The sequence below is a fragment of the Malus sylvestris genome, chromosome 16, assembly GCF_916048215.2.
Source record: "Malus sylvestris chromosome 16, drMalSylv7.2, whole genome shotgun sequence".
Taxonomy (NCBI): domain Eukaryota; kingdom Viridiplantae; phylum Streptophyta; class Magnoliopsida; order Rosales; family Rosaceae; genus Malus; species Malus sylvestris.
In genome coordinates, this window is record NC_062275.1 from 26,464,569 (window position 1) to 26,536,657 (window position 72,089).

The following is a 72,089-nucleotide window of genomic DNA, read 5'->3' on the forward strand; positions in this document are numbered from 1 at the left end:
GACTCCCAACATGATTACTTTCTCAAAATCGAAGAGAGGGTAAAGGAACAGTACCACTGCTGGATAATTGGAAAGTCCCTGTGTGTCAACCTCTGTGCTTCGTGGCAAGGTAGACTAGCAAACATGCCCAACCTTTACTCACATTCGAGAAAACACTCCCAACAAGATTGCTTGCTCCAAAATCGAAGAGGCACGGCCCTCCGAATCTCGAGAGCCAGACTCCCAACATGATTACTTTCTCAAAAATTGAAGAGACACCGCTCTCCGAATCTCGAGAGCCAGACCCCCAGCAAGATTGCTTTCTCAAAAATCGAAGAGGCATCGTTCTCCGAATCTCGAGAGCCAGACCCCCGACAGGTCTCTAATCTTCACACGCAACATCAGCTTTCCAGATACCACAAACCACTTTTTCAAAATGCTCTGACAGAGTTAAAACATGTGAAGCTGGCAGCTCCCACTACCGTGCTATAACCAAGCAGGGTAAAGGAATAGCATTATTACTTGATGTTAGGGAGACTCCTATATATGTCGACTTCCATCCCTAACGGACAGGCAGACCTGCAAAAATGCTCAACCCTTTCTCTTATCTGAGAGGGCACTCCCAACAAAGCCTTTCGAAATATTCAGCTTTCTTTCCCCCCGATAATACCTCTGTAAACAAGCTATACTAGAGCAAGAATATCTCATATCATCAGGGTTAAAAGCAAGAGTATCCCATATCATGCTTTTTCCCTGTCTTTTCCTTTGGCCTTGTTCTTACCTGCAAGACAAGGAGAAAGAGAGCAATCAGTCAGCACTTGGAATCAAGCTTCCAGCCAGGAACTGACTGCCTGGAACCCCTTACCTGATTACTTACCTGGCATTGCTCTCGAGTACTCATCTTCAACATCTTATGCTTCCAGGGAAGATACCGCATCTGCCTGAGGAACAGATAGGGCAAGTGAGAAGGATACAAGGAAGCATGTGGAGACAAGCGTAACAGCACACGTGCCGATACATCCACTACTCTATCAAAAGCAAAAGTATCCCATATCAGCAGGGTCGAACGTACTCTAGATTTGATGGACTTGTTTTGACCCTCAAATTCTTCAGTCGGCCTTATACTCTGGAGGAAACCAGAAAACCCTCCAGCCCAGTTCAAGAATAAGCCTGTGGAAAGTTACTTCTTCAAAAGCAAAAGTATCCCATATCATCTCTCCTCATTTTTCTTCTCTTTATCCTTCATGCTGCCTGCAAGATAGGGAGAATGTGAACAATCAGCCGGAGCTCTGATTGCTTACCTTGTCTGTCACCTCTTTCAGCAGATCCCCCAGCTCGGCGACTTGGGGGACTCCTACTACATGGTTTGTATCTCGCTTGACCAAGCATGAAACTACAAGTAAGCTTCAAGTGAAATTGATACATTACCTTGTGCATCTCCACCAGTTACAGATACCACCCCTGGATGGAGGAAGAGTACTTCCAGAGAAGATGCCACATCTACTTATGAGACAGATAAGGCAAGTCAAGACGATACCACACTCCGGTACTTAGAAGTTTCGTGGCTACGAGATCATTCTCCCACAATATTTCCTAATGTCATTTGTACTAAATCATTCACTTGTACTCACTAAAGGAGAGTTTGAACCTATGTACTTGTGTAAACCCTTCACAATTAATGAGAACTCCTCTATTCCGTGGACGTAGCCAATCTGGGTGAACCACGTACATCTTGTGTTTGCTTTCCTATCTCTATCCATTTATATACTTATCCACACTAATGACCGGAGCAATCTAGCGAAGATCACAAAAAGTGACCGTTTTCGCTACCTAGGATCTATCTTGCAAGAGAACGGAGAATTAGATGGAGATCTCAACCATAGAATACAAGCTGGATGGATGAAGTGTAAGAGTGCATCCGGCGTGTTGTGTGACCGTCGTAGGCCACTGAAGCTCAAGGGAAAATTTTATAGGACGGCAATAAGGCCAGCGATGTTGTATGGCACAGAATGTTGGGCGGTGAAGCATCAACGTACACAAAATGGGTGTAGCGGAGATGAGGATGCTTCGTGGGATATATGGGCACACGAGAAAGGATAAGATTGGGAATTAGGATATCCGAGGTAAAGTAGGAGTAGACAAAATTGAAGGAAATATGAGAGAAAATCGGTTACGGTGGTTTGGACATGTGCAAAGAAGGCCTACTGACGCTCCGGTTCGAAAATGTGACTACGGGACAGAGGTTCGGGGCCGAAGGAGTAGAGGAAGACCTAGGAAAACTTTGGAAGAGACTCTAAGAAAAGACTTGAGTACTTGGATCTAACGGAGGACATGACACAAATGAGCGCAATGGCGTTCTAGGATTCATATAGCCGACCCCACTTAGTGGGAAAAGGCTTTGTTGTTGTTGTTGTTGTTGTTGACAAGGACCACCAAATTCAAAATATGGTTCCATAGACGGTACTGGCAGTGTGGGAAGGAGAGAGGAAGGCGATGATCACGTAAAGGGCCAAGATAAGACCGATGAGAATTCCAATGGCCATGCCGATTGGAATTGTTAGAGCACCAACCACCACAACATCGCGATTATGACCCTTGCTTGATTCATAAGAACCAGGACCATGATGAGAAGGGCCAGAGTGTTCGGAGGAGGTGCGTTTGGCAGTACGGGCCACACTAGTCGTCCTCGAGAATGTCTTTAGTGAGTTCATCGTGCATTCATTAATGTTATTAGAGTTGCATGTACTTATAAGATATTGCGCTACTACCCATATCGCAAATTGGATTTTTGGTAGAACCCAACTTTGTTCATGGTATCCGAACAAGTTAACCCAGGTGTAAAGCCCAACGGCCGCACGTGCTCTACATTACCCAATTTGTGTTGTCCATGTGTTTGTCTTGAAAATTCACCACATGTAAAGAGGTGTGTGAGAATGTGAAGATAAAGTCACACTTTGGTCATGGTAACACTCAACCCCTTCCATGTGATGTCCTTCTAAATGTCAGTAGAATGTAGACCTAAGCATTAGGACGACAGCATGCAATAAACTACAACAATTGAGATATGATAAAACTTGTAATATGAACTCGATGTATAATTTTGGCGAGTTATAGAGCAAAACCAGCCTTCCACGTAAAAATGTGTTCAACAACCTCTTTGGCAAATTTCATTTTCTTGATGAATGCCAGTTCTATAAACTTTGTTGCTTGTGGGATTTTGTTAAATATCTTAAATATTGATGTTAGAAGCAAAGTTTAGAATGGAAAATGACAAAAGAACATAAATAAGTGGCATGGGGTGGTTTAATTTGAACTCATGACTTTTTCCATCGTTGGGATTGTAATTTCTAATAAAAAAATATAGCTCCATGAGCAAAAGCTCCTGTCATATATGATGAATCTTGTGATGTATTAGTGATGAGTATATAACGTAACTTGAACAAAAAAAATCTAGAAGCCAGTAATGGGAAGGCTAGATATTTTTTTAAATGTTACAAGGGACAATTTTATTGAATAAAAAACTTTACACCTAGTTAAGCTAATCAGGGCTTCTCGGTGACATAAACCTTACTCGTGTTAATAAAGAAAATTTGAAAAGAAAAAGATGGATGTCCACAAAATTGCACATCCTACAAATCCACAAAAATAATCACGAGCTTCCGAGTTCACCCTGCAATCCAATCGTTGAGTCGAACGCTTCTAAAACGGTTAAAAGGAGTTGGTAAACGGCTTCCTTTGTGCCAAAAATAAAATAAATTTTTAGTAATAATAAGGTTGATTTTGTAGAAAATCAATAAAAAGTTACAATATTAATAAATAGGTCAATCATGTATTAAGATATTTAAATGCATTTAAGATAAATAAAATTACAAAATTTATCATTACAACTAACATCCACTTTAAATGACACCCCCTTTCTCATACTTTTTATATTTTGGGATATGTCAAAACGGATTTAGACACTGCGTTGCAATGCTTTTTTTTTAATTTTTTATTAGATTCAGACGCTACGTTGCAATGTTCGTTTCTTGGTTCTGTTTTGTTTTTTTCATCACTCACACGCCTCCTCCCTTGTGCAACTCTTGATTTTTGCATTTGGATTCAAACACTACAATACAACGTCCATTTATTGTTTATATTTTTTACATTATTTTTACATTTGGATTCAGACAATACAATGCAGTATCCTTTTCTGGTTCTATTTTTTACATTTTAGTTTAGGCACTGCAATGCAGTGTCCATTTACTCATTCTGTTATATTTTTACATTTACATTCAGACACTGCAGTGTCTGTTTCCTAGTTATGTTTTCTACATTTTGATTCAGACATTGCAACTGCAGTGTCCATTTACTGTTTACGATATTTACATTCTTTTTACACTTACAATCAAACATTGTAATGTAGTGTCCATTTTGAGGTTATGTTTTCTACATTTTGATTCAGACACTGCATTATCGTTTCCTTATTTTTTAATTTTTTTTTGGTCTTATTTTGTTTTTTTACATTTTAATTCAGCCACTGTGTGTGAATACTGATGGTGTTATAGTTTTGGTATTTGGCTGCCATCTGATGACATTTTAGCATGTTTAAAGACCAGTCTAATGAAATTTCTTAATATGGATACCAATAACCAAATATGAGCCAAATCGTATAATCAAACACAAAAATAAAACCAAAGCAGCTGTCCCATTACAATTATGATACAAAACCAACCCATAGGTTGAATTTCTGTGCGTTGAACATGGACTTTTTTAAGTGAGAGTTCTTAGATTCGATTCTCACTAAATGCGAATTTGAACCATATTATTGCTAATCCATTATGAGGCCAAACCCATCCCCTCCTCCTAGTATAAATTATATCGTTTGTTCAAAAAAATAAATACTATTATTTAGACCGAATACTTTGGCATACATCACCTGTGGGCTTTGCCCGCTTAATTTGGGCCCCGAGTTTAATTGCCTAATTATTTTAGGCCCAATGAGTTTTATAATTTTTCACCCACACTTTAAATTTGGCATGAAGTCCAAATAATTAATTCAATTATAATTATAGACCTGAAACTCTATTTGCATATTTATGTGTGTGTGTGTGTGTGTGTGTATATATATATTTGTGTTTTTCTGCAGGAACATATGAACCTGAAATTCATAATTATTTTGAAACCTGGAGTTTCTAGAAACATGCCTTGTTTGAAAACCTGAAGTTTTCCTTAAAAACATCACCCAAGAAAACCCAAAGTATTTTCATGTGAATTTTAACCAATACATGTCTATTAGAACCTGAATGTTCTACTCATATGTGAATGGATTCATTTTTTCTCCATTACGCTAATCACATCTTGTCCTTTACTTTTGTGATAGGAACATGTCAAATTTGAACAAACTCAACTTCACCGCTTTGGAGGTCTTTGGAAGGAACTACCTCAAGTGGGTCCAAGATGTGAAGCTCCACCTCACTGCAAAGAATTTGCGTCCCACCATTGAAGATGAGGCGGACAACCTGGTTGGCGAAGCTGAGAAAGGCACTGCCATGATCTTCATCCGAAGACATACTCATGATGCACTGCAAACCAAGTACCTTGTTGAGGGGGATCCACGAGCACTATGGGTCGCTTTGGATGATCGTTTTGATCACCAAAAGGACATCTTCTTGCCTAAAGTAAGACATGACTGGCAATATTTGCGCTTCCAAGACTTTAAGTCTGTGAATCAATATAATTCTAAAGTTTGTTGAATCCGATCACTTCTCAAGTTTTGTAACGAAACTTTGATCGAAGAAGATCTCCTGGAGAAGACCTATTCGACCTTCTCTGCTACTAATATTATCCTGCAGTAACAATATAGATCTCAGAAGTTCACTAAGTTCTCAGATTTGATCTCCGTTTTACTTCTCGCTGAAAAGCAGAATCAACTGTTGATGAAGAATCATCAAGCTTGACCTACTGGGGTGACTGTTGTGCCTGAAGCATACTATAGCACAAACCAACGCCCAAAACGCCATAAGATCATGGTAGGGGTGGCTAGAAGCCACCCCGTCAAGGTCAACAGAGCCAAGGCCCATTAAGGGAGGAAACAAAACCCAAAAGCGCCTTAACCTAGCTCCCAAGGCCCCAAACTTCAAGAATAAGGGCAAAGGACCTAAAACCATGGATGTGGATATGTGATGCGGATATGTGCTATCATTGTGGTTCAAAGGACCATTGGTCCCGTGTTTGCCAAGTTCCCCAGAAGGATGTAGTTGAATATCATTCTCATCGTAAGAAGTTTGAATCAAACTTTGTGCAAGTAGACGAACCGGAGATTACCAAGATGGAGGTTTCTGACTTTCAAGAGGCTATTACCCCTACGGAAGATTAGAAACTTAGACATAAACTATTTTTCTAGTTGAAATTTAGACATTGGGGCCGAATTTCACCTAGTGGGCGAACCCCCTTGTGTTTTTGGTTAATTTTGAACAATTTTCCTTTATGTTTGGATTATTTGTTGGTGATTTGTTGTTGGATATCAAGTTTTTGATTAATTACCATCCTTGAATACTTAAAATTATTTTGAATGGATATTTTTTTTATAGAACTTTTATGCCTGTGATCGATTCAAATTAATTTTCATTCTAGGTATGACTAGTGGAGAAGTTAGTCGTCTGGTAGATAGTGCAATCACGCACACCGTTTTACGTGAACGCATCTATTTCACTAACTTCATACCTAAGAATGCACCTCTGACAACCCTCTCAGGCCCATCCAACCTGATCGACGGATACGGTAAGGCATGTATAATGTTGTTAAATGGTACAATTTTGACCATTGATGAGGCACTTTATTCTCTGTGCTCCGGAAGAACGTTGTTGAGTTTCAAGGACATTAGAGATAATAATTACCACATTGAAACCTATTTAGAATATGGTGTTGAATTTCTATGCATAACTTTCAACGAATATGGCTAGAAGCGTATTCTAGAGAAGATTGAGCATATCCCGAGTGGTCTGTATACTACAACCATACACCCCATAGAGAGCCACTATGTGGCCTGCCCTACCTTTGGGACCGTGCACAAAATTACCCTTTGGCATGATCGTTTAGAACACCCTAGAACAACAGCAATGCACCGTATCCTCAAATAATCACACAAGATACTAACCCGAAGTTTAGGTTCGATTCAAGGAATCGCATGTCAAACATGTTATATGGGAAAGCTTATTATTATGCCTTTTTATGATAAGATTTATTCGAATCCTCTTGCTTTTCTACAAATGATTACGAGGGACATTTGTGGACCAATTCACCCCTCCCTACAAACCATTTAGATATTTTATGGTTTTGGTTGACGCCTCCACACGTGTGCTTGTTGTCCACAAGGAACACTGCATTTTCTAAACTGTTAGCTTAGGTTATCAAGTTAGGGCTCACCACCCTGATTATCCGATCAAATCTATTCAATTGGATAATGTTAGAGAATTCACATCTAAAACTTTTGATGACTGCATGTCAGTTGGGGTTGAAGTTGAACATCATGTACCCCATGTTCACACCCAGAACAGCCTGGCAGAGGCATTCATTAAGCGCTCACAAATGATTGCTCAATCGTTGGTCATACGTACCAAGTTCCTAATCATTGCTTGGGACCATGCAATATTGCACGTATCCATGTTGGTCTGCCTAAGGCCTGTTGCAACCCTACCATATAATGTCCTTCAGTTGGTTACCGGATATGAACCCGACATATTGCATCTGCATGTTTTTGGTTATGCGGTCTATGTGCCGATTTCGGCACCCTTATGTACAAAAATAGGGCCTCAGCGAAGGATACGAATCTATGTTAGATATGATTCTTCTTCGATTATTCGTTACTTAGAACCTTTGACAAGCGATCTGTTTACACCTCGTTTCACAAGTTGTCACTTTTATGAGACAATCTTCTCGTTGTTAGGGGGAGATAAGAACGTCAACATTCCTGAAGAATGACGTGTATTATCATGGAGGACTCCCACTTTGTCTCATTTAGACACCCACACCGTTCAGTCAGAAATTGAAGTGCATCGCATATTATATCTTCAGAGCATATCTCAGAGCATGCCAAATGCTTTCACTGATCTAGCGCGAGTGACAAGAACACATATTCCAGCTTTGAATATGCCTGCAAAGATGGATATACCAAATGTATGATGGACTTCCCTCTTAGAGGCATGGGGCACCAACTTTGGTGATCCAAGTACATTAGTGGCTAGCCAATCATCTGCCCCTACACAAAAGCATGACAGACCACTTAGTTCAAAGGATTCACACCCCTAGAAGAGGAAACCCACGACACAGGTACCTGAAGAGCCTACTGTGAATCCAACTATCACTTACTCATTCTATCCAACTCATGAATAAATTTTAGATTACGGAATCGTCCTTGAAGAGACGAATCCACCTTTTGAGAATCGTTAAATTTCGGTCTATTTTTCTAATTTAGATGATGTGTGGTGTAGAAATGAGATGATTGTCAACGATGCATTAGCTTATGCAGTGCCTACTGAGATGACTTTGAACCTTGTTCCGTTGATGAATGTCAACATAGAACCGATTGATCAAACTAGAAACAAGAAACCCAAGTTGAACTCCATTCGCTTGTGAAATGTAAGGTGTTTGGACATGTAGCTCTTACTTCTCCACATGTGAAGCCTATAGGCTACAAGTGGATTTTTGTTCAGAAGCATAATGAAAAGAACGAAATTATGCATTACAAAGCTCGTCTTGTTGCACAAGGCTTCTCACAATGCCCCAGGATTGACTATGACAAAACTTATTCACTCGTTATGAATGTGATTACTTTTCGTTACCTTATCAGTTTGGTAGTTTCTGAAAAAACTGAGTATGCAACTGATAGACGTAGTAACTGTCTATCTCTATGAGGATCTTGATACGAAAATTTACATGAAAGTTCCTGAAGGACTTACATTGACTAGATCAAATATTTTCAAACCCTGGAACACGCTCTCAATTCGGCTGAGGTGTTCACTCTACAATTTGAAGCAATCTAGAAGAATGTGGTATCACCGTCTAAGTGAGTATTTGACTAGTCAAGAATATGTGAACAACGAATTTTACCTTTGTGTGTTCATTAAGAAGTCACATTTCAGTTTTGCGATTGTTGCAGTATATGTCGATGACATGAACCCTATCGGAATTCCTGAAAAGCACGCGAGAACTGCCGCGCACCTAAAGTCAGAATTTGAGATGAAAGATCTAGGAAAGACTCGATATTGTCTCGGTCTTAAGATAGAGCACCATTCGAATGGAATCTTAGTACATAAAACGAACTACACCAGAAGGTGCTACGTCGCTTTAATAAAGATAAAGCGAAACCTTTGAGTACTCCTATGTTCGTTCGATCGCTAGATGCAAAACGAGATCCTTTCCATCTGAAGAAGGATGATGAAGAGATTTTGGAGCCTGAAGTTCCTTATCTAAGTGCGATAGGCGCTTTATTGTACTTAGCTCAATGCACTAGACCCAACATCTCATTCACTGTTAATCTTTTGGCAAGATACAGTAATGCACCAACACGCAGACATTAGACTGGCGTTAAAGACATTCTCCGCTACCATAAGGGTAATACGGATTTGGGCTTGTTCTATCCCAACTGATTCTCGAGTGATGCCAGACCCCCTTATCTTGAGTCGATTCTCGCCTTATTGGTTATGCCAAGTCGATTCTCACCTTATTGTTATGCCGACGCATGATACCTATTTGATCTGCACAAGGTGCGCTCTCAAACGAGTTATGTCTTTACCGTTTGAGGTATCACAATCTCTTGGAGGTCAACTAAATAGACCTTAGTTGCCACTTCGTCTAAACATGTTGAAATTCTTGCCTTACATGAAGCAACTCAAGAATGATTTTGGTTGAGAGCAGTTGTGGGCCATATTCAAAGCTCCTGCGATCTTTACCTTCTCGTTGATGTCCCGACGACGATCTATGAAGACAACGCATCATGCATCGAATAACTCAAGAAGGGTTACATCAAAGGAGACAACACAAATCATTACCGAAGGTGACATTTCAAAAGCTTGTTCAAGGAATTTGTATGCTGAAACTTTATGAGTTGTAACATTGTTAGTTCTCATTGGAATTGTGTCAAACTCAGGGGGAGTATCTTAAAGTATACTTGTTTGATCTTAATGTACTCTTTTTCCCTACAATTAGGAGCATTTTTCTCACTGGGTTTTTGCTACCTACCTAGGTTTTAATGAGGCACCCACCTTAGGTTGATCATATCCCTGATGACGTCTCATAGATGTTTCATTTAACTTTACATTTCTCACGCAATTTTCCTTAGACTATGTGTTTTGTCCCTACTCGGGTTTTACCATAGCCAGAGGGTTTTTTAGTGAGACTTAGTTCCTTTTGCAAGTTCCAACCTTATTAAGAATAGCAAGTTCCTACCTTTTGCAAGTTCTTTCTCTATGTCGCCGGCCCCCTTCCCTTGTTAGATAGAATAGGCTACAACAGTCTGGGGTCTTTTAAAGGAAACAAAATTATGAACGATAAGGTAAAACAATAGAGTTCTTTCATTTTTTCTTGTTTCAGTAAAGGTTGTTTTCAGTATTTTAAAATGAAAAAGAAAAAACATAAATCATGTGAATCTTGATATTACATTGGACACTAAAACCTGCTCTAACTCTTGGAGTAAAACTTAAATTTAAGGTTCTAAATTTACTCTAACTTGCTCCAACCCTTGGGAAAATATGAGTTTTAACCCAAAACTCATTTCAGGGGAAAATTAAGCTTAGGATTCCCTATAGGTTAGTGATGCGAAAATTAATTTAACACACAAATTAAACCCTCTTGTTGACAATTGTAGTATGGATAAGTAGAGATTGTTCTAAATCAGGGATTAGGAGGGATTGCAAATCTGACTTTAAAACACAAAACTAAGCTTGAAAACACTTAACTAGACTCAAAGAACTTAAAACAAACTGAAAAGACTCAAAACTACCTAGAATGACTCAAAACAGCTTAAAACAACTAAATAGACTCAAACTAGACACTAGGAAGTGATTTGGATGAAAATTGAATTAAACTTGACTCAAAACACTTAAAATCACAAACTAAGACAGATTCTAACTATATTGACATTCTAAAGTAAATGGGGATTTGGTTTTGACGAATTTAAAACAAACAAACAAATTGTAAAACTAAACAGATTGTAAAACGAATTTTGGGAAATAAGATGGTTGATGGTTTAGCTAGAGGTCCATTTTTCACATATGACACACTTGTACATGAATCGATTTCCAATTGCTTTTCAATAAATTATGAAGCGCAACACCCCAAATTAACCGTGATGTACTAATTAACCTTCATATTTTCCTTTACTCATTGAATTGGATGAATGCATGCGACAACCCAAATCATTCTCCAAAGGTCCCCTACATGAATGCATAATAGAGATACAATCAGAGATCATTACGTTCCATGAAAAGCATAAGTGTTGACGAGACATTCGTAACTATGAATGCATGATACGTTTGCCAAGAATTCAATTAACGTGATTATGACTATCAACCCTCACTACTCATGAATATAAATTGGTAACGATTAGGTGAAACTCATTTATATTTTAGCATCAAATTCATGCATCAAAACTAAGTATGCATCCTTAATCAACATACAAGAATCAGTTTTAAAGAAAACAGTTAATTGAATTGCATTCACAACTTATCAAATCACAATTGGAAGAAATCAATTCATATCTCAAGGATGTTCATGGCTTCGAACTTCCCCCTAGCTAAGTAGGGGTTTAGCCACTCGTAGTTATAGCAAAATAAGAGAACAATAAAGTAAACATTGAAAACAAGAACGAAGTACAACTAAAACGCTCCAATCGTGAATGGATGTGTAGAATGGTGAATAATTGATGCCTCTTCCTAATGAAATGTACGGCTATTTATAGGGAGAGGATGGATTAGGTGAGTGCACATTCCATTCAATTTAGGTAGGTTAGGTGAGTGCACCAACAACTCAAATCTGGTAGGTTAAATGAGTTCACCAATCATTCTTGCAACTTGCACTCCAGATTTGTAGCATGTTTCTAGCCTCATTTAAGCACCAAAAACGTCGATCCAACTTGCTCCCCATGCATGCACTCCAATTCAATCCAAAACTGCACCAAAAGGCACCAAAATGCCCTTTCTTGCCACTTTAGCCTACAAACACACGAAAATGGCTTGAAATACTAATTTAACTAAGAAATAACAACATAAATGCACAAGAACAAGCTAACTAAGTCGCATAAATATGCTCCTATCAAATTCCCCCACACTTAGCTTTTGCTAGTCCTCGAGAAAAACAAAACAAAACATAACCTAAACCTTCAAACATTTACCTCAAGGATTTCCAATGAACATGACATGCCAAAGATCACTACTCACATGAATTTTAGCAATCCTTACTATCGAGCATACACTTAATCATAGTCACCATTCACTAGCTCGCATTTAATCAATTAAAATGACATTTTGAATGTAGTAACATGCCTTAGAGAATTCCCTCAATTCCTTACCAAGTTCTCTCTTATTTTCACACAAGATTTTCTGACTACACTCCCTATACTAGATATATGTGAGAAGATTAATGTAAACATGAAAACTAGTACTCACGTATGTTTATAACTAAGAAAGCAATTTCTGGAATTATTAATGCATGTATATATATGATCTCATGAACAGAATGCCACTACTTAGAATCGAGAACCAGGAATTCCATATGCTCATACCAATTTAAAACTCCACATATTGAAACACATAACACCCAAGATTGAAGTCAAAGGGTTGTAACGGGGTTAAGGTATTGGTTAACAAGGAAAGGTAAGGGTAGACAAACGTTCTTAAAGCAATAGTGAGCAAAGTAGTGAAATTGACACTTAGAATTCACTTTTGAATGCAAAAATCCACTTTAAACACAAAGGAAAAGTTCACAAAACACTCAGGATCAGATTCAATCTTTTGGACCCTTTTTTTCAACAATCAACACTTGTGAGTTCATTCTCACTTATTTTCAACTTGTTTCTTTCTTTTCTACACATATTTTTTTCTTTTCTTTCTTTTGTTGGAAATAACCTTCCCCCACACTTGTTTTCTGCATAATGTTGATTAAATTGAATTCCTTCTAAGTCATGCTCCATTATACTTCAAAAACAAAGGTATGGATAGTCCTATTCTAGGCTCAGTAGGGATAATGTGTCTAACAAAGAAAATAGGCTAAGTAAGGCTCAAAGGGGTGAAACCTACAAAACAAATGCATGGGATGAAGGCTTTTTGGCTCTATTGGTAACTACTAAACAACTTCATCTTGTTATGTGTTATGCATTCAATTTTAAGCTTTGAATGGAACGGGTATGAGTTCTAGTATTTGGAACTATAATGATGAAAACGCATTCTAAGTAGCAACCAAGAAAAGAATAATGAGATCATGCAACGACTTAGAAAACAAGAATGCACAGATTAATAACTCTCCAAATAACGTTTAGGCTCAAGTCTTACAGGGTTGTAGCGTTAGTTTGAGTTCCTTCCTTCAAGCATGTTACAAAAACTAATTTATTTTTTTTTTTCTTTATGATTACATGTGAATTCATAAACATAAACTATAACCAAGTATTAACCAAAGAGCATATCAAGCTTCAACCCATGTTTATAACTTTCTTTAATAGTCATGTACTTAAAAATCAAATTCTCATCATTGTGTTGGAAGGTACCTTAAGATACAAACACACAAAAACGACTCTTTTAGGCAAATTTTTGAATTTCTTTTCAAAACACACTAAAACGGTTCAAAATGTACTAAAAACACTTAAAACAGTGAGAAACAATTCTAGTTATGCTAGGTGGTAAAATCCTACGAATTTGCAATAAAAACACTTGTTTACCCCCCCCAACACTTAACCCAAACATTGTCCTCAATGTTTCAAACATAGACTTACACTTAAACAAGCAAACTACACAACTAACAAACATGACAAGCATGGCAAAGTAAAAACAAGAAAGAGTAGAGTTTAGGAACGCAAATCTGGTTATGGAGTTCTGAGCAAGGAAAAGAATAATTTCTTGGTAGTGGTGATTTGATGGCATTGTACGGCAAGGCTTTGCTCTTTGGCGACTGATGCGTCAATATGTTGTTAAAGTTTATCGAGTTCTTGGATTCAACTCAGACTCCTTCTACTGGGTTGATTGATTATGCAGGCAGCATTCTTCTCTGCTTGTTTCTTCTGCACGGCAAGTAGGCACGAGGTAGAGGTGGTGGTCTGTTTCTTTGTTCAATTTGTCCAAGTGTCAACCAATTGCTTTCTTTCTCCTTATCCCGTAGGCAAGAGCAAGGGTAAAAGAAAAGCATGCCATGAGATATCTTTGCCTTTGACTCTAATGATATGAGGTACTTTTGCTTTTGAAGAAGTATCTTTCCACAGGTTTATTCTTGAACTGGGCTGGGGAGCTTCTTAGCAAGGAAGAAGAGACTTGATCTTGAAGAAAATCGGACCATGAGCAGTCTGAAATGGCAAGTGATCCTTAGTTTAGTTAAAGATGAATCAACACGTTGTCTCCACATGCTTCAAGGTATCATTTTCACTTGCCTTATCTGTTCTCCAAGCAGATGTGGTATCTTTTCTGGAAGCATAAGATGTTGAAGATGAGTACTCGAGAGCAATGCTAGGTAAGCAATCAGGAAGGGGTTCCAGGCAGTCGGTTCCAGATCGGAAGATTGATATGCTGGTTGATTGCTCTCTTTCTCCTTGTCCCGCAGGTGAGAACAAAGACAAGGAAAAGGACAAGTAGAAAGCATGATATGAGATACTCTTGCTTTCAACCTTCATGATATGAAATACTTTTGCTCTTGAAGACTTGTTTGCAGAAGTACCCCAGGGGATGAGGAACACTGAGTAACTCGAGAGGCTTCGTTGGGAATGCATTTTCGAAGATGAAGAAAGGTTGAATAGGTCTGCCTTGCTAAGGAGGGTGAAGGTTAACATTTATAGGAATTTCTTCATAACCGGTAGAGGTACTATTCGTTTACCGTTGGGTGATTGAACAGTAAGATTCATGTGTTTTCTACTTTGTCAGAAATCTTTGATAAAGTGGCCCGTAATTTGCGCAAAGCTGAGGTTGCATGTGACAGGTGTTGACAAGTCTCGGCCCGTGGTTTCTGAGCAGGCCCGGCTTTTGAGAAATCAGACACCTCTTCGATTTCTGAGCAGACGCCTCTTCTTTCTGGAGCTCTGTCGAGTGCTGATTTTTATAGAGGCATGCATTACGTTCCAAAGCACACTTGAATTTCCGCCTGTAGAAACTCCCTTCTTACACTTCTTAGATCTTGATTTGTCCGACCTCTTCTTTTTCTTCAACACCTTTGAAAATGTCTTGCCCATCTGACCGTCGTCTTAACTTGAATGTCGGGGAAGATATTGACATGTCTTCTCCAGACAACATTTGGCATCCGTCCTTCTTATCCCCCAATAGTCCTCTTACAGTTGGGGATTCTATGATGAAGAACGATACAACCGCTTCAGTGGTGGCTAGAAATCTTCTCAATCCAAGAGACAATAGGAATTAAAAAATTTAATAGTCCAAATTTATCAGTCCAAATTTAAATCCAACGACAAAAAAAAAAGATCTAACAGTCCAAATTTAAATCCAACGGCTAAAGTAATTAAAAAAATTATTAATTTATGTGTTTCATATTCTTTCATAGTGTTTCATGAGTTTCATGGTGTTGGTTTAGAGATTTTTCAATATTTACCGGAATCTAAATATTTTTAGGTTACAATGTTCATAAAATTAAATTAGGATAGTCTACATAATTTTTTTTTCTTTTAAAAAGTTACTTTAAGAAAAAAAATTATCCTAAATTCATTCTTTAATATTCTCGGCCTAAAAATTTAACCCATAAAGGTTGGAGGAGAAAACTGTTTCTGGTTTAAAACCTAAATTTTTAGGTTTTAACCAAGGGTAGGAGATGGTCGAATCAATCATATAAAAATGATATATATATATATATATATATATATATATAAGGATGGAATAGAGTGAAGAGAGAATGGTATAATAGTTATTTCCTAACTAGTTTAAACTCATGTGACATGCTTCATTAACCTATGCATAACTATTATAAATATGTCATGGGTAAATTACACAGTAACCCCTCAGATTTGAGGTCTTGCACAAACTCATACAACATCTTTAAAACATTTCACTTTCATACCTTAGATACCATTTTATTTCAAAATAATACCTCCGTTACATTTTTCATCCATTTATCCGTTAAGTAGTGACGTGTCTACCAAATGTGTGCCACGTGGCAAAAAAAAAAAAAAAAAAAAAAAAAACCTAAAACCTTCCCTCATCCTCCTTTCTTCCCCTACAACCCCCAAACTCACATCCCCCATCTTCATAATATTTTTTTTAAAAAAAAACCTAAATTTTCAATAAAAAAAAAAAAAATTGAAACTTTCCCTCATCCTCCTCTCTTCTCCCTGCAACCCCCAAACTCATATCCCCCATCTTCATCTTCTTCCCTGCAACCCAAAAAAAAAAAACCCCTTCAGTTCGTCTTACCCCCCCCCCTCCTCCTCTCTTCTCCCCCATCTTCATCTTCTTCCCCCTACAACCCAGAAAAGAAAGGGAAGGGGCAAAAAAAAAAAAAAACCCTAGATCGCGTCTACGCCGCCATCGTCGGGTTCGTGAAGTGGAATCAAGTGCAAGGATGGGTGCGGGGGGAAGACGAATTGGGTTGTTTTTTTTTTTTTTCAGGTTGCAGGAAGGGGTTTCGGGGGAAGAAGATGAACATGGAGGAAGGAGAAGGGGAAGGAAAAGGGGGAGGGAGGGTGAGTGCAGGTGCGGGGAGAAGACGAACTGGTTGCAGGAATGGGGATCTAGGAGGGAGGGTCGCGGGTTGGGGGGTGTGTTTTGGGTTTCAGGTTTTGGGGTGGAGGACGCGGGTGGGGTAGGGGGTACGGGGGTGGGGTTATCATTTCAGTTTTTTTTTTTAGAAGATTTAGGTTTTTTTTAAATAAAAAATAATAATTTGCCACGTGGCAACTTTTGTACTTCAACTTTGAGCACATCATATGCTTCTTTGACTAACAATGTCAACGTTGTTCCGGAGTCAATGACCGTTCCACCTTGGCCATATTGATCCCGCTTTAAGATTTTTGGATCAATTTCAAGCCGCCTTTCGCCGGGGCTGATGCTCTCTAGGTTTACATAGTAAATGTCATCGTAGGATATAAGTGGAGTTGAAGAGCCTTCTATCTTTGCACCATCCCCTAAGACTAAGTGGTTATGAGGGTAATTAGGATCCCTTATGCTACCGATGCAATAAGAGAATTTTGACCCTATTTGGTTTGCCAAAGATATTTTTAAAGGGCCTAGACCAAGTATTTAACTAGCATTCCCATAGTGAGGATCAGTATGACTGGCACAACCAAAAACATCTAGTACAGTGCTAATGCCTTCGTCGGACGTCTCGAAGGTGAACTTTTCAGTCCTAACAAGTCCGTCTACAACGCTGCCACCAACATACCTACGAGAGAATTTGAAATTATTTGAGGGGTCACATTTGTCACCGTTAATTGTGCAATTGGGGGATGAGCATGGTAATTGGGTGTATGTTGAGGACTTGGAAGGGTCAAAAATTGAACTTGTTTGTTCAACACACTTTGTAGAAGAAGGACATTGAACCCACACGACGTTGCTTCCTGAGTCTATGGATATGAGTTGAGGAACTGGTGGCTCTCCAATTGAAATATCGTCCATAAATTCTGCAGTGTTCCCAGGAACAAGACCGGCACAGATGTCATCGTTGGTGAAATAATGGGCCTTTGCTTCCAAGTATGTTAAGCGTGCCATGGAGCGTCGCATCATGCTTATAGCTCGGTCTGTGATAGTTGAATTAGGATTGTAGTAAGGAGAAAGCAGAATCATGGTGAATGAGTTTTGTGACAAAACGCCTTGACTTTGTGGTGGTGGTATCGGTGGTGAGAGTGGTGGTTAAGCATAATAACCATACAAAGATAACAAAATTAATAAGAGTGTGCGAAGTAGACTTCGCAAATAAGGCTGCCACATCTAAGCCCTCAACATTGAATTTATTTTAGGCAGGAGAGAGCTGTGCTTGTTTATACAGTTGATGTACGATACATATGGACATAATCTTCTTGCATATATGTTGGTTCTTATCACAAGGGATTACCACTTCAGAAAGGACTATATGCATTTGAAAAGAAACGTGAAATTTTGATGTATTCAATTAGACAATATTTAATCGCGATTCACCCACGTTAAGCGTGTTGAATTCCACAATTGTCCTTATTATTTGATGATTTAATTAGAAGAAAATCAGAGAATATCATAGTGATATCTTGGTGCATATGAATAGTTATGTCCTCTCCTGAGAGTGTGAATTTGATCATCATCCTTGCTAAATAAAAAGCATTACTATCATCTTAAAAGCACGCCACATGTTAGTAATCACATTTTAACACACACTTTGTAGGGTCACTCTATAACTTTTTTCAACAATTCGAACTGTTTATTTTTAATTTATCATTCATAAATCATTCTTGCAAAAGATTATGCAAAACCAAAACCGTTAAGACAATCATCTTTAGTAAAAAACAAACGAACACAGTTTTGCAATGAATTCTAAAATGGCTATCATTTAATTCAACAACCATATGGTTTTGAATTTGTCATAATGTGTGTCAAAAAATAGGTGTTCTTCAATCCTAACCCGTTAATTATATATTTATATCAGGAATTCTTTTCAATTTTCTCTAATCATATCTTCAGTTTATTTGTTATCATTAATGTCTATCAGGAATAACGCAGTCATCTAAATATTATTTTACCAAAAATGATAATGTGGCATTTCTTCGTTCATAAAAATAAATACATCGTCTCCAATTGAGTCGATTAGTCCATTGACCCAAAACTTGATCTGAATTGAATTACACATACAAACAGTTATAGTGAACTCCTAAATCACATCCCAAAAAAAATCAAACACACATTGATCATCGTTGAAGAGTTAGACCACATAGAAGACCTACATCAAAGCCTACATTGGTCCTCACTGAAGATCGAGACCACAATAAAGTCATTACAGAGGAGTGGGATCACGTAAAGTAATTGTTTAAAGACAATACCACATAACTCATCACACAAAAAACAAAACTATATCCAGACATCACAAAAGCGCGGCCAAACCACTCGTTAGGCTTAGACAATACAACCTACTCTACTCCGAGTAAGGAACTACTTGTCGGTTCATTTATGTGCGGGTATTAATACAGTCCAGTCAAGACCACCTACAATATCACTGCACTATTGAAAGCATGTGGTGTTCCTAAAAGTGTATAGAAATCGACTCTGCCTCAACACTAGGTAAAAGCTGCAACTATGAATAGAAGAGGATGTGCAATGTTCAAAGCCTCTTCAAATCAGCACACAAATTTGCAATGCGCTCTCCCTCAACGCAAAACCCTCTCATCTTTGAGAAAACACTAACCTTTCTAATTTCGTCAAACACATCTTTAGTTAGGTTTAACAGCCCGTAAAATAGGCGACTGAGGAGCACCTTCAGGTAGAATTAACAACACTGCTTCGAAACCGACTGGTTATTTATCCAAGTCTCGATCAATAAGGAATCTCTAAGTCTTTGTTGGAAGAGGTCACCTCATTAGCTTTCTTAACAAAGTAAGGTGTTACCAAGTTACATCGTTTGACACATTGAAAGCCGAATCTATTTTATGATTGGATATTCACAAGTACATTCTGGAGTTTCGCAGTTTGACGACCGAACCACATTTACAATCAAGACACTTTAAGTATTTATGTTCATATAGTCTGGTACCTATTTGGGGCACTTATATTTTCACAACTATAATTGAAGTAGCCGAGCTCGGTGTTAACGATTCATGAACTTCGAAGTATCTAGCAGCCTTGTCTTTAGATTCTATAACCCAGAGGCTGAGACGAATTTCTTCCTCAGACGTAGTCGCAAGATACAGAAGTCAACAACACGTTTGACACCACTACCACCACATTCATTCACTCACCGATCAAGCTTGGTTGTCGAGTTGGCATGTCCTGCATTCAACCTTGGGTGTAGTTAGCTCATTAGCTATTCGACCTGCACACCATGTAGGCTAAATAATTTTTAGAGTCAACAAGTATATATGATGCCTACACAAAAAACAAAGAAACAATTAAAGGCAATTTCAGAAGGCACTTTCTAAAGTCATGGATCTAGTTGATAACCATTTCATTTTTACGTTTTAGTTTTTACCTTTTTATGTTAGGAATAAGGAGGAAAAAACTTGTGTGAGCAAAGATGAAGGAAGAGTGGTGGAATGGGCATGATTAAATGCTCTAGCAGACACCAAAGTAAAATATTAAAAGGGGTTTTAGAGATAAGGACTTATCAAAGATGATTTTTAGAATATAACCTGAGAGGTTTTTAGTATCTAAAAAAGATCATTTTGATGTGAAAATTATGTTGACACTCAAATTAAACCCTCTTTTTATCAATTGTAGCAATGCATGTAAGTAGGGATCGTTCTAGACCGGGGATTAGGAGGGATTGCAAAATCACTTGGACATGACTCAAAAACGTAAAAACAAGTTTTAAACACTAAAATAGACTCAAAGAATGCAAAACTAAACTTTAAAACACCAAAACAAACCAAAAGACTCAAAACAGCACCAAAACACTCAAAACTGCCTTAAAAACACAATCTGGGCAGTTTTGGACACTAAGCACCAAATTGGACGAATTTGGGTTTTAACTTGAATCAAAACACTTAAAAACACAAAGTAAAACACTTACTAACTAATTTGACACTTTAAAACAAAGGGGGATTGGTTTTGGACAAATTTAAAAACAAAACAAACTTTGTAAATTAGAACAGATTGTAAAAACGAATTTGATTTAAATGGGTGAATGGAAGGCTAGCTAAGGGGTTCATCTCCACACATGTTATACTTGCATACAAAACGATTTCCAATTGCTTTTCAATAAACCATGAATTCTCAATGCCCCAAGTTAATTAGGTCCGCTTAAATTAACCTTCAGATTTTCCTAACGTTATTGAATTGGATGATTGCATACGACAACCCAAAACATTCCCCACAAGTCCCCTACATGATTGCATAATAGAGATACAAGCAAGAATCATTAAGTTCTATGAAAACCATAAGCATTGACGAAGCACTTGTTACTATGATTGCATGAAACTTATGCCAAGAATGTACTTAACGCGATTGAGATCATCAACCTTTACTACTTGTGAATATAATTCCATAACGATTAGGTGAAATTTCCTTATATCCTAGCATTCAATTTATGCATGATAATTAAGCGTGCACTCTCAACCAACACACACAAATCAATGTAATTCTCATAGATAAGTAAATTGAATTCACAACTTATGAAACGCAATTAGAAGTAATCAAATCATAACACAAGCATAAACATGTATTTCGAATCCCCCCTAGCCAAGGGGGGTTTAGTTCCTCATACGCACAAAACAAAGAGAATTGAATTTAAACATTGAAATCAAAGGAAAAGAAACACCTAGAAATTCCAGCGACGCGAACTTGAATTGCATGAACTTCCGAGCTTCCTTCTCCTCCTCCTTGGTGCGGCAAGGGTCTAGGGATAGGTTTAGGACCTTAGGTGTATGGATGCATGGTTGTGGAGGGATGTAGTAGTGTTTAGGGGAAGGGAATGGTGCGGCAAAGATGTGGAGAGAGTTTGGACGAATTTCTGGAGTGAATTGTGAATTGTGGTGAGTGATGATCTGATTTAGGGGTTAATAGGAGTATATATAGGCACTTAAAACCCTAGGGTAATCAGATATGGACTTGGATAACCCAAATCCACAAGGAAATAGGTCTAAACAATCAGATTTTGCAAGGAAAAAGGCTCCTAGGTGCGGCTAGATAGGGATAAGGTAGATAAGGCTTCTAGAAAGCCTTGCAAGGCAAGGAAATCAGATTTCTAGAAGCTAGGGTGCGGCACCAATGTAGGGATTAGGGATAGGGCTTCTAGAAAGCCCCAAAACTGATAGGAAATGTAGGAAACTCACGGCAAGGAGGGGAACACTCTAGAAACTTCTCATTTGTGTTCTACAACACTTAGGAGTCCTTCTAGCATTAGGAAAACATGTCTCAATCCTCCCTTGACTTGGAATTCTTCTCCTTCTTCATCTTGGATTCCTTTTCCTTCTTGGACTTGGAAAACTTCTTTGTTGCTAAAACTTGATGCCATTTGGATTTAACTTTCCTACTTCAAGTAGGAAACCTTGTTTGAGTAGGAATCTTCATCTTCTAGGAATCCCAATTTCACTAGGAAACCTATTTCAACTAGGAATCCTAATTCAACTAGGATTCCATCTTCACTTAGGCGCTTTCCTACTTCGACTAGGAAACCTTGTTCAAGTAGGAAACATCATCTTCAAATCTTCAATTTCGTCCATCATCTTGGCTCCAAGCATATGACATCCATTCCAAGCTCAACTTTGCTCCAAAAGGCTCCAAAATGCATCCTTTTGCATGCTTTGCCCTTAGAACCTGAAAACACATAAAACTAGCTTAAAAGACTACTTTACTAAGGAAAAACACTACAAATGCATAAGAACAAGCTAAACTAAGGCGCATAAATATACTCCTATCACATTTATTTCAATGCACGATGACATGTCACTTATAATAATACCAAACATTTTACCGCTATTTACATGCTTGCCATCTTAATTGTTTGAAATGTAACCTCAACTTTGTTGTTTCAGAAATGTAACAATCGATTAGAGAGAGAGAGAGAGCGACGTTAAAGCGGGCTTGAATTGCACCTGTAATCAATGAAAATTTTCAAATTTTCAAACAGGTTGTCTACTCTTACAAACAGTATTGTTACCATCTAGACCCATGCTCCACGAAAATGTGTTTGAAGCTACGATTGTTTGGCTTCCTCGATTAACTGCCTTCGTCGAAACCCACTAATCACTTCTAAGCTACTGTTTATATTTTTCTTTTGTCTTAATCAATACAGCAGTTGGTACGGTTTGTCTTAATCACAAGCTATATGGTGTGGAGAATGTGTTTAGCTCTCATAACCAACACACAGTTGATACTTGTATAGCTTGTTGGTATGGTTTGTATGTTTGGTCCGAAAAGTTTCTTTGTTTTAGCAAGAATTTATATTTGTAATGCACACCATGTGTTTGTTGAAAGGCCTTTGTGGAGGTTTTTGTACATGTTGGCTCTCTTTTCATATAGGTACAGTTAATTAGGTTATATCCATTGGGTACAGTTAATTAGGTCCTCTCCCTTAGGTACGATCAATTAGGTTCTATCCATTCAGTATGATCAATTAGGTAATCTCCATTTGGTACGGTCAATTAGGTCATCTCCATTCGGTATGGTCACTTAGGTACGCTATATAGTTTCATTACGGTCATTTTCTCTACATACAAAATTGTTCTTTTCATTTATTTAAGGACTCATTTTTAAATTATTGAATCCAAATCTATAAAAACAAAACTGAATGCATATGAGAAAAGCGTAAAGAAAAATGAGATTGAAACATTGCAAATTTGCAAGTAGAATAGGATGTGAAGCAAAGGGATGAAAGCTCATTGAAAAATAGTGTATTGTGCATCTTAGTTGGGAAGGGAATGAAGATATGGCCTAAAGTCTTTGTCGGCTGTGAAGTGCCATCCTTTTTTTGTACGGTCATTTAGGTCCGATCAATTTGGTACGGTTATTTAGGTACGTTTTGTAGTTTAGGTCCAATTGATATGGTATGGTCAATTAGGTTGTGAATTCAATTACTTATGTTATGATGTTTAGGTCCGTTTGATTCGGTACGATCAATTTGGGCACACTTTCAATTAATTACATTTATAGTGTAGGTCCACCTGATTGCGTGATGATATTGGTGAACGAGTTTGATGCAAAAAACTTCCACGTCATATTCCTAAGCGCAGTGGTATGAGCGTGCTGATAACGTGTTGTGGCTCATATGTAACTGACAGGGGAAGGGGGCCGGCAGCACAGAGAAAGAATAGAGAGAGATGTGTTTGTAGGGTTGTGTAAAGGAATGTGTATTATTAGTAATAAGAGAGAGAAGAAATCCTTCTCCTCCAAGGAATACAAGTCCATATAGGAAAGAATAACTAGAATCAAATCTAATCTAAAATTTGCACAATCACACTTAAATAAGAAGTTTATAACATGTATTATATATTTTCAATCAAATGAACATTTCTCTAACTTGTAGGTAAATTATTTTACATGTAATGTTACATATATTAGGCACATTTTGTTGTTGTATAATATGAGTATAACATAATATTTTCTATACTATGCATCAAACTACATTTCTTCTTGTTATAGGTAAATTATTCTCCTTGCATTAATAAAAAAAGAGGTGAACTGCCAATTTACTCTCTGATTATCACCTGAGTGAAATTAAGTCCCTAAATTTTTTTTTTGAAAAATCAGTTTTTGAATTATAAAAATCATCCAATTGCATCCCTAATATTATATTCGAAGCTCCTATATTCAATTTTTCATTGAACGGTAGATCGGTAATTTTCCTTCATAAAGAAATAGTGTATGAAGTTAACTTGAAGGGTAAATTAGATGTTACATTCGCAACCTATATAAAATGTTAAAGGCTTATAGGCAAGAAAAGAACGGTATCATCTAAAGTGTGGCAAGTGACTTAAGTTGACTAAAATTGGATAAAATAGCTTTGAATATAATAGTAGGGATGAAATTAGCAATTTTTAATGAATTTAGGGACTTATTTTACCGAAAAAAATAATTTAGGGACCAAATTTTCACTTAGGTGATAGTTCAGGGACTAAATCGACACTTCACCCTAATGCATTATATTCATTATTGTTGAATTATGTGAATTGATATTGCCATGAATTGCATATAATATCATATCTACGATATCCTTATGGGATTCTACCATATCTCTTAGGCTACATATTATCTTATTAGAGTTATAATCCTACTGGGGTAAGAAATTTACCTTCCCTACTACTATAAATAAAGGCACAATGGAGTGGCACAACACAATCTCACAATTACACAATCTCACAACAACACGTTATCAACACACTCTTGCCAGAAGCTAAGGAATAGACGGTTCGTGGAGGAGGTTCTTCTACAAATTCAATGGCTCAGTTATTTTCTGCCAATCAGGTTCTTTTAAACTAAATTAAGATATTTGCAACGACCATAAAGCATGAAAACATTCCCCATGTTGCATGAACCCATCTATATTGTATGTGTTCAAATATTTGTCTATATATATATGTTCATGCATTACACAATTATAATTGTGCTATGTGGAATTTGTGAGTCAAAGAATCGAAAGAAATTAGAAGCAATTAGGGTTTTTCAAACCATAGGAAATTCGAAAAGAAAATTTTATTTTTTGGGGAAGGGGCTGCCACTAGCACCGAGCCACACTGAGCCACAGCCTGGATGACATCGTTTGACCTAAGGTAGGAGCCCTTTGGGCTTGCTAGATTAGGTTTTAGTTGGGCCTGCAGCCCTAACCCACCTCTAGCAAGGCTTGTAGCCTTTTGTTGGGCTTGTTTCTAGCCTCCGACCCACCAGCAAGCCTAATGCTTGCTGGGCTAGTCATTCGCCCACGGCCCACCTACATCAACCTCTTGTGCTACTAGGGTCACCCTGCCTTGGCCCACATCAGAAGCCAGCCTTTGGCTGGGCTTCCCGTGCCTCAAACCCAAAGCCATCATCATTGCGCTACCAAGCTCTGTCCCAACTCACGGCCCACCGCCTACAGCCAGATTTGGCCTGCTATGCAACCCCTCTCCCCCTCCGCATGACTTCATGGCCCAAGGCCTGCAGCTTGCTGCAAAGTCGTGCCTCATATATCCAACCCACACATGCTGGGCTGTGGTTTGTTTCGACCCAATGCCATATTTTGGCATCCCCCAACTTCTTAACCATACCCAAATTTATTTGAGACATTTTTGGTTAAAGTGTACAAGGTTATTGTTAGGGAATTGTCTAGGATATGTTTCCATAAGGGTAGAGTGATTTGGTCGAGAGGAATAGGAGTTCACCTTTCAATGAAAGGACTACTGGGGATGGTGGAAGCACAATTCCGAGTAACTAGAAAATCAAAGAACAACCATGAGTAAGCCTAAAACTGGGGGGGGGGGGGGGAGGGGGAATGGGAGGTGAGCTAGCCAAAGGCTCTCCGAACGTCAAGTTAGTAAGCAGTTTTGGACTCAAGCAGTGGGCAAGAGAGTTAGAGTATAGAGATTGCGGTATCAGAGACAAACCCTAGATGGGTTTATTTATACCAACCGGGAACAAACCTTTTCAGGATAGAATCCTAGTCCTAAGCCAAGAGAATCCTAGAGGATATCTAGAAGTAGATATTGCACCTTCTTAGGAATTGTGATTACTTGCGGCGCATGTTGATTCTTAGATCGTAAGAACTCCAAGATTTATGAGGAATCTAATTGTGTTCATGCCCAAGTTAGATCTCGTGTCTTGCGAAACAAGCATGGTCATACTAGCAGAGTCGCTCAAACTTTGCCTATTGCCAGACCCTATTTCCAGGCACATTCGATCGCAGTACTCACCAGATCTTCGTTGCATCAAGTGCCGAATAAGGCTGACATCTTGAGGAGGTTGATTAAATGGGCAATTGAGGATGAGAGTTTGAAATTCGATTCCAAGTAAGGCACGCCAACAAGGTGCAGGGGATGGTGAACCTTATCACAGAATTTACCCCAGCTTCTAGCGGAAATGACACGCCAGAAACCCGGACCATTTCCCCAGCCAGGACGATCGCTAGAAACGCAATGCATGGATGGGTCGTCTAACAGGAACGAGAGCAGAGCTGTCCTTTTATTAGTCTCACCTAACCTCTAATATGGGGGCCGAACAAAAAATGACAGAAAATAGTGAATGTATTAGCTGAGTGCTATTTAGCTTCAGATCAATATATTATGAACATCATATTGAAAGTAGCCCAGTTTTGAAGGATGAACCACTTATATCTCAAGTCCATTTAATTTCAGTCCATATCCCAAGCCTACCAAGGGTTATTTAATCTAGTTTGTTAACCTTACCTTTTTTAGCGTTAACAACTATCACATCCACAAACATACAAATACCTCCAATAAAGATCTATCACAAAAACGATATGCACCTACATTGGTCATCGTCGAAGAGTTAAACCACACAACAAACCTACACTAATGCCCACGTTGGTCATCGCTAAGAGTGAGACCACTTAATTTCATCATAGAGGAGTGAGATCAATATAGTAATCGTTGAAAGATAGTACCGCATAACTCATTGCTCAAAGGCCAATACCACATCCAACCATCATAAAAGCGTGACCACAAGGTGAGCTGATTCTTCCACTTATAGAAAATGTATCTTCATCGTCGAAATTTATAATCAAAACCGTTTATTTTCTTTATTTTTTTGTTTGGTAAATTCTTGATCTTCATTTGAAGATAATCTTTACAAAAATCATTCAAATCGATGATTATTTAGTTATCCAAATGTATCAAATAAATAGACAGTTCATCGTTGATTTATTTGTTACATTTGATTTACCAAACAATATCTTAGTTAAGACTAAGAAATTGAACTATTTCTCTTATGTTTTTATGATAAGCATACATAATTTGCAAACAAAAGAATGAGATCACTCTCCAAGCAGATTGCATGTTTTGCAAAAACAGAGTTATACCAGGGAGAAATTATGTCCATGTCATTTCTAGTTTTATTTTCTCTGAATTTTGCCAGTTGCCCGAAGAGAGGTCATTAGGGGTGGGTTCAAAAAACCAAAAATCGAAAAAAACCGAAAACCAAACCGAACCGAATTCTTTTGGTTCAGTTCCGTTTTAGTGATCTAGAAACCGAACCAAACCGAATTAATTAAATTAATTTTTTTATTTAATTATTTGTTTTGGGTATTATTTTCTAAACCCAATTTGTAAGTTAAAATGTGCTAAACCCAATGTGTTGCCAAACTTTAAGCTCAAAATATTAAAAAAAGGCCTATAAAAACTCTAAACCCTAACCTATTATTTCTCCCTCATATAAGGTTCCGGAACCAAACCTCTTCCCGAAGTACCAACACCCATCTCCATAGCACTGTCTACTTCTGCGCCAGCTTTCTTTTCCAAATCTACTCTCATATAACATGTAACATAATCCATAAACATTTGTTTCAGGTAGATTACTTGGGTAATTTGTGATGGAAAAGAATCCAACAAACACTAAATAAATCCACCCACGCATTACCTTTACTAATCAAGTTGTCAACATGCAGTTACAAGCAAACAACACTGATCTTTGAACAACATCATACAATTTAACTTTTCTAAGTCATTTGTACGATTTTTGTGTGATTTTTGTGTTGTGAGGTTGTTAGTTTGGACTTTGGAAGACTTGATTGATGATTTTAATTCAACTTTAAATGTTTATTTTCATTATCTTTGATTCTAGTTAGAATGTTTATGTTATGATTGTGTTGGATATGTTAAAATTTAAAATTTCAATGTTTTTAATTTTTGAAAAAAAAATAAAAACAAAAAACCAAAACCGAACCGAACCAGAAAAAATCGAACCGAAAAAAACAGAAAAAAAATTTAACCGAACTGAAATTTCGGTTTGATTTCGGTTTTGGCAAAAAACCGAACCGATTTAAACCAAACCCACCCCTACCGGTCATAACTTTTAAAGCATGAATTTCACGGCGCTGTTGTGTGTTGTATATTTTGCCATTTGAGAGTAGCCCAAAAAAATTAAGTTCTTGAAATGTAACACCGATAGCACAAAATGAAGGGTTCATAGAGATGACAACATATCCTCGTATCATCCCCAAGTAACACTACCCTGTTAGCCTCGTGCCTGACTCCGGCCACCCTAACTGCTCTGCCAGTTGCCCTTGCACTCAAGAATCATGGTCGGGAGGTGGTGAATAATCAAGCCTCTATAATGTGGCAATTTACAACTTCGTCAGCTATACTGGAAATAACATGGAGTGGAACGGTCGAAAGCGATCCAACCAAAGAATATGGAGTAAAAAATATCCGGCTCAAATTGTTGTATAATTGGCAAAAAGGTGCAACAAGTCATTGAGAGTCTCTGGATGGAACTTCCTTGCAAATAAGTAACACGGTCGTTGTATACCATTCCATAAGCAAGGCCATCTCTGTACTACTTTCTGAAAAACAAATCAGAAAAGGTGAATTAAATTGTTAACAAGCTATCGAATTCAATAAGAACGTCTTAGGGATATTTTAGATGCCTACCTTCGCATCACTGGTTACATGCACGCTCACATCAACTGACTGCAGAGCAAGACAACCAAAGTCACTATCAGAAAATTTGAACTATTTACATTCAAAGCGGTGGCTTTTCTAACACTATCTATGTTGGAAACTGATGGTACAAAGAAAGCAACTATAACTGAAACGTGAAAGCAAAACACAAGCGTCGCCTTAAACCATTCCTTTTTCTTAGTTCTTTTTCGTTAGATGAGGACCAATAATTAACAGTCATAACATGAGGAGTATGGGATCAACTACTATGAAATCGGCAGTCAGTGTCAATATACATATGCCACACATATCTAAACTAGATAAACATACATACATGATGGTGCTGTCATCTGTAAATAATACACATGCATATATATATATAAAGCTTATAGCAGAATTCTACCGTAATATTCTTCAGAAGCTCATATGTAATATCCTGAGACTTGTATAACTTTGGATGCCACTTTCTTTCAGACCAATCAACATGTGTCACAGACCAGTTTGCAATGCCACCAGGATCAATTATCTGGAAACATGTATAAAGAAAACTTCATTCAGGCAGAGATGCAAATACAAGGAAACACTAAAGAGAATTCTTAAGAGGCCTCACATTGAAAAAGGTTGGCAAGTAATGTTCATCAGCAATGCAATTGCGCCCGTCAAAACCTGGCTGTAATAACCACGAAATCCCATATCAAGAAATTGAACCAGTGAACATAGAGTATCATACTTTTAAAGATTACATAAACCTATTTGGGCCCGTTAGGAATCCTGCTCAAAAAATTCATCCTTTCTAAAAATATTTCTTAAGACATTTCTTAAGAGCAATTTTTATAAGAGAGAGGAAGCATCAACTCATTGGAGAGCAGACAGAGGTAAAAGAGAGAGGAGAGGGATAGAGGAGAGAGAGAGAAGACAGGATCTGGCTTTAAAGTAGAGAGAGAGAGAGAGAGAGAGAGAGAGAGAGGATTGAAGAGATCCGGAAAGAGGAGAAAGAGAGAAGAGAACTGACAAGAGAGAGAGAGAGAAAGAGATAAGATAGAGAGTGAAGCGAGATAGGATGCAGAGAGAGAGAGAGAGTGGAGTATGTGTTGAGTTTGAAAACTCTCAAAGCTGACTTTTTGTGTTTTTAATATATAGTCTATTTTCCGGTTGGTTTTGAGTTCCATTTCTGAAAACAATTCTACCAAACAAGGATTCTTGGCTTGAAACTCATAAATTGTTTTTGCGTTAAAAAATTGACAAGTTCAATACCAAACAGGCCCTTATATACTTGCATCTCAGCTGTATAGTGGGCCAAGCATGAGAAGAGGAAAGAAATCCAAATGTTGAAATCAAGCAGATGTTTTACATGAAGACAAAAAATTTCAGCATTGCTAGAGCTCAGATTATCAGAAACAACCAAATAAAGAGCAAACCCAAATCTATTACATCCATAATAGGAGAAAATAAGGATGAAAGTATCATATATGCAGATATGCTATAGCCTATAGGTATATGATAACAAATTATAGGCAGAAATATCTACTATAAGAAAATTTAAGAAATAAAGAAGGTAGATATAAAAATGCTGAGAAGGAAAACTTGCCTTACAGTAGTCCCGGAATTTCGAGTAGTAGAGACTATCAGCCATTACTATCACAGCATGCTGACGCTTCATAGAGAACCACTGCATATAATTCAGAATATTAAGTGGTCATACATCTCTACTGTTTACGTTTGTTGATATTGCCGACTAGTAATGCATTCATAAAACTAATAAACATGCCCATCAAGAGACGGATAACTACAGTAAGCAAATATCAATTTCCACAGATTATAAAACTACATCGATAGTCTCAACACGATCAAAATTACCTGTGCTCCCTTTCTAAAGTCTTTCTTCTCAATTTCAGGTAACATGTGTTCAGAATACCTCCCGTTTCCATGAGGACCAGGATCCTCAAAGCTGAAAAGAATACACAAGTATACAGGTAATAAAAATAAATTTATCAATTACGAATAAGTTGGCTCTTCCGTAATTTCAGAGGATTAAAAAATTAATAGTGCTGCTCTCCTAAGGTCCTCATTTTGAGGACCTTTGAGGACCAAATGCAGATTAGCCAAAAGATTATACTAGTTTAGATCCAAAGGCTTAAAATATTTGATAACTTAATAAAACCAACTTAAACTCCATGAACCATTAGAAAACTCATTTTCTTGTTTTGGTTTATTAAGTTATCAAATATTTTAAGCCTTTGGATCTAAACTAATATAATCTTGTGGTTAATATGAATTTGGTCCTCACAGGTCCTCAAAATGAGGAATTTAGGAGAGCAAGACTCAAAAATTAAAACGTACTTGGGCAGCATTCATAACCATAATTATTCATCAAATTGAAATCCAGTCACACAATGAGCTACCAACACATTTAAACTAGAACAGTAGCTCGTAAAACAAGATTTTACTTACCAGTCAACATAGCTTATATTTGTATTCATCAGATAGTCATAGATATAGTCAAACGTGTACAATGGTACACAACTGCACAACATAAAGAATAAATGAGATATTGATAGCAGCAGAAATAACCAGAACTAGACAAATAGGATGACTAAAGGTACCTAAAATTTAATCACCTTTCAGAAAGTAAGACAAAATGCTGGTTATCAGGATCTTGAAGAGCATTTGCCAATAATCTTCTCTCTGCATCTACCATTGAAATTTTTCCCCAAATCACCTGGAAACATGAATCAACAATCAATCTCATTAATCTGATAGAATGATTGAGCATAACAACAAAAAGTAGAAATATTAGAAATAGTAATGATCCCGTATGCTAGGAAAAAAATTCTACTAAAATTACTATCTATTGCCTGTAAAAGTTTTAATCTTAAGGCAGATGTGGTTTAAGAAAATACATGTGAAGGATATGTGATATGTGTAATCCTTATATTCTTCTACCTATCATTGTAACCTCATCAACGCAAGTATAAACCTTTGCATGACAAATAGTGAAAGATTCAATCTGTCCGTTAGTTTAAAATTGGAAGAAAAAATCAGTAAGTCTCTGCTATTTGAGTTAGTATTAAAGATTATGCTGAGCTTCCTTGAGATTTATATGGATTAAATATGAAATATAAATTTGTAAAGCCATGTAATCCAAGCAGGTTTACCGGGTCACTGCGAATCTCTCGATTAGAAAAGTAACGGCTCAAATGAATTGCCTTTTCTTTAGAAGCATGGACATACACAGAGAACCTTCCTTCATGACCCTGCCAACAAAAAACAGAAATGCTCAAGCTAGGCATACGAATCGATAACTACTTGAACAGGCTCTATCAACACTGAAATATTGAGTGAACATGATCAGAAATAATGTTCTATAAAAGGTTGAACATTTACAATCACATATTATTACGGGAAAGACCGAATTTAACATACACACGTGCTGTTGTATACCAACCAACTATAAATCAGAGTCATTAACATGAAAACAATCTCTTGAAAAGAGCACCAAGGGGGCATGACATGGAATTTATTCAGATTAAATTAAAACGAACTTAAAACACCAAAAGTAACAGTTAAAGAAGGATCACTGTTAACCGGTAACCATAATATAATTCAGGCCTGAAAGAGTGTTGTATGCGGACGGTCCAACGACTATCCTTGCAAACGATTATAGGGTTAATCATTTTCTACTCTTATACTTTCTTATTAGAAAGCACTATCTGACAAAGATCAACCAAACAGGAGAAGCGTAGCAGGACAAAAATCCCAAAGAAACCAAAAAAAGAAACAAAAAACACAGAAGATTTCTTTCTTGGGCCAATAAATCAATAGGAGATGAAGCCTTACATGGAGAAACTTATCCCAGAGCTTCTCAAAAGGCAATGCACTTGGAGTAAGGAACATGAATGCAATTTTTGGATTCCTGGATTGAATAGGAGGTTGGCTTAAAATCTCTCTAATTACAACACGGGATGCGATCTCATCGTCGGTAAAATCCCTTGCAGGAGCAGGTGGAAGCCAGTCCGAAATAGCCTTACAACCTCTAGAAGAAAATATGTAACAAGCAGCGCTGCTTTGAGGCGGATAGAGGAAAGCACAAATCACAAAGATGCTGACCAAAGAAACCAAGACAATAATCCACACCGGCCTCTTCAAAGGCGGGCGATGGCGAGGCCCGGGCAAGATCTGCATGTCACCCATGCCTAGACGCCACTGATTCGTCTTCATCTACCATAAATGCATCCCAACTCGATCACATAAAGATTTCATTCCTGACTATTCTCCCTATCCACCATTGCACTGTCCGATTGCTGTGGAAGTTTCTGCAATCTGAATGTATAAAAGGATTAATTCGTAATTAGAAGGTTCTATATGCAACCATAAATGGACTGATCGGAAGAAAGAGTCAAACGCCTGAATATATGTATGAAGGATTTTAGGTATAAAAATCCAACTAAATAAAAGTCAAACCTACCCACAGACTCCAATCTACTCCCGAAAATTAAAACCCCAACTCCAAGACGCAATCTCCATTCCCCTATTAGTCAACCCAGCGGCACACAATCCCAGAATTTTCCGCCATTTTCTTGTTTCCCGTTTGGTTGCCGAGAAAATAAGCAAAATCACAACGACCCAAATGAAAACTCAAAGTCTCAGTGTCTCACACTCGGAGAAGACGAAGGAGATACCTGTTGCAATGAGCTGAAAGGAGCTTCAAATCGAGAATTGAAGATCTGGAATGGTGATTTTTCGTTGACTCTCACAAGATCTAGGGTACGCAGCAGGAAGGAAGGCCTCCACACTCTCTCCTCGCACAGAAGAAAGAGAGAGACAGAGAGACAGAGAGATGGAAAATGGGATTTTGAATGGGAAGAAGATGGATGTGTTGGATTGTTGTGATTCCTTGAAAGACGATTCTTTTGTTCTCAAAATTCTCTCTCTCCTCTCTTCTCTCTCCTTCCAGTCAATACAGTCGTTTGCCTTTCTTCCAAACACTATAAAAGCCGGCGATCCGTGAGACATACGCTTAACAAGCCGCGTTGAACAAAACAAACATGCCGGCGATTTATTTTCTCCTTTTTTTTAATTTTAATTTTTATTTTTTATTTTTGTATAATTTTGTTTGGACTGCTTCTACTCTTCTTCTCGCCCGTGGCGCGTGTTTCTTTGTACCAACCCATCAAAGGCCCTCTTCGTTTAAAATTTTTTTTTTTAACAAATGATATTATTTAGTGAACTTTAACGAAAAGCACCCGGTACTGTTCACTTTAACGAAAAACCACATTTTTACACTAAAAAGTCAATCCTGGTACTATTCACTTTACCCTTTATTTTGTCCTTATCATTAAAACTCAAAGTTTTCAAGCCCTTTTCATTAGTTTTCCTTATTATTTATGATGAGCTTAACTTCACAACAAGCTAACAATAATGTGATTTAAATTCGGCTTTGACAAAAATCATACCAAAAACCTATCACTTATAAGTGAAGAAAAATATCATTAGGTGCTAGTTCAAATTCTTTTCCATATTAAAACAAGAATTATTAATTGATTTGCTCTCTGACATTATCGTTTAGTCTCATTTTACTCCTTAAAATTTGTTTTGTCTCATTTTTCCACTTTAATCTGCCATCTTATTTCATCTCGGTTCCCCTATTTTTTTGTCAACTCCCCCACATAGGCCTTGAATTAATGGGTATCAGTCGACTTGAACTCAAGGACTGGATTCGCTTAAACCCTAATCTATCTCCCTAACTTTTCTCACCACAATTCACTTGCATCTTGGTAAATATTGCGTGGTCAACCAAAATTCTCACCTAAGTGCTACATCGTCAAAAATAGGACTTATCTTTGTTTGCATAAAAAATAAAATGTTCTAACTCCTTTTGTTTTAACCTATATTTGACAGAATTGACGAAAATGGGGTGATATGAGACTAAATGAGACAAAAAATGACAGTTGCAAGAGACAAAGTGGCCACTTAGTATTACATTATAGTAGTATTCCTCTTCACTTGTAAATGAGAAATCTTATATTCGATTCTCGCCAAGAGCGAATTTGAACCACATTATTGCTAGCTCATTGTGAGGCTTAAGCTCACCCTCTCCCCCTTAATATAAATACTATTGTTTGTTCAAAAAAATAAAAAAACAAAAACAAAACAAGTTTCATGTGGTAAAATGAGACTAACTAAATGACAGTTTTAAAGGGCGAATCAATTCATAAGCATTAACACAATGCCCACATGAAGGAACCATATTTTTCAATTCTAACCATGATGTCATTAGCACTACAGTATATTGGTGTTATACTTTATTTGTAAGGTGAAGATCTTGAATTTGCCTCCCTTCAATATCTCAATATAAAAGATAAATGCATGTGCCTTGAATGGTGATTGTGGCTGGCTATTTAAATTGTTTTTAGTAAACCAGTGTTTATCATTAGGTACATATGGCACTCTATTATCAGTGAAGACACCCACATATAGTTGATTAAATCTCACATACTAGATACATCCCATATTTGCTTTTTTAATTAAAAATTATCTTGATACACCCCACATACTTTCTCATAATACATTTACACCCCACATTCTCATACACCTAATATTTTCTACATACACCCCACATTCTTCAAATCTTCCCTAACATTCTTTAAAAAGAGAAGTCTACAATCCAGTTTGTTGAGCTTGAGTTTCATTGGGTCATCACAGCCAATCTCCTTTTCTCTGTCTCTTAAGCCTTTTTCTAACAAAAAAAAAAGGATTTCTACTAAAAAATGGCAACTAGGAAGAACCTAATAGAGCAAAAGTAAATCCCAGAAGATGAATAAGAACTGAAAAGGCATTGCTGGGTTGGCCTCCTATGAAATTGGGTAGTATGGAAAGCAAAAGCAGGCTTAAATAATTACGGATGTCGTTGAATAATTAAAACAATGACAAATATGAAATTTTACCTCATGTGAAGCTTCCAAAATATTGATATCATGTTCGATTCGTTAATTTTTTTTCTTAACCAACGTGTTTATAGTTTCAATAGTTATAATTTTTTTCAACAATGGAGTGGAGGGTGAGAGGGGTTTTGATAATTGAAGAAGATAAATAATACGTTAAAAGTAATTTGGGGTGTGTTGATGCACAAAATCAATAAGGACTTTGGTATAACAGAAAGTGTCAAGTTCGTGACCTTTGCTAGATTGCTCTAGTCACTAGTGTGAATAAGTATGTAAATGGATAGAGATAGGGAAGCAAACGCAAGATGTATGTGGTTCACCCAGATTGGCTACGTCCACGGAGTAGAGGAGTTCTCATTAATTGTGAAGGGTTTACATAAGTACATAGGTTCAAACTCTCCTTTAGTGAGTACTAGTGAATGATTTAGTACAAATGACATTAGGAAATATTGTGGGAGAATGATATCCTTTTATAGAAGAGAGTTTCTAGCTTTGTTCTGACATTGACATGTGTCGTGTTGTGATTGGCTTCTGATGTTGACATGTGTCACGCTATGATTGACTTCTGATGTCGACACGTGTCGCACTGTGATTGGCCTCCTGGTTGGAGGAATATTCTTATGGGTCCTTGACGGTATAACGTTGACCGGTGCTCAGTAGTTTCGGGATTAGTCAAGTATGGTGCAAACAATGCTCCACTAAGTTCCTGAGTGAGGGAAGCTCCTCGGTTAGAGACATGCAAGATCCAAGCCGCTGAGTAATAGGTAGATGTGGCATCTTTTTTAGAAGTACTTTTCCTTCATCCAGGGGTGGTATCTTTAACCGATGGAGATGCACAAGGTAATGTATCAATTTCACTTGAAGCTTACTTGTAGTTTTAGGCTTGGTCAAGCGTGATACAAACCATGTAGTAGGAGTCCCCCAAGTCACCAAGCTAGGCGATCTACCGAAAGAGGTGATAGACAAGGTAAGCAATCAAAGCTCCCAACAATCAGTCCCAAATCAGAAGTTTGATTTTGAGTTCCGACTGATTGTTCTCATTCTCCCTATCTTGCAGGCAGCAAGAAGGATAAAGAGAAGAAAAATGAGAAGAGATAATATGAGATACTTTTACTTTTGAAGAAGTAACTTTCCACATGCTTATTCTTGAACTGGGCTGGAGGGTTTTCTGGTTTCCTCTAGAGTATAAGGCCGACTCAAGAATTTAAGGGTCAAAACAAGTTCATCAAATCAAGAGTGCATTCGACCTTGATGATATGTGATACTTTTGCTGTTAACAAAGTAATAGATGAATCGGCACGTGTTCTGTTGCACTTGTCTCCACATGCTTCCTTGTATCCTTCTCACTTGCTCTATCTGTTCCTCAAGCAGATGTGGTATCTTTTCTAGAAGCATAAGATGTTGAAGATGAGTACTCGAGAGCAATGCCAGGTAAGTAATCAGGAAAAGAGTTCCAGGTAGTCAGTTCCTGACTGGAAGCTTGATTCTAAGTGCTGACTGATTGCTCTCTTTCTCCTTGTCTTGCAGGTAAGAACACGACCAAAGGAAAAAACAGGGAAAAAACATGATATGGGATACTCTTGCTCTGGTGTGGCTTGTTTGCAGAGGTATTATAGGGGAAAATAAGCTGAGTATTTTGAGAGACTCTGTTGAGAGTGCCCTCTCGGATGTGAAGAAAAGTTGAGCATTTTTTTTATTTGTATGTCTGTCTGGCTATGGAGGATGATGGTCGACAAATATAGGATTTGTCCCAACAGTGAGTGGTAATGTTGTTCATTTACCCTTCTCGGTCATAGCAATGTAGTGGAAACTACAAGATTCATGTGTTTTAACTTTGTCTAAGCACTTTGAAAAAGTGGTATGTGGTATCTGGAAAGCTGATGTTGTATGTGAAGATTGCAAACAAGCTTTATCCAAGGAAATCTGGCTCTCAAAGTTCGGAGAGCAGTGCTTCTTCGGTTTTCGAACAAGCAATCCTATTAGGGATCTGGCTCTCGAGATTCAGAGAGCGTTGCCTCTTCGACTTTTGAACAAGCAATCCTATTGGGGATCTGGCTCTCGAGGTTTAGAGAGCGATGCCTCTTCGATTTTTGAGAATGCGATCCTGGTAAGAGTATGGCTCTTGAGATTCGGATGGCGGTGCCTTTTCAATTTTTAAGAAAGTAATCCTGGTGGGAGTCTAGCTCTCGAGATTCGGATAGCGGTGTCTCTTCGATTTTTGAGAAAGCAATCCTGGTGAGAGTCTGGTTTTCGAGATTCAAGGAGTAATGCCTTTTCGATTTTTTAGAAAGTAATCATGTTGGGAGTGTTTTCTCGATGTGAGTAAAGGTTGGGCATTTTTGCCAGTCTGCCTTGCCACAGAGCATGGAGGTTGACACACATAGAGACTTTCCAGTTATCAAGCAGTGATGCTATTCATTTACCCTTATGGGTAATGGTAGGGTAGATGGACCTTTAAAATTTATGTGTCTAAACTTTGTCAGAGATCTTTGGCAAAGTTATCTATGGTACGCGAGCAGCTAATGTTGAGTATGGGGATTGTCGACATATTTTACTCAGGAAAATCTGCTTCTCGAAATCTGGAGAGTGGTGCCTCTTCGATTTTTGAACAAACGACCTTGCTGCCCTTTATTTTATAGGGGCACCAATTGTGTGCAAGAAGTACGTTTAGAGAGTTATTACTTGTAGGAAATTTCCCCTTATTTTCGTACTTCAGAGATTTATTGGACCTCATTTCTCCTTCATCGTTTCTGAAAATGCCTGGCCCATCCGACCGTCATTTTGACTTGAACTTTGGTGAAGAGGCAGCCATGCCTCCTCATGACAACATATGGCGCTCATCCTTCTTATCCCCTACTGGTCCTCTTACCATTAGGGACTCTGTGATGAAGAATGATATGATCGCTGCTGTGGTGGCCAGGAACCTTCTTACTCTCAAAGATAACAGACTACTTTCCAAACGGTATGATGAGTTGGCTATTAAGGATTCTTTGGCTCTCAATGTTCAGTGTGCAGGTTCTGTGTCTAATATGGCCCAACGCCTATTTGCTCGAACCCGCCAAGTTGAATCATTGGCGACTGAAGTGATAAGTCTTAAACATGAGATTAGAGGGCTCAAGCATGAGAATAAACAGTTGCACATGCTCGTACATGACTATGCTACAAACATGAAGATGAAGCTTGACCAGCTACAGGAATCTGATGGTCAGATTTTACTTGATCATCAGAGGTTTGTGGGTTTGTTCTAAAGGCATTTATTGACTTCGTCTTTTGGGGCTATACCACGTAATGAAGCTCCAAATGATCAACCTCTTATGCCTCTTCCTTTTAGGGTTCTGTCCAGTACTGAGGCTCCGGATGATCACCCTCTGGTGCCTTCTCTTTCTGGGGCTCTGCCGACTGCTGAAACTTCTCCTGAGCAACCTTTGTGAAGGCTCCCTTTTTTGTTTATTTATTTTGACTCATGTATATGTACATATTTGTAACTTATCGGAGATATCAATAAATAAGTTTTGCTTCATTTCAACCTATTGTGTTAAATACACCAAAGTCTTCTTCACTAAGTTCTTTGAATTTTTTCTTTTGTTGAAGCTTGTATGTTGAAGCTTTGTGAGTGAAGCATGTATGTTGAGATAGTGCTCCCTTAATTTCCCAAGTGAGGAAAACTTCTCGGTTGGAGACTTGAAAAATCCAAGTCATTGAGTGGTCGTGAGACTTCCGAGTATCAAGGTGCATTAGCATATGGTAGGAGTCCCCCAGGTCTTCGGTCGAGGGAGTTGACGAATGAGGTATTTCCTTTCTAAGTGGTAGCCCAAAAGTTCTCCTTCATATATATTTGTTATGAAAGTTGTTAGACCCAAAGAAGAGGAGGCCTAGGCAATTTCTTTTTTTCGATTTTTTTTTTAATTTTCGAATTTTCAAATTTTCAAATTTTCGAAAATATATATATTTAAGCCTTGTAGGTGAAGCTTTGGTATTGAAGCTTTGTAGGTGAAGCTTTGAGGTTGAAGCTTTGTTGGGTACCATGAATTGATTTTGCTTCACACTATCTTGATCAAGAGTGTGTGAAGCTTTTGTAGGTGAAGCTTTTGTGTTGAAGCTTTGTAGGTGGGTGAAGCTTTTGTGGGTGGGTGAAGCTTTTGTGGGTGAAGCTTTTGTAGGTGAAGCTTTGGAGTTGAAGCTTTGTAGGTGAAGCTTTGGAGTTGAAGCTTTTGTAGGTGAAGCTTTGGAGTTGAAGCTTTTGTTGGGTACCATGAATTGATTTTGCTTCACACTATCTTGATCAAGATAGTGTGAAGCTTTTGAAAATTAGTAGTTGTCCTCCATTGATGAAGCTTTGTTGATCAAGACAGATTTGATAAAGGCACCTTAGAGCAAATAATATATCAATATTCAATTACAAATCAAATATAACAAACATACTTGATTATCACTAAGCAAGTTATATGTCAATATCCAATTACGAATTAAATATAACAAACAGATTTGATTAACGCATAAAGACCAAGTAACAATTAATACATATATATTAGTATGCAATATTTTTTTGGTTAGATCACGTTGGGTTTTGTGGGTTATAAACTGGTATTTTAAATTGATCAGCCATGTCCTTTAGAAACAGTATCCAAAAGTGTTTTTTGTCACATCCCGACCCGGGCTCCTACCACATCCCGGACTCGACTCCACCGTAGCATGATATTGTCCGTTTTAAGTCCCGACCACGCTCTCACGGTTGTGTTTATGGGAACTCACACGAGAACTTCCCAATGGGTCACCCATCCTGGGATTACTCTCGCGCGAACTCGTTTAACTTTGGAGTTCTGATGGAAGTCGAAGCTAATAAGCTCCCAAAATGCCTTGTGCTAGGTAGAGATGAGAATATACATATAAGGCTTCCATGATCCACTCCCTTGGGCGATGTGGGATGTTACAATCCACCCCCTTAGGGGCCCGACGTCCTCGTCGGCACACATTCGGCCAGGGATTGGTTCTGATATCAAATTGTCACATCCCGGCCCGGGCCCCCACAACATCCTGGGCTCGACTCCACCGTAGCACGATATTGTCCGCTTTGGGCCCCGACCACGCCTTCATGGTTTTGTTTCTAGGAACTCACACAAGAACTTCCCAGTGGGTCATCTATCATGGGATTGCTCTCGCACAAACTCACTTAATTTCGGAGTTCCTACGGAACCTGAAGCCAGTGAGCTCCCAAAAGGCCTCGTGCTAGGTAGAGATGAGAATATACATATAAGGCTTACATGATCCACTTCCCTGGACAATGTGAGATGTTATAGTTTTGGTATTGAATAAAATAAAAAAAAATGTAGAAAGTCAAAATATAATGAAAGAAGGGCACGGTCAAAAAAGCAATGAAAATAAAGGAAAGGCTAAGCAATGAAAAAAAGGGAAAGGTTAGCCTTCCTAGGCTTTCAGCAACAGGACCCAAGTAAAAAAAAGTGCAGAGAGGCAATAAAAAAATAATGACAAGACCGAATAATAATTAAAAAAAATGCAGAAAGTCAAAGATGATGTTGATGCACAAAATCGGCGAGGACTTTGGTACAACAGAAAATGTTAAGTTTGTGACCTTCGCTAGATTGCTCCGGTCATTAGTGTGGATAAGTAAGTAAATGGATGAAGACAGGGAAGCAAACACAAGATGTACGTGGTTCATCCAGATTGGCTACGTCCACGGAGTAGAGGAGTTCTCATTAATTGTGAAGGGTTTACACAAGTACATAGGTTCAAGCTCTCCTTTAGGGAGTACAAGTGAATGATTTAGTACAAATGACATTAGGAAATATTGTGAGAGAATGATCTCTATTTATAGAAGAGAGTTTCTAGTTTCATTCTGACATTGACACGTGTCGTGTTGTGATTGGCTTCTGATGTTGACACGTGTTGCGTTATGATTGACTTCTGATGTCGACACGTGTCACGTTGTAATTGGCCTCCTGGTTAGAGGGAAACTCTTCTGGGTCCTTGACGGTATAACACATAGTTCTGAACTTATTGTTGTCGAACTGTCGTCCACTGTCAGTGACTATCGCATTGGGAATGTCGAATCTGCAAAAGATGTTCTTCCATACGAAGTCTTCTATTTTTGCCTCAGTAATGGTTGCCAAGGGTTCTACTTCGGCCCACTTTGTAAAGTAGTCAATTGCAACGATTGCATAACGAACATTGCCCTTCCCTACAGGCATTGGGCCAATCAAATCAAGTCCCCATTGGGCGAAGGGTCAAGGGCTGATCATAGGAGTGAACGGCTCGGGAGGGGAGTGATGAATAGTTGCATAGCGTTGACACTTATCACATGAGGGGGATATTCTGATGGCATCTTGGTGGAATGTTGGCCAGTAATATCCTTGGCGAAAAGCCTTGCATGCTAGGGATCAAGTTCCAGCATGATCTCCGCAGACTCCTTCATGTATTTCCCGAATGACAGTTTCCGCCTTTGCGGGCGTAAGGCATCTTAGGTATGGTAGGTTAAAACCCCGCTTGTAGAGTTAGTCATTAATGATCAAGTAACGGGTAGCCTTGTATCGAATCTGCTTAGCTTGGACTTTGTCATTTGGAAGGGTGCCATGAGCAAGGAATCTATAAATCGGGGTAATCCAACTATCCCCCTGTTGTAAGTTGCACACTTCCGCAGCCATGGTGCTTGGTGCTGCCAACAATTCGACCTGAATTTTTCTCCCAATCTTGTCTTCCACCGCTGAGGCGAGGTGAGCCAAAGCATTTGCATGACTGTTTGCCGCTCGAGGAATTTGGTGATCTGGTAGTGGAAGTGCTTGAGTAACAATTGTGTTTGTGCCAGATAGGCTGCCATGGAGCTATCTTTAGCGTCAAAGTTGTTGGTGACTTGGTTAACCACCAATTGGGAGTCACTGAAGATATCAATTCGTTTAACCCTAAGGTGTTTGGCCAAACGTAAGCCTGCTATGAGGGCTTCATATTCAGCCTCATTGTTCAACGCCTTGAATTTGAAACGAAGAGCATACTCCATCGCCACTTTGTCAAGGGTTGTAAGGACTAGTCCTACTCCACAACCCTGTTGGTTGGACGAGCCATCAACATATAGACTCCATGCTGGGGCTGTTGGTTCTATTTTCTGAGCTTCCGAGGGTAATGAAACCACTTCTTTAGGCATAGAAACAATGTCAACAGGATATGTGAAGTCGGCGATGAAGTCTGCCACTGCTTGGCCCTTCTCAGCTGGCTTTGGTTGGTAGGAAATGTCAAACTCACCCAATGTTATCGCCCATTTGATCATTCGCCCGGAAGTGTTAGGATTTTGGAGTATCTATCGAAGAGGATGATTTGTAAGCACGATGATGGAGTGTGCTTAGAAGTAAGGGCGAAGTTTTCAAGCAGACATGACCAATGCTAGAGCCAATTTTTGAATGTTGGAATATCGTGTCTCCACATCTTGTAAGGTCTTGCTAGCGTAGTAGACAGGTCGTTCGACATTACCATCATTTCTAATGAGAACAGAACTTACTACTCAAGCCGATACCGACAGATAGATAATGAGAGTGTCACCAACCTCAAGTTTGGAGAGCATAGAGGCTTTACTCATGTAGTCTTTGAGGTTCTTGAATGCCTCAGCACATTCATCAGTCTATGTAATGTAATTCTTACTTCCCTTAAGTGCTTTAAAGAAAGGAGCACATCTGTCTGTGGCCTTAGAGATGAACCTAGTTAAGGCTACCACCTTGCCAGTAAGGCTCTGGATGTCTTTTAAAGTTACCGGTTCCTTCATGTCGAGGATTGCTTTAATCTTCTCGGGATTAGCCTCAATGCCTCGTTGGCTTATCATGAAGCCTAAGAATTTGCCAAAGCCTACGCCGAAGGCACATTTGTTAGGGTTTAACCTCATTCGATACCTCTTCAGAATGGTGAAAGTTTCAGATAGGTTGATGATGTGTTGGTCAGCATGTTTTCTCTTGACTAGTATATCATTAACGTAAACTTCCATGCTTTTCCCAATCTGTTCGGCGAACATTGAATTGACCAGTCTCTGATAAGTCGCTCCTGCATTCTTTAGGCCGAAACGCATGACTTTATAGCAATATAGTCCCCTGTCAGTAGTGAAGGCTGTGTGTTCTTAGTCCGGAGGGTTCATGAGGATTTGGTTGTATCCTGAGTAAGCATCCATGAAGCTCAGGAGTTCACACCCTACCATAGAGTCTATAAGTCTGTCTATGAGAGGAATAGGAAAGCTATCATTCGGGCATCATTTGTTTAGGTCGGTGTAATCGACACACATTCTCCACAAGACCTTTTGGAGCAGGAGACTTTCCTTGGTTGGATTCTTCTTAACAAGAACAACATTTGTTACCCACGTTGGATAATTAACTTCGTGGACGAAGCCTATGCCTTTGAGTTTTTCAACTTCTGCCTTCATTGCCTCGTACCGTTCAGCGTCATAAGATCTTCGATTTTGTCTCACTAGCTTGGTCTTGGGGTCAATACTTAAGCGATGACAGATTATATCGGGAGAGATGCCTGACATGTCCTCGTATGACCAGGCGAAGACCTCAATGTTCTCTTGCAAAAAACAGATCAATGCCAACCGAATGGGTGGTGACAAGGTGGTACCAATCTTCACCATGCGATCCGGATAATCTTTTGAGATAGAAACCTTCTCCAACTCTTCAGCGGGTTGTGCTTGCTGGGTGAAAGAGTCATCTCGAGGATTATCAGGTTGACTGTTGCCACCGTGAAGATCCAAGTTGGCTTCGTCTGGGCTGGTCTTTATGACTTGGTCATGTATAGAAAATGTTTCCTTGGGCACATGCAGGTGTTGTTGCTTGACCGAAGTGTTGTAACATGATCGTGCACTATGTTGATCTCCTCTGATGTAACCATTGCCATATGGGGTTGGAAATTTCATCAACAACATATGTGTGGATACCATGGCCTTGAGATCATTGATGCTTGTGCGTCCGAAGATGACATTGTATGTCGTTGGGCAATCAACCACCAGGAAGTTAGTGGTAATGGTAGCTGTGTAAGGGCCTGTACCAATGGTGAAAGGTAAGTGTATGCTCCCCAAAAGTTGCACGATATCACCGGAGAAGCTTATTATAAGGGAAATCAAACGGTCGAGCAAGTGTTCAGCTACATTAAGTGCCCTGAAAGATTCAGTAAACATGATATTGACCGAAGCCCCCGTGTCTATCAGGATTCGTCGTACTTCAAAGTTGGCTATGTGAGCTTCCACGATCAGTGGGTCGTTGTGAGGGTAGATGATACCTCTTTCTTCCTCAGGGTAGAAACATATTGGATCCCAGTTAGGCTTTTGATACTTACCTCCTCTGAAGTCTTCCACGTGAAACACTTGGTGGCCAGACCTTAAAGCTCGTTCACTATTTTTCATGGCCCTATTGGAAGATTTAGATATGGGTGTGCCACCACTTATGGAATATATCACATTTACCTGGCGTTGATTACGGTTACCCCTTTGAGGGTGAAGGAGGAATTGATCAATTTTTCCTTCACGTGCCAAAGCTTCAATATGATCACGAAGGGTGATACACTTCTCGTCGTCATGGGCGTTATGCTCGTGGTAGCAGCAAAACGTGCATGTGTTCTTCGTGGGCTTGTAATCTGGGTGCCTCGGCTTTGGCTTCGGTATCAAATGTGCTATGCTGGGGTAAATGGCCACGCATGTGGCGTTCAAAGGTGTGTATGCCTCATACCTCGGGGTAGGGGCTATCCTGACACGTGCTTGACCCACTGTGTTGACTGCCTGGGGTTAGGGATTATCATGGCGATACCCTTGGTTATCGCGGTAGTGTCCCTTACTCCTTTTACTAAAATGAGACTGGTGAGGATGGAAATATTTCCTTTTGCCCTGAGATTGATATGTTTGTTGACTTGGCAAAGTATTAAGTAAGGCAGAGGAAGACACCGCTGCCGTTTGGAAGGTCGAGGTCTTTTCATTTGGTTGGATCTGGCTTCCACTCCCTACTTGCTAATAAAGGGTAGCTGTGGGGGGGTTTCCTTTGATATGTCCTTGCCTCGGCGGAGGCATGGTTGTAAACTTATGCCATCATCTCAGAGTAAGTCTTCCAAGTGTTGGCATTGATCATGTACTTGAAGAAACAGTTACGTAGGCCTGCCGTGAAGGCTTTGAGGGCAGTTTTGTCGTCTGCCTCGGCACAACAGGAATACTCATGGCTGAAGCGGCCAGCATACATACGTAATGACTTGTCTGGCTTCTGGAAAATAGTGTACAAGTCATCTGCAGAATGCAAGCGATTGATCTGGAAGATGTGTTGAGAGCAAACAGTTTCCTTAGTTCCTCAAATGAGTCTACTGTCTCAGGTGGAAGACGGCAATACCAGTTTAGAGCTCCACCAAAAAGGGTGGAGGGGAAAAGAAGACATTGTTCTTCGTCGGTGTGTATCCGATATGCCATGGTGGACTCAAAGAGGTTAAGGTGTTCAATTGGGTCCTCCCTTCCAGTATAGAGTTGTAAACCAAGCTTTTGTTTTGTCTTTGCTTGAATGGGGGTGTCGAGGATCCTCCTTGTGAAAGGGCCAGGCCTGGGTTGGTTCCAGTCAGGTATCTTGGCCTGACGTTCGGCCTTCAACTTGTTTACTTCCTCAATGAGTTGTACGACAAGGGCGTCCTGAGTGGAGTCATGTACCACTGAGATTTTCTTTCGTAAGTCTCCATCGTCTCTTGGAAGTAGGAAAGTTTGAGCAAAGGTGTGTGATTTTTCCTTGGGCCGTACTAACTTCTAAGACGAGTCTGTCAGAATACCTCAGAGTCTCATGTACCTTCATGTTCCTATGGGACCTGTCGTTCCCTCCCTAGATTAGCAACTGTCCTGGGTCGTAGGAGGGGACCGAGTCTTTTAGAAACCCTTGAGTTATTAATCTTCGAACATATGTGGAGGGGATTATCTCGACGTTGCTTTAGGAAGTCTTGGCAATCACGATAAACGGCTTTCGATCCTTCCAACCCTTCTGCAAGGAGGTGTCTTCCTCCATTTCTCCTGCTTCGGGTCGAAGCAGCTGGGTTGAGAGAAGTCTCATGTTGATCAATGTTTTGATGATTAGCTCGCTCCTCATCAGGGATACCCATGTCGAAGGAAGGTAACCCTTCGTGTTGGAGGGCACCCAGGTGATGATTGATGTCCACAGGGGTAACGAGCTCGCATGTTTGAGTACGCCTAGCTTCGTGGAGCGTCTCAAATAGCTTCTCATACTGCTCCTGGACCTCATTCTTCATTGTTATCTTGTTGTTCTGAGCTTTTAGCTCATCGACTTTAGCTTGAAGAGCAACCTTCTTTCCTTCATTCTTTCATTGTTTCGCACTAGGTGCAAGAATGGTGTCATTCTGTGTACTGTGGCTTCCTTCGCTCCCTATGTTGGAGATGGATGCCTGGTCAAAAGAGAGTGTGGCGAATGGTGGAAACCAGTTTGACAAAGCTGAAGAGAGTGAGATTAAGTGTCGTTCCCACAGACGGCGCCAAATGTTGATGCTCAAAATTAGTGAGGACTTTGGTACAACAGAAAATGTTATGTTTGTGACCTTTGCTAGATTGCTCCGGTCACTAGTGTGGATAAGTAAGTAAATGGATGGAGACAGGGAAGTAAACACAAGATGTACGTGGTTCACCCAGATTGGCTACGTCTACGGAGTAGAGGAGTTCTCATTAATTGTGAAGGGTTTACACAAGTACATAGGTTCAAGCTTTCCTTTAGAGAGTACAAGTGAATGATTTAGTACAAATGACATTAGGAAATATTGTGAGAGAATGATCTCTATTTATAGAAGAGAGTTTCTAGTTTTATTTTGACATTGACACGTGTCTTGTTATGATTGGCTTCTGATGTTGACACGTGTCGCACTATGATTGGCTTCTAATGTCGACACGTGTCGCGTTGTAATTGGCCTCCTGGTTGGAGGGAAACTCTTCTGGGTCCTTGACGGTATAACGTTGACGGGTGCTCAGTAGTTTCGGGATTGGTCAAGTATGGTACAAACAGATGCATTCCCAAAAAGTTCAATGACATGAACACTATAATTATTGGGCTTTCAGAGCACTGTGTAAACTGGTTGTAAAATTTGCAATTATATTATCACACTTTTACGGCTTTAGATTGTGAAATATATTACAGAAATATATCAATTATTTATATGATCAAATATATCAAATCAAATGTATAATCACTATCAGACTTATGAATTTAAATTAGGAAAAAATGAATAAGAATATATGGCATGTGAACCAAAGAGAGGCACGATATCACTGCCCTAAAGCCGTAGACGCCTCCCTACGTGCAGGTTATGATGGTGCCTACAACTCCAAGATGCAACCTAAAGCCTCACAGGATGTATGATCCGATATGTACGCCAACGGCAGACGAGATTGCCAAGTAGTGATCAATTGCCCAAGAATTCTAAAGTAGGAATGTTGATTGAGATGTGAAACCTGAGGGAGATAGAAAGTTTTTGGTGTATTTTGTTTTGTGTTTGAGGTTTCATATTTAAAGAACTTCTCATACCTTTTTATAAAAGGATTATGACTCTTCAAATAAAACACAACTCTTAAATATTAAAAATAAATAAAATAAAATAATAATAAGTTTTGAATATTTAGAATAAAATAATATTAAAATAATTAAAATAACCAACACTAAAACAGTTATTCAACAACGTACTAACCCCCAAAGTTTATGAAAATTCAATAGCATAATATGTAATAGGCATATAGAACACTTCATTCGCCCGTAGGCTTCCACAGCACCTGACCGAAGCCATATATAAATATCAATCACCCATAGGCTCCTACAGCATCCAACCGAAGCCATGTATAAATATCAGTTGCGCGTAGGCTCTTACAGCACTCGACTGAAGCCATGTATAGATATCATTTGCCCATAGGCATATAACGACCACTAGATAAGCATAAAAATCAGTGAATATAATCTTTCCAAAACACATATGCACATATATCATCAGAGCTCAATAGGTCAAACATCATATCTTAAAACATATTCGTAGTATATAGTCATCAATCATATATACTACGAAGAACGTAAAATTGATAAAGCATGAATATTATAAAGCGTAAATCTAATTTACTCATAAACGTTTCATAAAACGTAACCATTAATTCATGATTTTCATGTATGCATTTCTAATAGTAAAATATGCATTTTAGAAGGGGTCCACTCACAGATATTTCGCCGTCGAAAAGCCATGCAAACTAGTAAAGTTGGAAACGACACAATAAATGCACCTAAGCACATAAAGGGGCCAATTAATAAAACTCTACCATAACAATTGAATTTCGGGAAACGGATGTCATAAACGGATTCAAGACGTTGAAAAACATAAAGAGGGACTTCAGGTACCCTCACGCGCCAATTTGAGTTGTTGAAAAGTTGGTCGGAAAAGTCACCGGTGGACGGCGACGAAGCATAGTACCTCTGATGGAGGCGCATGTGCTCCACGTGCCGGCCAAGACATGCGCCCACGCACTACCCACTAACTGGCCAGGGTTCTGAGATCCAACTGGGTTTGGACCGGATCCGGGTCAGATTTAGTTATGGGTTGGGCCGATTCTCACTTGGATTTAGGGCGAGGGTTTTGGGCTTAATTCTGGGCTACAAGGTTGAGCCTGGGGTTTTTGGTTGGGTTATAAGGGTGGGCTAGGGCTAAGTGGCCCAAGGGCCTGTTTTTTTGTTCCAGCTTTATTGGGTTGGGTTCGCCAATTGGGCTGGGTTCTATGGCTCAACGAGTTAGGCCAGCTCAGGTTTTGTGGATAAGGTTTGACCTGTTTTCAGACTGGTTTTCACAAAGATGAAAACTAGAGCTTCCCAATCTCTGGTCAACCTTGATTCTCAACCCTAACATACGATCTACTCACCAAATTGAAGACAGCCAAGTGTAGATTAGGATTATACCTTTGGTTTCCCCAGTAGTGGCCGGAATTGTCGAAAATCAGCTCGAAGGCCGTCGGACCTCACTGTGAGCAGAGAGAGCGTGCGAAAGACGTCTGAGGGTTAGTTCCAGTTCAGGTCTCAAGGAAAGAGGTAGGATGAATTGGTTTGATGGTGGTGTGGCTTGTCGGTGAGGTGGGCAATGGTGGTGGTGCAACGGTGCACCGAGAGGGGTGAGAAAGTGAGGGAGAGAATGAGAGAGAGAGAGGGAGAGAGAGAGAGAGATGAAGTGTTTGTGCTAGGGGAACAAAATCAAGGGTGGGCCCCACTTGGGCACACCAAACAAGACCCAAAAGCAACAATTTAAAATATCTATCAACCCCACCGAAATTACCAAACTACCCCTTCATTCCAAAATCTATAAATAAAAATCGAGAAGGATTGTTACACGCCCATACAGCGTTTTAGAACACTGGAAATTTATAAAACATACTTGACTTGAAAGACTATTTAAGAATAAAAAATAAAAAATTATCGAATGTCTCATAACATTATTTTAAAAACTGGAAATTCATTACCAAGGTTAAAAGCGCTTTCAATCCTTTAATAATATGTTTACTAAGGATGAATGGAATGGGTGAAAATAGAATTGCACGCTATTTAATGAATCAATACAAGAGTGGGATCCACCTCATTTCAGGAATCAAACCCATAAAATTGGCGAAGGTAATTCTATATATTATGGTGGTACTTGAAATCCGGGTATTTGTGACCATATAGAATCCAACTTATGTTCCAAGATGACCTCTTACAGTTCTCTTATATAAAATGACCTTACAACTTCACCACCTAGTTGATAGACACAACCATATTCGTCTTCTCCAAATCCACCAATTTCCTTTAGAGCCAGCTTCATCTCCAACTACACGATCCCATTCCTAGTTGCTTGTAGAACATATTAACAAGAGTAACAGATAATGATACGCGGGGATTTATTTTAAACAAGTTCAATTTAGTAACCAAACTAGTTTTAATTTCGATTCAAGTGAACTAGTAAACAAGTTGTCTATAACCAACATCATTCATATTCCGATTCCAAATAATTTAGTAAATAGCTTTAATAGAAAAACAATTTTATTTCTTCTTTAATCAAATCCTCCTCAATACAATTCTTCTTCACTCCAATTTTATTTAATCTGATTATTAGTAAACGGGCAATAAATGTTTCATGACTTTTAAACTCTCTCAATGCTTCCGTGGGTTTGGGTCATTCATGTCATGGCAGCCCACTTAACGTTTTTTAAGCCCAAAAACTAAGTAGAAACTGAAACCCTACTTCTACGTTTCTACTATAAAAAGTACAAATCAAACACAAAAACTCTAGCTCATTTTGCAGCCCTAAAATCGAACATACCGTCTCCCCCACTCTCCATTTTCTCAGTCCCATTCCAAATGGCCGCCGCCGCTGTGCGTCCCTTGGTCACCGTCCAGTCTCTGGACGGTGACATGGCCACCGACCAGAGCCATATCGTCTGCTTGCCTGATGTCATGAAGGCCTCCATCCGGCCCGACATCGTCACCTTCGTCCACTCCAACATCTCCAAGAACAGCCGCCAGCCCTACGCCGTGTCCAGAAAAGCTGGCCACCAGACCTCCGCCGAGTCCTGGGGAACCGGGCGAGCCGTCTCCCGTATCCCACGTGTTCCCGGAGGTGGGACTCACCGCGCTGGCCAAGGAGCCTTCGGAAACATGTGCCGTGGTGGCCGCATGTTCGCTCCTACCAAGATCTGGCGCCGCTGGCACCGGAGAGTCAACGTCAACCAGAAGCGCTACGCGGTCGTTTCGGCCATTGCCGCTTCGGCAGTCCCGTCTCTGGTTATGGCTCGCGGGCATAAAATAGAGACTGTTCCAGAATTGCCCCTGGTCGTTAACGACTCCATTGAGGGGGTTGAGAAGACCTCGGCGGCTCTGAAGGTGTTGAAGGAGATCGGGGCTTACGCCGATGCCGAGAAGGCAAAGGACAGCCATTCGATTCGACCTGGAAAGGGGAAGATGAGGAATCGGAGGTACATCAACCGTAAGGGGCCGTTGATTGTGTACGGAACTGAGGGGGCGAAGCTTGTGAAGGCATTTAGGAACATTCCTGGTGTCGATATTATCAATGTGGAGAGGCTTAGTCTGCTGAAGCTTGCTCCCGGTGGGCATTTGGGTCGGTTTGTGGTCTGGACCAAGTCGGCTTTCGAAAAGCTGGATTCGATTTATGGATCCTTCGATAAGGTTTCTGAGAAGAAGAAGGGGTATGTGTTGCCGAGGTCGAAGATGGTGAATGCTGATCTGGGTAGGATTATTAACTCGGACGAGGTCCAGAGCGTTGTGAGGCCGATTAAGAAGGATGCGAAGAGGGCTCCAATGAAGAAGAACCCACTAAAGAATCTGAATACTTTGTTGAAGTTGAATCCATATGCGAAGACTGCTAGGAGAATGGCTCTGTTGGCTGAGGCTGAGAGGGTTAAGGCTAAGAAGGAGAAGCTCGACAAGAAGAGGAAGCCCATTACCAAGGTAATCAATTCTAACTTGTTATTTCTTTTGTTTTGCTTTGCTTTTTGTTTGATTGATTCTATAGATAAGTTTTATGATTGTTAAGATTATTTGGAAGCCCGTTTTTAATTCGTGTTTGATATATGTGAATCGAAACCTAGTTGTATCCTTAAGTCTTATATTTTATGGTTTCCATGATTCCACCCATTTTGTGAAAGTTGATGCGCATGTGTTCTGTGATTAATTGATAGGTCGTAGTAAGTTCAAGTTCACGAAATGCGTTCTTATGTTCAATTGATCTTGATTTCATGTCTGATGATCAGACCCGTAGTTTCTGACACGACACGATGACATGACACGAAAATAACGGATTTTGGGTCAACACGATAACTTTTCGGGTCATTATCAGGTGACCCATTAAGAATCCGTTAATATCGGGTTCTTAATGGGTATGCACGAGGGTAACACGTGAGTAACTCGTTTCAACCCATTAAGAAAAAAATTATTTTGATAATTTTAAAGTTTAATTACTAAAAGATTTATTATAAAATATAATAGTCATATTAATATATACAATATATTCTATATTAAATATATAGTTTTGTATTATTATTCTATATAAGTTTAAAAAAAAAGTTTTAGTCATTATTTATTTTTATTATGACTAGGATAAATCTTAACATGTTGTCCAAAATTAAAATAAACTAATATAGTATTTGTATAGGCAAGAACTAAGGAGACATACATACAAGTATGAAAAATGTGAAAGAATATATAAACACTCGTGATTCATCATTATTTCTCCACGAGTAGATAATGGTTACACTTACATTATCGTTTAGATTTTTAAAATCCTCCAAACCTTCATGAATAATGTTTTTTATTTGAGGGCAAAATTAATAAAATTAATAATAATTATTGTAGAAGTGTAAAAAATGTAAAAAAAATTTACAATCACTCATAGTGACAAACTTTACAACTTTTATGAAGGGGTCAGCTTCGAAATGGAACACTATAATTCATAAACCTTAAATTTATATTTAACCGTCGATTGTCATATACGCTTTATTTTTCTTACTGAATTTCATTTTTAAAATTTTCTTTTTTGAAAACATGATCATGTGACGGATGTAAGAAGATGAATGGTTCAGATCTTTGATATCATGTTTCGATATTTACGATTAACTGAATTATGAGTAGATGTCATATAGTTTGTAGAAACTTTATAAACATCAAGCAATATTTTCACTAACCGTAAAACTCTGAATATAATATCAACGATCCAAACTGTTCATCTTTCTGCATCCTCTAATAGATCAAGTTTTTTAAAAAAAAAAATCTGAAAAAAAACAACAATCAACGGTTAAATTTTGATCTATGATTTATATGATTATAGTGGCGAATTTTGAAGTTAAGCTCTTTATGAAAGTTGTAAAGCTTGTCATTACGAGCGTTTATATATATTTTTTATATTTTTTTTGCACTTCTACATTAATTAAAAAATCATTAAAGACTTTAGGTAAGTGAAAATATATTTAAAAGAAAAATATGTTTTTATGTTTTGAATGTGACAATATAGTATGTATATATTTATATAGTATTATGTTTTTTATTTGATTATTTATTGGTTTAAAATATATTTTCCTTAACGGGTAATAGGTCGGGTCATATTACCTGTTAATATTATTGGGGCGATTTCGGGTCGGGTCATTTTACCCCGTTTGTTTTAACGGGTGTTACACGACACGATCCGTTAAGATATCGAGTTTGACAATTGCTCTCTATCCGTTAAGATATTGGGCATCTTTTTGGGCTTCGGTTACTAAAGAGTTTAATAATTGCTCTCTATCTCAAATACTGTGGGATTTGTTAGCAGCAGTTAAGTGAGCTAAGTCTAGAATTGGCTACTGTAGCCAAATCCTATTGGGATTTTCCTTTCTAATTTGTTGGTGGACTTCTTATCCACTTCTATGTTTTTCACTATTCTTTAATAAAATTGTTTCTTCTAAAAAAAAAAGATATCGAGTTTGACACGAACACGGAAAACACAACACGAATGCCAGGTCTACTGATGATTGTGAGGATTGGTAGTTTGTTTTTTGGTACGAGGAAATAGGTTGGCCATATTTTATTGGTGTCTGCTTTCTTCGAAACTTGATTATGTTTGTTGTCAAATGCTTCTTGTTGCTGCATTGTTCTGTAAGATTTCCATATTCATTTGTCAATCCCACTTCGTTCTAGAAATAATGTCATTACTGTTTCATAATAGAATTGCTCCTTCATTTTTGGTTAAAGCTTTTTGATCAGTTACGCATACTACGATTGCCTTTTTCTTTCTTATTCTTGTGCGGTCTCTGAGATTTGAGAATATCCGAAAATTTCCTTATGTGTTTTTTTCTCTTTATACAGGAGGAAGCTACTGCCATTAAGGCCGCTGGTAAGGCATGGTACAAAACTATGATCTCAGACAGTGACTACACCGAGTTTGACAACTTTACAAAGTGGCTAGGGGTAGCCGAGTGATTTACCTCTGCGTTAAATTTACAAGGCTTGTTTGCGTAGACTGTTTTGGGTTAGTGTTTACGTTGTGTCTTTTGTTCTCTTGAGTAAAAGAATGAGACATGGGAGGAAAAGTGGTGTATTAACAGAGAAAATGCTCGCGTTTTTCCTCCCGGATTGTGCCAACCGTAACCAGATTTATATTAGTTTGTCAATTTTGTTCTATGACAATGTTAGTAATTTTGGTCCGAAATGTAGGCGTATTTATGTTTTAATCTCAGTTATGCATTTGAATCCAATGCGTTGATGGGTTGTATTTTAGTTTATATCGTTTGTCCATTTGGTTGGTTCTTCGATATGATTTGCATCTTTCTGTGGGGGGATCTTTTGATTACATCTGTAAGGAATGCCACCATTTTTAGCATTTCTTTGAGCTGCCAATGGATTTGTTTGAAAGTGTTTTTGTTGGAAGTGCTTATGATCATTAGCATGTTTAGTAGCAGGGCAATACTGTTTTTTGTAGATAATCAGTTCTTTAAATTCATACGTACTTTTAATTAATTACATTAACGTAAATTTTGCTACTTAATACTTTCAAATGTTTAATCTCACATTGAGTTTGAGCATATGAATTAACTAATACAAGTTTTATAATAATATCTAATACGGATTAACATTGGAATTTTTTAATGATGACATAAACACAACCATAGTGTATTAGTAACACCTTATGACAATGTAATCATTCTACAGTCGAATTGATCAATTTAATGCAACTGTTGGAAATATTGGCTATATTGATGTTATTAAGATAATGATTAGTAAATATTATTATACTTAAAAAATTTAAAATCGATAAAACTAATATAATAACAACAATTACTTATCCTTAATCTATTGATCTTCACCCATGCTTGACTAGAACGAGATTATAGGTTGAGACGTGTAAGTTCACTGTCCTTGAGAGTATATTTCGTCCCTTGAAGACAATATCTCGGTGTAGCAAGTTATGATACCCTACTCTTTAAGATACAACAACCTATAACCATTGTAGGCATACTCTTGCAATATTTGAATCGAGTGAACAACTTAATTCTTTCCTTTGACATAAAAGAGGTGAAAATCGAGTGAACAGCTCAATATCAAGATATCATAAAATATTGTTTTAACAATTTCATAATGACTGAATGTAAATGAGGAATGGTCATCGACGGCCCAATTTCAGAGTTTTCGTTACCAAAATAGATGAAGTAATCCCACACATAGCAAATTAATTTCTTTTTAAGTGGTGAAGATAATTTTCGTTACCAATTACCAAAAAATATACTGTTATACGGCCTTTGGGTTAAAGAAATGAAAAGAAAATAAAAAAACATAAATAAATAAAGGGTGCGCAGAAGAAGAAAAAACGTTTGTAAAAAAACATTCCCGTACTTTTCGGGTGTTGAGATTTAAACTTGCTGTTCATTCTCAACAAATTATCATAAAATCTCATAGATGACACAATAAATTAACCAAAAAACCTCTCAAATAAAGGTTTATTACCTATCTGCAATGGAAAAATAATATGTATTCATAGAAAAGAGAAAAACTATGTATTCCATAAACCTCATTTGCCGTAATGATTTCTAATGTAGCATATCTGATTCTAGTGATGAAAGACACCCGACTTCAACGAAACTTTGATTTTGAGATAAACGGGAAACTTTCTACCATCTGCAGTAAGTGAAAGCCACTGTAAGAATAGGTTATGATCAAGTACCTCAAAAGTAAAACTCAAGCATCAAACATGCAAAATGGTCACTACAATCACAAAATTTCACATGTAACAGCGATCGATGTATAAGCTACTAACAGAATCAGCATCCCTTTGGATCAAAATTTCCAACCATGCTGACCTATATTTTGTAATTCAAAGGCAAAAATCAAGTGAGGCTCCCTCAACAAGTAGATAAAAAGAAGGATACTGACGAAATCGCTACAAGCTTTGAATATATAATGAGGCAAACATGAGAAATGTTTACATCCGAAACAAAAAGCATCATGTTAATCTCCCAATCTTGCTGCATCGCAATTTTGAGTTAAAATTTACTGAATATGCACAAGAACTGCGCATACCTTAGTTATTACGCATATTTCGTCCATCTTTAGTGAAAGGTACTAAAACAATGCCTATGAGGAACAATAAGAAACCGAAGCTGTTACACAAGTGACAATTCTGACGAAACCTTTTGGAATTTTAGCAAGGGAAATGATTACTGTTATTTTAAAAGTATGTATTGCCAAGTGGAATCTTATCACAGCTAGGCCCCCTTAACTCAAATAACGATTTCACCCTAAAGTATCGAAGCTGCAAGTTTACATCCACATACTCACACACACTAGCTGATTATACTCAGGAATTTTATTTAGCCATAGACAAAAACTCATAAATTAGGAGTTAAAATGATATACATAGACACGGTTTTACCAGAAAACAAAAGAAATATTCTTTGATTGAATATCTTGGGTGATAAGGCCAACAATGATTTATGGCACAGAATGTCGAGTGGTCAACGATCAACACTTGCCAAAAATGAGTGTAGTGGAGATGAGAATGCTTCGTTGGATGTGTGGGCACACGAGAAATGACAGATTAAGAACATGGATATCCGAAGTAAAGTAGGAGCGGCCACAATTGTAAATAAGATGAGAGAAAATTGGTTAAGGTGGTTTGGACCTGTGAACATAAGACCTACAGATGCTCCGTTTAGAAAATGCAATTATGAGACAGCTCATGGCAAAATGGTAGAGGGAGACCTAGGAAGACTTGGAAAGAGACTTTAAGAAAAGACATGGAGTACTTGGAGCTTATGGAAGACAGCGCAAAACCAAGCGCAGTCGCATTCTAGGATTCATATAGCTGACTGAACTTAGTGGGATAAGGCTTTGTTGTTGAATATCTTGGGCAAATAAGCTTTAGACCATAAAACCATAGCTATGCGACAAAAAATGACATCAAACCATTCTCTAAAAGATTTCAGAATTACTCGTGGATAAGTATGCTCATCTATATTTTGCAATTCAAAACCAAAAATCAAGTATACTTACAAAATCACACCAAACTTGAATATATAATGACGCAAACATGAGAAATGTTAACATCCGAAAAAAAGCATCGTGTTAATCTCCCAATATTTGCTCCATCACAATTTTGAGTTAACATTTACTGAAGATGCACAAGAACTGCGCAGACCTTAGTTATTATGCATATTCCTTCTATCTATACTGGAAATGTAATAAAACAATGGCTATGAGGAACTATAAGAAACAGAATACAATTTCCCTTGAGCTGGTGTATCAGTGACAATTCCGACAAGACCTTTTGGAATTTTATCAAGGGAAATGATTATTGTTATTTTAAACATATGTATTGTCAACTGAAATCTTATCACAGCTAGATCCCCTGAACTCAAATATTGATTTCACCCCAAAGTACCAAGCTGCAAGTTTAGTAGACCCACGTGTGCATAAAAATTAGGCATTAAAATGATATACAAGGCTTTACCAGTAAACAAAAGAAATATTCTTTGATTGAATATTGTTGATGCACAAAACCGGAGGTCTTGGAACAACGTAAACCCGACCGTAAATCTGCAAGAAAGTAAATAACACAAGATGTATCATGGTTCACCCCAATGTTTGGGCTACGTCCACACTAATTATTGTATTTCTCTGAGAGGTGAGGGGAGTGAGGGAGAGAGCTTCTAAGGGTGAGAGAACTCTTCCCATGGCCTAAGAAAATGGCCTCCCCTAATTGTGAGGGTGAGGGTCCTTTTATAGAATAAGGGCTCCTCACTTATTACATATTTGCCCCTTCCTTTATTACATAATCACATTTAAGTCCTCCGAGTATTTATACGAGGTCTAAATACGGAGGCCCTAAGTATGGTATAAACAAATATCTTGCGCAAATAAGCTTTATACCATAAAACCATAGCTATGCGACCAAGTATGACATCAAACCATTCTCAAATATTTCAGAACTACTTGTGGATAAGTATTCCTAGAAAAATGAAGTATTTAAAAAGCATCCAATTACCTCATGTACTTGCACGATGGGCACGCTTCAGCCTACGCCGTGTGTGGTTCGCATAGGAACTATGACTACGCTTTTTTGTCTTTTTTCTGCATAATTGAAACCTGATATCATAGTTGAATTGGAAAGAAGAAACCATATATTTGGTATTATTAAAACAAGATGATCTCTGGATAAAACTAACCCTAAAGTAGCCGAATACAACTTAAACAGAAATACTGCAGGCAGGGCAAGTAATGCAGTAGCCTACATTGGGAACAAGAAGAAGAAAAACTGTTAGGACAGCTACATATTGAAATTTGATATATTTCAGATAGCCGAATACAACTTAAGCACATACCGCAAACCATGCCAGTTCCATACTTGCAACAGGTTGCGTCAACTCATTATTTTTTAGAATTTCTTTGACCTGTGCCAGATAAATGCAAAATCCAAGTTACTGACAAAAAAAAAAAAAAAAAAAAAAAAAAACGTTCAAGCTCATATGGGGTACTTGTAAGTACTGAGATTTCCACAACTCCTCGTGAATTTGGATTTCCTTTCCTATACAAATTTATGATTGCCCTTTCATTTTTTGCGGTTTTGCCCATAACAGAAAATTAGCAATTCTGATGTACCCTGCTTTCAAACAAATGAAAAGCCCATGAAATTTGGCCATCAACAAACAGTGTGTTTTAGCACGCAACAATGTGGAAGAAACCAAACAAACAAAGAAGTGCTGAGACTAACATTTGCCTGCTCATTTCCGCAGGTCACCGGAATTACTATTATTTAAACCAGATCAATAAGTTTAAATTAAAAACACGCAATTACTAAAAGAAATAATATTGTATATCACGCAAGCATTCACTCCCTTTGATTTTTATGTTTGCTTATCTGTGCACTGTTCCACTCTGTTTTCTCTGTAATGAACAACAACAATAACAAAGCCTTTTCCCACTAAGTGGGGTCGGCTATATGAATCCTAGAACGCCATTGCGCTCGGTTCTGTGTCACGTCTTCCGTTAATCTAAGTCTTTTCTTAGAATCTCTTCCAAAGTCCTTCTAGGTTTTCCTCTACCCCTTCGACCATGAACCTCTGTCCCGTAATCGCATCTTCTAATCGGAGCGTCAGTAGGCCTTCGTTTCACATGTTCAAACCACCATAACCGATTTTCTCTCTTCTTTCCTTCAATTTCGGCTACTCCTACTTTACCTCGGATATTCTCATTCCTAATCTTATTCTTTCTCGTGTGCCAACACATCCAACGAAGCATTCTCTTATCCACTACACCCATTTTATGTACATGTTGATGCTTCACCGCCCAACATTCCGTGCCATAAAGCATTGCCAGCTTTATTGCCGTCCTATAAAATTTTCCCTGGAGCTTCATTGGCATACGATGGTCACACAACACATCGGATGCACTCTTCCACTTCATCCATCCAGCTTGTATTCTATGGTTGAGGTCTCCATCCAACTCTCCGTTCTTTTCCAAGATAGATCCTAGGTAGTGAAAGCGGTCGCTCTTTGGTACTTCCTGATCTCCAATCCTCACCCCTAACTCATTTGAGCCCCCATTTGCATTGAACTTGCACTCCATATACTTTGTCTTTGACCAACTTAGGTGAAGACCTTTAGATTCCAACACTTTCTCTGTAATGAACAGATAGACAAAAATTGGGATCCAAATAAGCCAAATCAGCTCCTTCTTCATCGTTTGACTCCTTTCAAAAAAATGTGTTCACCAAAGTTCTCACCTCCCAAGAATATATATTTTTTCCCTTAAGTTCTATGAGCAGAGTCAAATAATGTCCAAATGCAACATTTTTCAAAAGTCCAAGAGGCATAGCATGTTCCACTCGTGCTTCGAAATTAATTGATTGAATTCGTCGGTACTAATGTTTTACATAAATATAAAGTATGAAATTCATACCTCATGATGCAAAAATGTTGTAGTGGTGATGACTTTTCTATATGCATTTAGTACCTTTTTGGTATACGGCTTCAAGGCAATATGTAATTTATCTAAATGTGGTTTAGTCACCATAGCAACCCGATCAATGTACGGCTCGGTATATTTCTTAGCTTCCTGCCACAACACAGAAATGCCATAAGAAAGAATTCCATCCACCAAATCCATATATTTAAAAAGTTCTCATGAGGGGCTTACCTGAATGTAAGGATCTGCCATATTTTGTGCCTTGAAAACAAGGGTTCCTATAGAACTCTTTGATGACCGATATACATCAACAGTTTTTGCAGTGACTAATCGAATGTTTGGTTCAAGATAGGCTTTAAATTCCAGAGACTGTTTCTTCAACCTTGGGATCCAGTTCTTCAAATTAAAAGAGGAAGAATTAGAAAGGTTGCCAACTTGGTTCAATATCTCAAATAGAAAAGTTGACTGTACACTAATTGTTCAGAAAAGAGGAAGATGTCAAACACCAAAGCTGAGTCTAATAACTTCAAAATTTTAATTATTAGTAAGATACACTCTTGCTGCTTTATGCTCCTCTTCAGAACTCGAGTTTTGAAACTCAAAATTTGCCACTTAATCCCATAAAACGCAACTCGTGTCCCACTTTGTATTTTGTATTATATGAAGAAGAGCTGAGGATAACGTACTGTTCTGATTCTTTCGACGATGATCTCAGTCCAACCCTCACCACGAGCTTTCATTTTTAAGGCCTGAGGACAAACAAATAAATGAATACTTGGCTATTCCAGTTTATTCACCTGGCAAGTGAACATCTTTATTGGAGAAGTGTAACAAATAAAGTTTGGAATATCACAGACACACCTTTTCAATTCCCAGATTGAAGGCTGGTCTTCCAAGCTTGTTCCAGTAAGTCACAATGTATGTCTGCACATAAATACTTTGTCATGAAATTAGACTAACATTGTTATCCAACTAATCTGCATGGCTTTACCTGAAAATAGTCTACATGAACTCCAAATGTATGTGGAAGCCATCCTCCATGGACCTGATCATGGGTCACAGCAGGATTTTACTATTGGCAGTATGGTGAACTTAATTTTAATGTACTTGTAAATGGTAACAAGAACATGATACGCTTCACTGTTATTCAAGCTTAAAAGTTTGCATATGATTAATTATTAATAAGAGACGGGGCCATAACAGAATCCACCTTTAGGCAATTGATAAATTTACTAATTGACTGGTCCCACTAAAAGAGGTAAAGCCACAAGAATTAAACCTAAAGTGATAACAACAACGTTGCCAACAACAGCAGGCATTAGAAAATTATAGCATTACCATTTCCTTACCTCAGTCAAATCTTCAGATATTGAAGAAATCCCAAACTTCTCCTTCACTATTTCTTCCTAAGATATCAAAAAAATTAATACCATGTAGCAATTGATAGTTTCAGGTAGCAAATAGACGGACAACAAACCTCTGCAACTTGAAGATCATGTTCAGTTTTCTGAATTCCAGTCTTCTGTTCATCATTTACCTTTTGAAGCTGAAAAAGAATAGAAAGAGAGATTAAATTGGCAATTAAATTACACTTAAGTCCGCTTTCACAAAGAAATTTTGCACCCACGGAAAATTAAACTTGATTATAGATTGTCTACTTGTATGCACCATGTAGGACTTTGATCGCAGAACTCCACAAATGAAGGGATATCTGATCTACAACTCCACATATATTTAAAAGCTTTCAGAACTAATCAAAACAATTCAAAATAACACCAAATCCTAAGAGAAAACAACTTCTACATTTGATGTGTCAATAGCTGTTTATCAGTATACACTATGCCATATAGGACCTTGATCGCAGACTAGCATCACTTCAAATAAGATAGCTCTGAATGTTGGCTTAATTTATAAGACTATGGAGATGATATTGACTACTGGCTACTCATTAGTTTCCTTTGATTTGTATCAAAGGTTGGCTGTTAAGATTATCTGTTTGGCGCAATACAAACCTTTTTTTGAGCTATAACTAAAAACTGTAATATGGGCCAATAATTTCACCATATATGGACAAGCTAAATTAGATGTGATAATTGCACGAATAGTCCAATACTATCAGTAAATCTGATTCCATCAGAAGGGTGAATTTATAAGCACCAAACCATCTGTTTTCTAGAAAAGGAAAACAACAGTTACAGAATAAAAACAATATAACTACTCAATCAGAAACAGTAATATAGGCCTTCCAAGAAACAAGAAATAAGCACGGTTAGTTTACATTTTCTAATTTTATACTCAGTTCCTGAATTTTCTGCTCAGCTACACTTGCTTGGGCTTCCAGTTCATCTCTTTTCTTATTTTGCACAGCAATGTCCTCTCTAAGTCTTTTAACCTTTCATGAAGACTAAGCCATGTAAGACAGCATGAAACTCATGTTAGGTATAGGTTTTGGAAAAATAACCTGCTTCTCAAGCCCACCAGCCTGCACATGTGGTTTATCTCCAAGCTCAACAACATCTAAAGGTTCACTTCCCTACCCAAAAGAAAAAGGAACAGATCAACCCTTATCTTTTCAAATGGGGTTGAGGCAGATTGTTTACATAGAGACATAATGGAGCTTCACAAAGTCTAATACATTTATACACTCCAGTTGTTGACTAAAAAGGATGAGTAAAACAGAAATGGACCCTCCAGTCAAGGCTGAATATTGTTAACAACGAAATACTTCTCAAAAACATATATTTCCACTAAGAAAAAAAATGTCTCAATCACTTTCCATACCATGGGAACCAAACCGTGGCTTCATGATTTAACACCTCAATGAACTGAACTATACGGTATCAGAGAAATATTTTGCATTGAACTGAAAAACATTTTAAAAATAAAACCCTTACCTGGACAGACTCTATAGCACTTTGTAACAAAGCAATGCTATTTGATTTCTCTTGAATAACCTTCTCCATCAGTTTAATACTTTCATCCTTTTTTCTCAGCTCACAGTTTTTGTCATCAATGCTTGATTCTTCAACAACATGAGAATACCAACGTCACTAAAACAGACAAAATAGTGATGTAAAACATCAGCCAATCATGTATAATAACAAGGGGTCAAGTTACTGCACTTACTACATTATCAATCAATCGGGTTCTGTAGTCAGTCTTATTTTTTGTAAGAGACACTATCTCAGTCCAAAAGGGAAGGGAGTCTAAGACATACTATCCAGTGACACTAGAAATATAACGGAATGTATGCAGATGAGGCAATGTAGAACTCACTCGTACTAAAAACAATTTCTTCACCTCTTTCGGGCTCTGAAAAACCGAATGAAACTAACTGATCAATCTGCATTTTCGAATTGGTTTCCAGAAAACGAAAAACTGTACCTCTACCCATATGCTCAACAAATCGATTCACATTTTCAAATCCCAATTAGTCAAATAAAGTTTATTTTCCTACAATCCAAGTACAAATAAACAGAACATATGATCATTAATTACAAAAATAAAGGGAATTAAAACCATATTACAAACCCAATGCCATTTAAAATTCTAATGTATGGAATTGCAAATTTACTATACACTCAATGCCCATTCAATATTCATAATATATATATATATATATATATATATATATATATATATGATGATTGCAATGACAAAGCCTAAAACTTTGAAAATGGTCACCTAGAAGTGAAACTCTGGACTTGAGTTGCTGAAGTTGGAGTGCCAGAGACGAATCTGCAACCTCCTGAGCAGAATCAGAAGCGCCGTCGTCTGGAGGGGGTGGGTATGCCGTAATTCCGGTGAACGATAGGGCTAAGAATACGGAGAAGAGTAAAAGCTTAGAGGGTGCCATCCAAAAGTGCAGTGATCGCTGATGAAAGCGAAGGAAGAAAGAGACACTTTTCGAAGTGACCCTCACAGTCGGAGTCAGAGGCGCTGAATAATTGAAAATTGTATACCAAGCACGTAGGCTAGTGTTCAATAGGTACAAAAGAGAGATTTGGATTGGAATATGTGATAGTAGATCACGCCATATATAAATGGTGACTTACTTGTCTTAAAAAATTAACAATTTAAAATATAGAATATCCCACCACTTATATATAATGATACATAGTGCACTACTCATATCTTGGGCATAATTAAAAATTTCTCAAACACAAGAGTGCTAAACTATATACTACATGCGGCTTCTTGAAAGAGATGATGGAAGCATAATAAAGTGATAGGCGGAGTCAGATATTCGACCAGAAGCAATATAGTAGAAAAATAATATTTTTTTTTTAACAAACGATATTATTTATACTAAGAGGAGGAGGTGGGCTTAATCTGCTAACAATAATGTGGTTCAAATTCGTCTTTGACGAGAATCGAACATAAGACTTCTTACTTATAAGTGAAGAGGAATACCACTATACTTGATGTTGGTGATTTTGGGAAAAATTATATCGGAAACAAGATATCAATATGTTCTTTTAGGATCGGACCAGAATTTCTAAAGAGGAGTTATATACTATAGGGTAAATTGCCAAAATGGTCCCTAAGATTTGCATAACTCATCACTTTGGTCCCTAAGATTCCAAATCGATAAAAGTGGTCCCTGAGATTGTCCACCATCCATCATTTTGGTCCTTCCGTTAAAAACTCCGTTAAGTGTCCCGGAGCTCTTGGCCGGAAGTTTGGGCAATTTTCAAAGCTTTGTAACTCAATCGTTTCTTAACCAAATTCAACTCATAATATATCAAAATGAAGATAGAAAAGTGTAGAATAAGATTATACCTATTTCAAAGCCCAATGGTTGCCGGAGATTACCGGAAAATAGCCTCAAAGTTGACTGGTCCGAATGAAAACTTGAAAACTCGCCGGAAACTGGGTAAACTTTAAACATTCATAACTTCTTCAATACGCAACGAAATCAAGTGATTCAAAAACGAAAATTATACTTCTCGACTAGATGAAGAGAATGGTATCTTTTTATACGGCTAAGTCGTCGTGTTTTGGTCGGAAAAAGGCTCGAAAGTGGCTGTCATGGTCTCGAGTTAGTCACTTTCGAGCCATTTTCCGGCAAAACCACGACGAGTTAGCCTAAAAAAAGGTACCATTCTCTTCGTCTCATCGAGAAGTATGATTTTTATTTTTGAATCACTTGATTTTGTTGAGTATTGAAGAAGTTATGAACGTTTAAAGTTTACCCAGTTTCCGGCGAGTTTTCAAGTTTTCACTCGGACCAGTCAACTTTGAGGCTATTTTCCCGCAATCTTCGGCAACCATTGGGCTTCAAAATAGATATAATCTTATTCTACACTTTCCTATCTTCATTTTGATATATTATGGGTTGAATTTGGTTAAGAAACGATTGAGTTACGAAGCTTTGAAAATTGCCCAAACTTCCGGCCAAAAGCTTCAGGACACTTAACGGAGTTTTAATTGAAAGACCAAAATGATGGATGGTGAACAATCTCAAGGACCACTTTTATTGATTTGGAATCTTAGAGACCAAATTTATGAGTTATGCAAATCTCAAGGATCATTTTGGTGATTTACCCTATAGTATATGTTGATGCACAAAATCAGTGGGGACTTTGGTACAACAGAAAATGTTAAGTTTGTGACCTTCGCTAGATTGCTCCGGTCACTAGTGTGGATAAGTATGTAAATGGATAGAGACAGGGAAGCAAACACAAGATGTACGTGGTTCACCCCGATTGGCTATGTCCACGGAGTAGAGGAGTTCTTATTAATTGTGAAGGGTTTACACAAGTACATAGGTTCAAACTCTCTTTTAGTGAGTACTAGTGAATGATTTAGTACAAATGACATTAGGAAATATTATGAGAGAATGATCTCTATTATAGAAGAGAGTTTCTAGTTTCATTCTGATATTGACACGTGTCGTGCTGTGATTGACCTCTGATGTCGGCACGTGTCGCGTTATGATTGGCCTCTGATGTTGACATGTGTCGCGTTGTGATTGGCCTCCTGGTTGAAGGGAGACTCTTATGGGTCCTTGGCGGTATAATGTTGACCGATGCTTAGTAGTTTTGGGGTTGGTCAAGTATGGTACAAACAGTGCTCCCCTAAGTTCCCGAGTAAGGGAAGCTCCTCGGTTAGGGACTTGCAAGATCCAAGCCATTGAGTAATCACGAAACTTCTATCATTTTCACTTGTCTTATCTGTCTCATATGTAGATGTGGCATCTTCTCTGGAAGTACTTTTCCTCCATCCAGGGGTGGTATCTTTAACCAATGAAGATGCACAAGGTAATGTATCAATTTCACTTGAAACTTACTTGTAGTTTCGGGCTTGGTCAAGTGCAATATAAACCCTATAGTAGGAGTCCCCCAAGTCGCCGAGCTAGGAGATTTGCTGAATAAGGTGACATACAAGATAAGCAATTAGACTTCAAAGCAAGCAACCTGGATCGGAGGTTCGACTTCGGCTTCCGGTTGATTGTTCTCATTCTCCTTGTGTCGTAAACAGCAACAAGGATAAGGAGAGGCAAATGGAGAAGAGATGATATGAGATACTTTTGCTTTTGAAGAAGTAACTTTCCACAGGCTTATTCTTGAACTGGACTGGAGGGTTTTCTGGTTTCCTCTAGAGTATAACGCCGACTCAAGAATTTGAAGGTCAAAACAAGTCCATCAAATCTAGAGTACGTTCGACCCTGATGATATGGGATACTTTTGCTGTTAATAAAGTAGTGGATGCATTGGCACGTGTTCTATTACGCTTGTCTCCACATGCTTCCTTGTATCATTCTCACTTGCCCTATCTGTTCCTCAGGCAGATGTGGTATCTTCTCTGGAAGCATAAGATGTTGAAGATGAGTACTCGAGAGCAATGCCAGGTAAGTAATCAGGCAAGGGGTTCCAGGCCGTCAGTTCCTGACTGGAAGCTTGATTTCAAGTGCTGACTGATTGCTCTATTTCTCCTTGTCTTGCAGGTAAGAACAAGGCCAAAGGAAAAGACAGAGAAAAAGCATGATATGGGATGCTCTTGCTTTTAACCCTGATGATATGAGATACTCTTGCTCTGGTGTGGCTTGTTTGCAGAGGTATATCAGGGGAAAAGAAGCTGAGTATTTCGAGAGACTCTACTGAGAATGCCCTTTCGGATGTGAAGAAAAGTTAAGCATTTTTTTTATTTGCAGGTCTGCCTGGCTGTGGAGGATGAAGGTCAACATATATAGGAATTATCCCAACAGCGAGTGGTAACGCTGTTCTTTTACCTTTCTCGGTCATAGCAATGTAGTGAGAGCTGCAAGATTCACGTGTTTTAATTTTGTCAGAGCACTTTGAAAAAGTGGTCTGTGGTATTTGGAAAGCTGATGTTGCGTGTAAAGATTGCAGACAAGCTTTATCCAAGGAAATCTAGCTCTCGAAGTTTAGAGAGCGGTGCCTCTTCGGTTTTCTAACAAGCAATCCTGTCGGGGATCTGGCTTTCGAGATTCGGAGAACGGTGCCTCTTCGATTTTTGAGAAAGCAATTCTGTTGGGAGTCTGGCTCTCGAGATTCGGAGGGTGGTGCATTTTTTATTTTTGAGCAAGTAATCCTGTTGGGAGTCTGGCTTTCGAGCTTCAGAGAGCGGTGCCTCTTTGATTTTTGAGCAAGTAATCTTGTCGGGGATCTGGCTCTCGAGATTCAGAGAACGGTGCCTCTTCGATTTTTGAGAAAGCAATCATGTTGGGAGTATGACTCTTGAGATTCGAAGAGCAGTGTCTCTTCGATTTTTGAGAAAGTAATCATGTTGGGAGTCTGGCTCTCGAGATTTGAAGGACAGTGCATTTTCGATTTTTGAGCACGTAATCCTGTTGAGAGTCTGGCTCTCGAATTCGAAGAGCAGTGTCTCTTCGATTTTTGAGAAAGTAATCCTGTTGGGAGTCTGGCTCTCGAGATTCGGGTCAATATCATGTTTGCTGAAGCTTTCAGGGCACTTAATGTAGCTGAACTGTGGGTGAAGGTGTCAATGTTAGAATGAAACTAGAAACTCTCTTATATAAATAGAGATCATTCTCTCACAATATTTCCTAATATTATTTGTACTAAATCATTCACTAGTACTCACTAAAGGAGAGCTTGAACCTATGTACTTTGACACGTGTTGACATCAGAAGCCAATCATAGTGCGACACGTGTCAACATCAGAAGCCAATCACAACACGACACGTGTCAATGTCAAAATGAAACTAGAAACTCTTTTCTATAAATAGAGATCATTCTCTCACAATATTTCCTAAAGTCATTTGTACTAAATCATTCACTTGTACTTACTAAAGTAGAGCTTGAATCAATGTACTTTGTGTAAACCCTTCACAATTAATGAGAACTCCTCTATTCCGTGGACGTAGCCAATCTAGGTGAACCACGTACATTTTGTGTTTGCTTATTTGTCCTTATCCATTTACATACTTATCCACACTAGTGACCGGAGCAATTTAGCGAAGGTCACAAACTTAATACTTTCTGTTGTACCAAAGTCATCGCTGATTTTGTGCATCAACATTTGGTGCCGTATGGGGGAACGACACTTATTCCCACTCTCTTCAGCTTTGTTAAGCTGGTTTCCACCATTTGTACACTCTCTTTTGACCAGGCATCCCTCTCCAACATGGGGAGCGAAGGAAACCACAGCACGTAGAATGACACCCCTCTTGTACTTGGTGCGAGGCAACGAAAGAAGGAAGGAAAGAAGGTTGCTCTTCAAGCTAAAGTCGATGAGTTAAAAGCTCAAAACAACAAGATAGCAATAAAGAATGAGGTTCTCCAGGATCAGTATGAGAAGCTCTTTGAGACGCTCCACCAAACTAGGTGTACTCAAACACGCGAGCTCGTTACCCTTGTGGACATCAACCATCATCTGGGTGCCCCCCAACACGAAAGGTCGCCTTCTTTCAACATGGGTATCCCTGATGAGGAGCGAGCTAATCATCAAAACATTGATCAACATGAGACTTTTCTCAACCCAGCTGCTTCGACCCGAAGTAGGAGAAGTGGAGGAAGACACCTCCTTACAGAAGGAATGGAAGGATCAAAAGCCGTTTTTCGCGACTGTCGAGATTTCCTAAAGCAACATCGAGGCAATCCTATCTATGTAAGCTCGAAGATCAATGACCCAAGGGTCTCTGAAAGACTCGGTTCCCTCCCATGTACCAGGCTGACTACCAATTTGGGGAAGGGACAACAAGTCTTAGAGAAACATGAAGGTATAGGGAACTCAGAGATGTTCCGACAGACATACCTTGGAAGTCAGTATAGCGAGTCCAGGGAAAAATCACATGCTCTTGATCAAACTTTCATACTTCCAAGAGGATATGGAGATTTACGAAAGAAAGCTCCAGTGGTACATGACTCCACTCAGAACCTTCTTGTCCTACAACTTCTTTAGGAAGTAAACAAATTGAAGGCCGAACGACAAGCTGAAATACCTGATTAGAACCAACCTAGGCCTGGCCCTCTTACAAGGAGGATCCTCGACACCTTCCTTCAAGTGAAGACAAAATAAAAGCTTGGTTTACAACTCTATACTGGAAGGGAGGACCCAATTGAACACTTTAACCTCTTTGAGTCCACCATGGCATATCGAATGCACACCGACGAAGAGCGATGTCTTCTCTTCCCTTTCACCCTTTCTGGTGAAGCTCTAAACTGGTATTGCTGTCTTCCACCTGAGACAGTAGACTCATTTGAGGAACTGAGGAAACTGTTTGTCTCTCAACACATCTTCCAGACCGATCATTCGCATTCTGTAGATGACTTGTACATTATTTGCCAGAAGCCAGACGAGTCAGTACGAGAATATGCCGGTCGTTTCAACCATGAGTATTCTCGCTGCGCTGAGGCAGATGACAAGACTGCCCTCAAGGCCTTCACGGCAGGCCTACGTGATTGTTTCTTCAAGTATATGATCAATGCCAACATTTGGAAGACTTACTTTGAGGTGATGGCACATGCTTACAACCATGCCTCCACCGAGGCAAGGACATATTAAGGGAAACCCCCCCCACAACCCCCCCTTATCAGCAAGTAGAGAGTGGAAGCCAGATCCAACCAAATGAGAAAACCTCGACCTTCCAAACAGCAACGGTGCCTTCCTCTGCCTTACTTAATACTTTGCCAAGTTAACAAACATATCAATCTCAGGGCAAAAGGAAAGATTTCCATCCTCACCAGTTTCATTTTAGTAAAAGGAGTAAGGGACACTACTGTGATAACCAAGGGTACCGCCATGATAATCCCCGACTATAGGCAGTCAACATAGTGGGTCAAGCACTTGTCAGGATACCCCCTATCCCGAGGTATGAGGCATACACACCTTTGAACACCACATACGTGGCCATTTACCCCAGCATAGCACACCTGATACCGAAGCCAAAGCCGAGGCACTCGGATTACAAGCCCATGAAGAACACAGGCACGTTTTGCTGTTACCACGAGCATAACGGCTATGACGGCGAGAAGTGTATCATCCTTCATGATCATATTGAAGCTTTAGCACGTGAAGGAAAAATTGATCAATTCCTCTTTCACCCTCAAAGGGGTAACCATAACCAATGCCACGTGAATGTGATATATTCCATAAGTGGTGGCATACCCATATCTAAATCTTCTAACAGGGCCAAGAAAAATAGTGAACGAGCTTTAAGGTCTGGCCACCAAGTGTTTCACGTGGAAGACATTAGGGGAGGTAAGTATCAAAAGCCTAGCTGGGATCCAATATGTTTCTACCCTGAGGAAGAAAGAGGTATCATCTACCTTCATAAGGACCCACTGATTGTGGAAGCTCACATAGCCAACTTTGAAGTACGACAAATACTGGTAGACACGGAGGCTTTGGTCAATATCA

At 38.6% G+C, this 72,089-nt stretch overlaps 3 protein-coding genes and 1 pseudogene across 18 annotated transcripts; 1 reads left to right on the plus strand and 3 right to left on the minus strand.

Moving 5' to 3' along the window:
- Positions 1-17,039: 17,039 nt before the first annotated feature.
- On the minus strand, positions 17,040-17,983 carry LOC126608181 (probable aspartic protease At2g35615; annotated as a pseudogene).
- A 10,841-nt stretch (positions 17,984-28,824) lies between these two features.
- LOC126608178 (glycosyltransferase BC10-like) lies at positions 28,825-34,396 on the minus strand. Of its 3 annotated transcripts, none has more exons than XM_050276007.1 (11): positions 34,036-34,396; positions 33,194-33,676; positions 32,512-32,610; positions 31,975-32,075; positions 31,808-31,879; positions 31,214-31,304; positions 30,941-31,025; positions 29,967-30,022; positions 29,760-29,882; positions 29,348-29,386; positions 28,825-29,259 (listed from the first exon to the last, which is right to left on the minus strand). In XM_050276007.1, exons 2-11 carry the CDS (start codon positions 33,572-33,574, stop codon positions 29,131-29,133), a joined length of 1,176 nt encoding a protein of 391 aa, XP_050131964.1. In that variant the 5' UTR covers positions 33,575-33,676; positions 34,036-34,396; the 3' UTR covers positions 28,825-29,130. The 3 variants fall into 3 exon arrangements, with proteins under 3 accessions (XP_050131964.1, XP_050131962.1, XP_050131963.1); XM_050276005.1 differs by having other exon boundaries at positions 29,967-30,026; positions 30,945-31,025; positions 34,036-34,391; XM_050276006.1 differs by lacking the exon at positions 34,036-34,396 and adding an exon at positions 33,822-34,029 and having other exon boundaries at positions 29,967-30,026; positions 30,945-31,025.
- A 17,174-nt stretch (positions 34,397-51,570) lies between these two features.
- LOC126608177 (60S ribosomal protein L4) lies at positions 51,571-55,540 on the plus strand. Its single transcript, XM_050276004.1, has 2 exons — positions 51,571-52,763; positions 55,152-55,540. Exons 1-2 carry the CDS (start codon positions 51,657-51,659, stop codon positions 55,263-55,265), a joined length of 1,221 nt encoding a protein of 406 aa, XP_050131961.1. The 5' UTR covers positions 51,571-51,656; the 3' UTR covers positions 55,266-55,540.
- Positions 55,541-56,652: 1,112 nt separating this feature from the next.
- LOC126608175 (uncharacterized) lies at positions 56,653-65,234 on the minus strand. 14 transcript variants are annotated; one of them, XR_007617760.1, is made up of 16 exons: positions 64,926-65,234; positions 64,136-64,263; positions 63,703-63,774; positions 63,520-63,633; positions 62,719-62,787; positions 62,591-62,647; positions 62,233-62,286; positions 62,103-62,165; positions 61,928-61,990; positions 61,473-61,637; positions 61,236-61,391; positions 59,660-59,728; positions 59,504-59,565; positions 59,323-59,408; positions 58,789-58,874; positions 56,653-56,957 (listed from the first exon to the last, which is right to left on the minus strand). XR_007617760.1 is itself a non-coding variant. In XM_050275996.1 (15 exons), the coding sequence occupies exons 1-14, from the start codon at positions 65,095-65,097 to the stop codon at positions 59,324-59,326; spliced, it is 1,290 nt and encodes a 429-aa protein (XP_050131953.1). In that variant the 5' UTR covers positions 65,098-65,234; the 3' UTR covers positions 56,653-56,957; position 59,323. The 14 variants fall into 14 exon arrangements, 10 of the variants coding, with proteins under 10 accessions (XP_050131953.1, XP_050131951.1, XP_050131950.1 ...); XR_007617759.1 differs by having other exon boundaries at positions 59,323-59,423; XM_050275996.1 differs by lacking the exon at positions 58,789-58,874 and having other exon boundaries at positions 59,323-59,423; positions 61,290-61,391.
- Between the last annotated feature and the right edge of the window lie 6,855 nt (positions 65,235-72,089).

Bases quoted from the DNA above. Each gene is read 5' to 3' on its own strand.
- LOC126608177 (XM_050276004.1), top strand. From the start codon at position 51,657: ATGGCCGCCGCCGCTGTGCGTCCCTTGGTCACCGTCCAGTCTCTGGAC. The intron at 52,764-55,151 runs GTAATCAATTCT...CTCTTTATACAG, and splicing joins AGAGGAAGCCCATTACCAAG to GAGGAAGCTACTGCCATTAA.
- LOC126608175 (XM_050275993.1), bottom strand. From the start codon at position 65,097: ATGGCACCCTCTAAGCTTTTACTCTTCTCCGTATTCTTAGCCCTATCG. The intron at 62,166-62,232 runs GTAAAGCCATGC...ATTTATGTGCAG, and splicing joins TTCATGTAGACTATTTTCAG to ACATACATTGTGACTTACTG. The intron at 59,424-59,503 runs GTTAGTTTTATC...CTATGATATCAG, and splicing joins TTGTATTCGGCTACTTTAGG to GTTTCAATTATGCAGAAAAA.
- LOC126608178 (XM_050276007.1), bottom strand. From the start codon at position 33,574: ATGAAGACGAATCAGTGGCGTCTAGGCATGGGTGACATGCAGATCTTG. The intron at 31,305-31,807 runs GTAAGTAAAATC...TATTCTTTTCAG, and splicing joins AATATAAGCTATGTTGACTG to CTTTGAGGATCCTGGTCCTC. The intron at 31,026-31,213 runs GTAATTTTGATC...AATTATATGCAG, and splicing joins ACTTTAGAAAGGGAGCACAG to TGGTTCTCTATGAAGCGTCA.